Source organism: Nyctereutes procyonoides, unplaced genomic scaffold (assembly GCF_905146905.1).
Source record: "Nyctereutes procyonoides isolate TBG_1078 unplaced genomic scaffold, NYPRO_anot_genome, whole genome shotgun sequence".
Classification (NCBI taxonomy): Eukaryota; Metazoa; Chordata; class Mammalia; order Carnivora; family Canidae; genus Nyctereutes; species Nyctereutes procyonoides.
Window position 1 is genome coordinate 10736818 of NW_026575144.1, and position 55732 is coordinate 10792549.

General features: G+C 47.3%; 1 protein-coding gene across 3 annotated transcripts; it reads left to right on the forward strand.

The window, feature by feature from the left end:
- The first annotated feature begins 1922 nt into the window (after nt 1-1922).
- CAPN9 (calpain 9) lies at nt 1923-41110 on the forward strand. 3 transcript variants are annotated; one of them, XM_055308941.1, is made up of 20 exons: nt 1923-2135; nt 7314-7383; nt 10185-10303; nt 12185-12318; nt 17097-17265; nt 18230-18313; nt 20429-20514; nt 22546-22623; nt 23927-24087; nt 25052-25209; nt 25352-25560; nt 28572-28608; nt 29634-29714; nt 31601-31658; nt 33138-33202; nt 33694-33762; nt 34059-34137; nt 35829-35945; nt 38972-39036; nt 41084-41110. In XM_055308941.1, the coding sequence occupies exons 1-20, from the start codon at nt 1923-1925 to the stop codon at nt 41108-41110; spliced, it is 2079 nt and encodes a 692-aa protein (XP_055164916.1). The 3 variants fall into 3 exon arrangements, with proteins under 3 accessions (XP_055164916.1, XP_055164917.1, XP_055164918.1); XM_055308942.1 differs by lacking the exon at nt 22546-22623; XM_055308943.1 differs by lacking the exons at nt 7314-7383; nt 10185-10303.
- The last annotated feature ends 14622 nt before the right edge of the window (nt 41111-55732 follow it).

The following is a 55732-nucleotide window of genomic DNA, read 5'->3' on the forward strand; positions in this document are numbered from 1 at the left end:
TATTTCTCACTCGGAGGCGTTTTGCAGGAGTCACTAATGGCAATGCTGTCTATGAGTTCCCAGTCACTAAAATAGGCTTCCAGAAGAAAGGACTGCTTCTTCCATTCCATTTAGGAGAGACCAGGTGAAGAGACTCCTGCCCAGAGAGGGGTTTGTTATGGGAACGGAATAAGGACACAGCCTCATGGCGCTTGGGAAGGGTCCAACAGGAAGGGGACCTTCACCACTCTCCCCAGCATTGAATCTCACTTCAGGCTTCCTTTCCCCCCTTGCTGGGGCATCTGAAGGGGAAACTCTCAGAAACCTGGGCTGGTGATCATTGCCTTGAAATGATCCAGAAATGGATGGCCCTCATGCTGTCACATCTGTCTCCCTGGCTCTTGTCCTTAATCACATCTAAATAGAGCTGTCTGCAGGGCAGCGGGACCCAGGACTCGGCCAACAACACCGTTTCTAGCACAGAATCATTCCTGACCCCGTATTGTGCGGATAAAGAGACACAACAAAGGAGGCTCGTGAGAGCCTATGTCTGTGGTATGGGGCAGGGGACAGAGAGGACAGGACAGGTGGGATGAACCTGCAGCTCCTGATCCTACATATATGCCAGGCTCCGCAAGCTGCTTCGATCCCATAATCCCCCTGCAGCCCTGGGAGACCCTGTTGTCCTGACTCACGTGAGGAAATAGGCACAGACTGTTTGCCCAAGGTCACTCCTGGCAAAACTGGGAGCTCAACCCAGATGTCACCAACTATGATGTCTACACATTCCCTGCAAAACAATATGCAGGACCCACTCGACGGAAAGTGCGTAGAATTAAATGGACATTCCTGGGAACTGAGAGGTCCTCAAAAAACTCACGTCATAGGCTTTTCACTACACCCACTAACTCGAGGCCCTGCGACTCCAGCAGCCACTGCGACCAGTTGGAGAAGCGCAGAGAAATCGTTGCAAAGTCCTTAGAAGACCAGGGGCTTCACACGGCGGGTAATATTTTTATTAAACTGCCTCCAACCCCTGAACTTCCTTTCTGCTCAGATGTGAAATGTTGTTTGTAGAGTCTACAGGACATGGAATTGTATTAATATGATATTTGTTTTTGCAAATGTTTTCCTGACACCTGCTGCCAGGAAGGTTGGAGAACGGAGGCACCTGTGCGGGGAGGAGGAGCTGATGCCCTCTGTGAGCACGCCTGTATCAAGCCAGTCACCAAATTCTGGCTGGACGACATCCGGCCCCCATCTGCTCTTGTAAATAAAGTTTTATTGGCACACAGCCATGCTGATTCATCACATAGTGTCCACGGCTGCTTTCATGCTCAACCCCCCAAACTGAGTATTTGCAACACAGACCATATGGCCCACAGAACCAAAAGTATTGACTAGCTGGCTCTTTACAGGAGAAGTTTGCTGACCCTGCTCTAAATCAGAATGAGGGAGTCTGAGAGAGAGCGGGGTAAGCTCTGGTCAGGTCGTAGGGGCCACGACGGCTCACTAGGCTCCCTTCCAACTACAAAACCCTGCAGCTCTCTGCCTTCAGACGTGATTCAAGAACACACAGTGCATCTCCTCCTGCAAAGCGAACGCTGCCCGCCGCCTCCAGGGCCAATTTGGTTTCTTGTTCTCTTTCCCTGTAAAGCAATCCTCTCTCATGGCATTAAGCAGAGTTTGCTGCCTCTGCCCAGAATCGGCCCAGGCTCAGTGTTCCCCTGGGTCTGCAGGAGCCCCTGGGAGGGCAGAGAGCTCTCTCTACAGTTTGCCATCAGGGCGTGCCTCACTAGTCTTAACAGGGAGGTTCCCAGGCAAACAGGAAGAGGCCAAGGGCCACTGAGCCCAGGTTTTTCTGAGCTGGCTCCTTGACTAGCACACTCGTCTTGCTTTTTCCCACCTATCGCTGACCAGGGGCTACCACCAGGGGACCGGCCATGCCTTACCTGTATCGGGCCCCAGGGCCCCAGAAGCACCTGGTTCCCAAGGACGCCCGCATCACCCACTCCTCAGGCCAGAGCTTTGAGCAGCTGAGGCAGGAGTGCGTGCAGAAGGGCATCCTGTTTGAGGATCCAGACTTCCCAGCCAACAGCTCCTCTCTCTTCTATAGCGAGAGACCCCAGATCCCCTTCGTGTGGAAAAGGCCAGGGGTGAGTGCAAGAGAAAGTGGTGGGAACGGCAGGCAGGGGTGTGGACCCAGCAGCCCCGCAGGGGGTGCAAGGAGAGGAGGGTCTGGGGGTGGGGGTTGTACACAGACGCATCTGCCGGGCACGTCGGCCAAGCGTACTGTTGAGATGCTGTGCAGTTTGCACAGAGAATGCCCCACAGGGGGCAAACACCAGCAGGCCAGGGATGCTCCGGGGCCGTGCCCAGGGTGCCTGGCTACACCCCACCCTCAGCTGTCTGACTCCCACCAAGGTGAGCCTGGGACTGGGACCTGGAGCTAGAGAGGGGCTTGTCTGTAAGTGGTGAGTGGGAGTCAAGGCTTATCTAAGACAAGTGTCTGGTGACACATTCTACGGGAACCCAAGGCAAACATGCAGAGCTGGGTGGGAGGCAGTCTCGTCCAAGTGTGGATGCCGCTGGGATGCATGTGGACTGTCCCTTCGCTTCTGGCTGCAGCCCAGGATGCTCACCGTGGATGGACATTCATGCAGCAAGTGCTCAGTGCGCATGTGATGGATGGAACCCTCAGGAAGCAGGGCTCCTCTGCCCAAACCACTCGTCTCATTTCCCAGAGGGAGGCCAGGGTCCCCGCTGCCCCACCCCCAACAGTCTGGAGGTGATGGGCTCCAGGGGTGCCAGCTGGTGCCTCACACAAGGAGTCAATATTTGCTGTGCTGGGTTAGCCAGGCCTTGACCTTCGCCCGGGGGCTGCGGGCTGTCATTCCTTCTAGGTGGGGACTGGCCCTGGGGGGCGGCTCCTCTGGGGACAGGTTGCTATGGACAAGGAGAGTGCAAAGAGGGCTGGACAAAAGGTGAGGCCATGAGTGCCGGTCCCACCCTACTGCTGACTTGTCCCAAGACTGTGGTCCTGCCACTTAACTTCTCCAAACCTCAGTCCTCTCACCCGTGAGGTGGGAACAGTAATGACCAATGTAGATCCAACATCCAGCAAGAGGCTGCAGTAAATAGCAGCTGCTGTCATGATTACCCTTATGGGTGTCACCTCCGAGTGACACCACCAACGGTGGCTACATGTCCTCTTCAGACCCCACACAAATAGTGCCTGCAGGACATTTAGCAGGTGATCACAGGTGCTCTCAGGATCAATACCTGTGGACAAACAGGGAGCAGGAGCCTCCGGGCTATGATGTGGCCCCATGAAAGCCTCCTCCAGTTACAGGGGGCACTCTGGAGCCGGAAGGGGCCTTCAGTTGCCTTGTGTCGGGGAGACCAGGTCACCCGTGTCTGTGCCCCTCACCGCTGAGTCGCCAGACACGGTACCCCTGAAAGCCAGGATCTTAGAAGAGATCTTTTTCGCACCCTCTCCAGAGGGAACAGCCAATCCCCACTGCTAGGGGGCCTGAGCTGCACACCCCAAAAGGGGGTCATAATGCCACCTCCCTTGTAGGGCTGTTGCAGGAATGACTGCGTGGACGTGTAGAGCATGCAGAAAAGAGCCTTAAATATGCCTCCGTGACTGCGGTTGCCGCCACTGGAATTGTAACCCGACGCATCAGCATCCCCGGGGGGAGGAGAGCGCCCTGCCCTTGGGGTCTGCACCGCCACCTCCTGACCTAACGTGTAACTCTGCCGCATACAAGTCACCTTCTTTGCCAAAATTGGAATTTCTGCAACATAAAACCTCGAGGCACACAGGCCCGGGTGGAGAATGCCTTGTTGGCACGGGTGGAGGGTAACAGGGGCCCCGGGACCTCCGAGGGATGCCAGAGTTCCTCATCTCAGCTCTAGGAGGTGCTCCTCGTCACCACTGATCTCTCGGGGTTGCCCCAAATGATGGGTGGGGCCGCCACCCACTCGGGTCCCCTACCCTCGGCCAAAGGCAGAACAATTTCTTTATTACCTTAACTCGGGCCCACTGTTGCTCTCCTTCCTAGGGATTCATTCTCTGAATTTGCTCTGCCTCTCGCTTTGCCTGCAACTGACGCTGTCCCTTCTGTCCTCCCCCCAGGAACACACCGAGCTGTTTGCTGTCCGGGGGCTGGGGGTTTTGCAGACCTCTTACAGGCTTCTGTGAAATCGGGAGCAAGGGGCTGGGGCGGGAGGGGGGAGCTTTGAGGACTGAGGTCCAGGGTCCCTGGTATGGGGGTGGGCTGGTGGGAGGGATGATGGTAAGAGTTGCCAGCGTCCCTCCAGAAGGCCTTTGTGGCTTGGGTGCTGCTTGCACTGGTGTTGGGCACCTAGGTGGTGCGTGTTCAGACAGCAAGTGCAGAGCTGCCCAGTGGGGCCGGACCGTGGGGCAGGGTGCCCTCCCCAGCACCACCTTCTTGTCAAACACAGCTGTGCTTGTGGGCGGGGCGGGGTGTGAAGTGAGCACCTGAGCAGCCGTTCTCTGAAAAGTCAGGGGGACATCAGAGGGCCCCAGGCAGCCAGGCTGGCCCTCCAGGGAGCCCAGGGCAAGGCGGGCATTGAGGGGGATCACCTGGGGGCCTGCAGCGGGGTGGGGTGAAAGGCTCTGCCTGGAGAGGTGAAATCACCTGCAGTGGGCCTCTTGGAAAGGGCCGTGTGTCAGAGTGGGGAGGAGCAGGTCTGGGGTACAGCAGCCGGGGTGCAGTCCAGCCAAGGGCCTGATTTCCTGGGCCCGAAGCCTGACTTCTTCAGCTCAGAAGGGCTTCCTTCGACCTTTTTCTCCCCCACTCCCCGTCTGCCTGCATCCATCCACTTTCTTCTGTGCAATTCCTTCCCTAATTTCTCACCCGGGATACCTCTTTGCTGAAGATGTCAAGGCCGACAGCCCTCTGGTAGCCTGTGTACACAGTGGCAAGTGACCCCAGTGGCATGTGCCTTCAAGGCCTCGAGTAGCACACAGCTGTCAATCATAGGGCCCAGCCTCTTCAAACCTGTTAGAAATGTGATTCTTCTCCCCTCAATGTAATTACTAAGTAAAGAAAAGTCTACAAGCATGGCTGAGCCCCTGATGCTGTACAAAGTGAACAGAATAGACCCAGGAGCTAGCATGCCAGGACGCCTGGCCTCGGACCTCCTGCCTCCATCCCCAGCCACCCCAGTCTCAGTCTGGGTTCACTTCGGGTTTGTCCAGACTCTTCTGGTCTTCCTGTCATATGACTGTAATGGGTAACCCTCTTCCTCAAGGCCCCAGACAGCATTTCACAAGAACACACATACCTCTGCCCCCCCCCCCACACACACACACACAGACGCCCAGGCACAAATGCAATGCTCTTACCAGTATACCTGGGAGACATATGCATGGACCATACACATGCACACCTACACAAGTCACAGGCTCCCCACATGTGAGACCTGCATCTGTCAGCATATGCGGCCACATGGCCCGGGGCAGCGCAGCCACCCCTCCTGCTCGCACATTCACAGAAACCCCGGGATGGCTCGTGGATTCACCGACACCCAGGAACACTGGATGGGCCCATGCATCAGCCATGCATCGCAGATCTCACCAATTCACCTGGATGGCTAATTCCTGTTCACTTCATGAGAGCTTCTGAGTTTTCTCTTTTTGTATTTTTCTCCATCCATCCAGTTCGATGCAATTTGATAAAACTCTCTTGGACAGAAACAACTAACTGCAAGATGTAGCTGAGAGGCAGTGGCATCTGCCGGCACAGTTGGCAGGATGGGCCAGCTGAAGGCGGGGGAGGGAAGGGCTGTGAGGGGGAGCCAGGGGCCTCCTCGCCTACAGCCCATCTGACCCCTGGGAGGCCCAGCGTCTGTCATAGCCCACCAAGCAGGATCTGCCAGCCTTCAGAGTCCATTTTATGTCCATATAGGGATGAGGGCCCTGGGGTTGGAGTTTTGCTGGCTAGAGCCCTACAGTGCTCCCCTGATAGAGGCTGGCTGTGTATGGAGCATTGTGGGAACTACTGGGGTGTTCTTTGGGGAAGGGGCTCCAATGCACATTGTGCACCTATCCCTAAATGTCCAAGATGGAGAAAGGTGGTCTATGTCTCATATGACACATGGAAACAAAGCCTGGTTCAGAAGCTGGATGGCCTGCCCAGAGCCCCTCTGTTGATCAGGGAGGACTCCTGTGGAGAGCATATTTTCCCGGTTTGCACCTTCCCAGGGGCATGGCTCAGAGCCACCTGCAAACACCCCGAGGAGCCGGACTCACAGGATGGGGAGAGCAGTGTGAGAGTGTCTGCATGGGCCAGCCAGGAGATTGGCCCCCATCCCCCCGCTGACACAGACCAGAAGAGAAGTAGGGTTCTGGGGAGCTTGAGGGAGACCATTCAAGGCAGAGCTTGTGGCATCCACCCAGGTACTGATGAGGACTTCTGCCTCCAGTCCTGTTTTGAGAAATATTTGAGAAGAATCCCTGACTCAGCCTGAGTCCAGATCCTATTAAAATGACCGAGCATCGACACTGTGTGCCAGAACTTTCCTCTATGTCTCACGATTTGTTGTTTTTTCTCCCTGGACCCTCACATGACTCTCAACTATGTGCTTCCCTGAGAGGCCCTCCTTGACTGCTCCAGCTAAAATAGCCTCCATCTCACCCTATCACTATCTACCCTGGTACTTACCACTCCTGAACTTGTATGTCCGTTCACTTGTTTATGGTCTATAATAATATAATTATGTGTAATACAGAATAAAATATATGTAATGCATTGAGGTAAAGTTACATGAGAGGTATGTGCACTTATATCTCACGATATAGTGTCTATATATAGGTATATATGTATGTGTATATATATGCACAATGTTTATTTTAAAAAAGAAGTTGGGTGGGTAAGGGTAAGTTTGTATTTAATCCTAAGCACTGGTCTGTGGTGTGTGTATTACCTCATTTTAAGATGAGAAATTTGAAGCCCATAGAAGGAAAAATGCCCCTAAACAGAGAAATTATGCCCCCGTCCCCCTGCCCCCAGCCCTGACTGCTAGCTCAAGGGCCTGGGTGGCAATGAGAATTTTCAGTTCATGGTCCTCCTTTGTAGTCAGGCAGAAGTTGTTTGGCCAGAGGACTGCACTGAGGGGCTGCCCAGAAGGCAGGATCTCCCTAGGGGGTGGTGGTGCCATCTGCCAGAGAATGGCCTGAGTGTGTGGCATCGCTTCACAGAAACAGAATCAAATACAAGAAGAAAGCCTTCTGCTCCCAGAAAGGAGAGAGACTATGAGCCCGCTTCAATCACACTGGCCCAGTAACGCCTTTTTTCTTCCAGGAAATAGTGAAAAACCCAGAATTCATTCTTGGAGGGGCCACCAGGACAGATATCTGCCAGGGGGAGCTTGGTAAGTGTGAGGGGATGGAGCATGGAGAGAGGGGGGTTGGAAAGGCACCCCTAGGGGCCAGCAGGATAGGGCCTCTGAGCTGCCACCATGGCAAGAGCAGGATGGGACCTCTGGAAGCCCACGATGACAGGGTTTGGGGGAACATTGCTGCTACCACCCGCTACTTCCTCCTCTCCCCTCTCCCAGTCTGCCAGTCTGCTCTCCCAGATGGAGCCCAGTGGACCCCAGGCTCTTTGCACTCTTGATCTCCTGGGGGTGGATGTGCTTGCTGTGTGAGGCTCAGAAGTTCACAGACAATGGAGATACCCAGCGGTGCTGGTCTGGCTCCCTGTACCATGACACAGCTAATAACTTTCATGCATTAACTTGGTCACTGGGTCATCTTCCCAGTCACCCTTCTGATTTTACAGATGAGAAATGAAAGTTGAGGGAGGCTGAGTAACCTAAGTCACAGGAGTGATAGCTAGGCAGTCAGGATCTGAACTTGCTCTTAACCATTAGGCCATAATGCCCCCCAGGGGCTCAGACTCTGGGGACTCCCCCCAGGAGCTTCACAATCTCCTTCCTAAAATTTGCCTGAGTGTGCCCCCAAGTCCATTAAATTGGGTCTTGCATTTCAGGATTTAGTCCAAAATTGAACCAGGTTACCTTTATTTTATCTATGAAAACAAAAAGACATAAAAAAAAAAAAAAGAAAGAAAGAAAAAAAATCACCAGTAGAGCCACAAGCTTATGAGGCCTGGCCTATAGCTGAGTTACCATTAGGGTCTAATGGTTGCTGTGGGTCATGCTGTAGCCTCAGTGCTCACCAACCAGCTACTCCAAACACAGAGCCCAGAGTCCCAAACCTAGAGTGATGACAGTTGATAATAAATAGATCAATTGATTGATCAACTGACCCACGACACAGTTGATCCTTGAACATGGGCCCACTTATATGTGGATTTCTTTTTGGATAACATAGAATCTTATATCAAAGGATTTCCTCTTCCTTATGATTTTCTTATGAACATTTTCTTTTCGCTAGCTTACTCTATTACAGGAATGCAGTTTAGAACACATAGAACATACAAAACTTGTGTCAGTTGCCTATTTATGTTATCAGTAAGGACTCGGGTCAGTTGCAGGCTACTGGTTGTTAAGTTTTGGGAGAATCAAAAGTTATCCATGGATTTCTGACTGTGGGGGTGGGAGGTTGGTGTCCCTTCCTCCCATGTTGTTCAAGGGTCAACTGTGCATAGATGATAGAATTACACACCCTTTGACTTTTTGAAAAAAAAAATTACCTTCAGATTGGTCTTCCTTTGCTGGGGGTAAGCCTTCTCTGGGACACTCTGCCTGCCCCTTCCTCATGTCCTCTCTCATCTCTCCCCCCAAACTCTTTCTCTGCCTCCCCTCACTGCCCCACCCTACCTTGCTATTCAATAGAAAGGCATAGGACAGGCTCTTTTGGTTTGTAGCATAAGTGCAAACATCTATTTGGAACTACAACTGCATATTTAACATTGGTTGGTGTTGATTGTAACTATTATTTTGTAACACCTTAAAAAAAGATTTTATTTATTTATTTGAGAAAGAGAGAGCACAAGCAGTGGGGAGAGGCAGAGGGAGATGGAGAAGGAGAGGTAGACTCCTTGCTGAGCAGGGAGCTCGATGTGGGACTCAATCCCAGGACCCCGGGATTATGACTTGCTTAACCAACTGATCCACCCGGGTGCTCCACTTAGTAGTATTTTTATTAGTTCTAAATATTGCACGTAATTGTACGTATTGTATGTATAGGCTATGGAGGATAACCATGAAATGAACAACTGTGAACCTGCCTCCCGAAATAAGAGCTAGAACACCACCAACACCATCACCTGCCCTTCCTGCTAGTGGGCCGCTGTATGCTATTATCCGCCCAGCTGCCTGATGAACTGACCTTCAGAGGTACCCTCTCTGGGCATAGCTCTGATATGACCAATACCATGCATCCACACTGGCCCAGCAGAAAGAGAAAGCAATATCACTTTGTGGTTGAGTTTCTTTCCTTTGGTTTAAATGATATGAATGGCACTGGCTTCTGAATGCCCCCACCCCTTCAGGGCATTCCTGGCTGAATAGACATAAGCTGCTTCACTCTAGGAAAAGAAACACACTGTCCTACATTGAGCAAAGCCATAACTTGGAGAAGAATGGGGAGGAGGTCGGCAACATCAAGGGGCCCCTCCACCAGACTCTGACCCACCCTGACCACCCCAGAGCTGAGAGCAGGGACCTCCACCGGGGAGGCACTCAGTGAAGTTTGATGAACAAATGATTCTGAAATATTCTGTGTCCCTTCTCATTAGCATCTCCCCATAGCCGGACCCCAGGCTGCCCAAGAGCAGCTGATGTGTTGGGAACCAGTGGCATGTGCCCCATTTCTGAAGACCCCCAATTTCTTGGGCTGCAGCTATGAAATGCCTACTTGCCCAGCTCTGCTGATACTAATGTATGCAGCCTTGGCCTCTGGAAGGGAAGCCTCTGGAACTGCACAGAGCTGATGCATAATGGAGCATATGTCTGAAACTCAAGTAAGCATATCCTATAACATTGCCCAGACGGCAACAGCTGTGCATGATAAACCAGGCAATAGAAGAGCCAGGAAGGGAGGCAGAAGGGGAGGACAGAAGCATTTGTTGGCATTCTGTCCATTTTCTGAAATGCAGAAAAGATGTGGCCACATCTGGAATGCCCCACCTCTCCTTCTGGCATAGCGTTTCCCATTCACTGTAAATTGGCAATGAAGACGGTGATTTATGGCTTTCCTTTTGCAGGCGACTGCTGGCTATTAGCTGCCATTGCCTCCCTCACACTTAATGAAAAAGCTCTGGCCAGAGTCGTTCCCCAGGACCAAAGCTTTGGACCTGGTTATGCTGGGATATTCCACTTCCAGGTAAGAGGGAGCCCGGTCAGGGGAGTTAGCTCTTTGGGGCCCAGCATGACGTCATGCGCCTCTTCAACTGCTTGGTAATCCTGGAAGAGATCTGACTATATGTGTGAAAACTGCACCCCAAACCAGGTTGTGTCAAGGGATGGCCTCTGAGTGCGTTAGAAGGACAGCACAGGCATCCCGTGGTGAGCCCTTTCGGAAAGTGGGCAGTAAGGCTTCAAGCACTACTTCGGCAAGTCTGGAGGTCCACATTAATGGGTTTTCGTCTTTGGAATACGTGGTGCTTTTAGAGGAAATGGCCCAGAAAGATTCTATCTCCCAGGAACTGGATTATTTCTCATAAACTGGGACATCCTCTCTATTAAAGAAATACAGATTTGGAGATATGAGTAAGCGTAAGAAGTAGAAACGGACAGAAGCACTGAGACATCACCTCCTGGGGGCCCTGGGAGGACACACGTCACCCCAGTGGGCCCCCCCGCAGAGCCACACTCCGGGCACAGCCTGCCTGGGAGTTGGTTTATGGTTTTCTCACAGCCCCAGCCCCGGTCCTCTCCTCCCCCCGCAGTCCCTGCCTGGGGTCCGAGCACACACTGACACCCGCCCTGCCCCATACCTATGCGAGTGACCTTGGGCAGATTTCCTCGCACGCCCAGCCTTCACATGCTGCCTGGAAAAATGACTGACATCAACCTTGTGGGGTTCGCAGAACTAAAAGGGGTCCTATGAAGGAGGCAGCATGAGGCAGGCATGCCCTTCTGTCCCCTGTACCTCCACCTTCCCCAAACCTGCACCTGCTTCAGGAACCTCTGAGGCCCGGGCAGTGCCTCCGTGGAACATGAAGTCACAAATGCCCCCAAGAAAGCCTGAAGTGACTTGTGCTGGAAGGGTGAAACTCCCAAGTGGGAATCCAGCTAGGGCAGGTGGTAGTAAGGTCCTACACTGTGCTGCCTCCCAACACACCCCTTAGAGCCCATCACTGGGAGCCCAAGGGAGTATTCCTTCAAACACACACAATCTGGGCCAGACACTGGGCGGCCTGGTCTGACTGGGGTGGAATCACTGACATAGAGCCGCTCAGGATGCCCCAGCCACGCTGGAAATAAACAGCTCCCAAGGCCCTTCTGCTTCCCTCTTTCTTCTTACCTTAGCATCTCTCTTGGGCCAACTGGATGAGAAGGAACAGAAGGAACACACACACACACACACACACACACACAAGCACATACATGCGCACACTCATACATGTAGGCACGCAATACGCAAATGCATGCCTACATGCGTGTGAACACATGCACACATGTACATGGACACGTGTGTAAGCACATAAGAACATATGCACACACACCTCAGGTCTGCACACCTGCACCAGTGACCACCTGCCTCATTACAGCCTCTCTCTGTGTGTGGAAAAAAAATGTGTGACCAAAAAAAAAATCGGTCTTAGAGTTTCCACCCCCAGGCAAGGAGGGAACTCAAGATGAAGGAACACCTGAGACACCCTGAAACTGGTTGACAGGGGGACATAGAGAACTGTGCTGTGCAACAGCAGAGCAAACCCCACACTACACCCACTCCTGGTGAGAAAGAACTAACTCTGCCCACCCGGCAGTGTCCACGTGTCACCCTGTCCCACTGGCCCCTGGCTTTGGTGGGTCTACATGGGTCTTCAAGTGGATGTCATTGGTGGGATGGATGCTCAGTCAGTGGCTCAGTGGACACAGTCTATGTGGCCCTATCACGGAAGCCACATGTGAGTTTCTGCAGGACCATAAGGGCAGTTTGATCCAAGGGAGAAAGAGCCAAGTGATAAACATGTACAGATGGGGCTGGCCCTCCCCTGTGACTCACCCCCATGATTTCTGTCTCTATCCTGGCCTACAGTTCTGGCAGCACAGTGAATGGCTGGATGTGGTCATCGATGACCGGCTGCCCACCTTCAGGGACCGCTTGATTTTCCTCTACTCCGCTGACCACAGTGAGTTCTGGAGTGCCTTGCTGGAAAAAGCCTATGCCAAGTGAGTGCCCCCTTGCATGGGCAGGCTCTGTCCACGAAGCAGGTCTCCACTCCTGGGGCTTTTTCAGAGAGCTTCAATGAATAGGGACCTGGAGGCTCCGGATTCACAGGTGTAGCCCAATGGGGCCAATAGGCCTGGGGCTCAGCCAGGGTTGGAGGGTAGTTAGGAGCACCGGACAGTTTTACTGGCCTGGCCTTGCTGTGCCAATCCTTGGTTGTAGTGGCAACACATGTCCTTCCTGTGTCTGGCCTTCCAAAGAGCTAGGAGGGTAGATGGAGGAAAATCTAGATGTGTTAAGAGACTTGGTCTCCCAACTTCCCACCAAGCACTGTCATGACTCCAACATCTGGTCTGTTTGGTAAATTTTACCACTTGAATCACTTTTAAGTGTATAGCTCAGTGGCATTGCATGCATTCACATTGCTGTGCAACCCTTACCAGCATCTACGTCTAGAACTTGGAAAACTGAAACTCTGCACCCACTAACCTCCCACTCCCCATCCCCCCCGTGCCCAGTCCCTGGCAACCACCATGCTGACTTCTGTCTCTGTGGATTTAATGAGCTGAGGAAGCTCAGGGTATGTGGAATCCAGACAGTGATTTTTAATCACCTATCACATGACCTTAGTTCCATCCAGCACTCTTGATTTGTAGGCCCTCAGCTTGTCAGCAAAAGGCCACAGTAGCCTGAGCTCTGTACTCACCTGACAGTAGAGCTACCCTGGGAGTCCCTCTTGGGCTCATCCTGGATCTTTAAGCCATGGGAACCCTGTCTTCAGAGATGGGAGCTGAGAAGAACAGTTGTGCTTCTAACTCTGGCAAGTGGCAAAATTAAGAGAAGGTAAACAGAGGTTTAATTAATCTTGTAATCAGCAGAATTAAAGCCATCAAAGAAGAACCAAAGGTGTACAGCGCAACACCCCCCCATGCTCATCTGCGTCCACCCCCTCAGAGCCACTTGAGAGGTTCCAGGTGGGCAAAGGGGCATAGGCACAGCCAGGGAACCCAGCCCCAGCTCTGCCTCGTGGTGAGTCCTCCACCAGGAGACCTCAGCAAGATCCTCTCCAGGGCCTCTCCAGCACCTGTCCTTTCCAGGGCTGGGTGGGCATGGCTCCATCGTCGGTTACCCCAGCCCAGGGACATCCTCCCGCTGCAGCAGTGGAAATGGCTTGGGTCAGGGATCCCAGCCAGTGGGATCCAGTGGAAAATGAAGGGTATTTACCCAAAGAGTGAAGAATAAGTTTCCTAAAAAGAAAATCTTTATTTTTAGTCATTAGAAGAGGCCAAAAACAATTGGGATACACCTCACCAAAAATGTTCTACAGATAGCAAATAAGCACATGGAAAGATGCTCAGCATTATTTGTCATTGGGAAATTACAAATTAAAACAATAGCAAAATACCACCGCACATAGCATCAATTGCTGACAAAGATGGAGAGCATCTTTGCTCCAATGACCAATGGAGATGACCACTGGTCATCTCCAATGACCAGAACTCTCATTCATTCGTGGTAGGAATGCAAAATGGTTCAGCCATTTTGAAAGCCCTTTTGGCAGTTTCTTACAAAACGTAGTCTTACCTAATAGTTCAACAATCCCACTCCTTGGTAAATGAGTCTGGTAAAAAGTTACTTTTACTCAAATGAGTTGGATAAAAACTATGTCTACACAGAGACCCGCATACAAATGTTTATTATGCCATTATTTATAATTGCCAAAAACTGGAAGTAACCAGGATGTCCTTCAAAACGAATGGATAAACAAATGGTGGTACATCCAGGCAATGGAAAATTATTTCGTGATTTAAAAAATGAGCTATCAAGTCATGAAAAGAAACGGATGAATCTTAAATGCATATTGCTAGGTGAAAGAAGCCAATCTGAAAAGGCTACCTACATACTGTATGATTCCAATTATATGACATTCTGGAAAAGGCAAAACTATGGAGACAGTAAAAAGATCAGTGGTTGCCAGAGGCTCATGGGGAGGGAAGGACAGAGTTAAGGATGAATATGTGGAGCACAAGGAATCTTTTTTTAGCGTGGTGAAACTATTCTATATGACACTGTAATAGTGAATACATGACACCACTCATCTATCAAACCCATAAAACCTTACAGCACAAAGAATGAAGCTCAATACATGAAGATTTAAAAATCATCGAGAAGGATGAGGAATCCCAGGATGAAATTCTGATCATGCATTTCATCTAACTGCATTGCAAATTTATGCAACAAACTCACTGCAGGGGCAGGATGAAAAGGGAGCTGACTTGAGTAGCTGTGGGCATGAATGGGGTCTGTAAGATTAAAATCAAAAGGAATCATACGCAAGTATTCTACTCAGGCTGATTAAGTTGCTTCTCACAGGGGCAAGGACAACAATTCTGACACCATTATATGTATATACAGAGTTGAACAATTAAGGAGAATGGATGGCAGGTGGTGGAGCTAGGTTTCTCACTGTTGGGAAGGAGGTTACAGAGAAGCAAGTGAAGGAGGCTAGAATGATGCCTATGGTCATTACTTAGGGTAGGAGCCTTCAGAATTCATGTTTTGTTTAATAGAGATACAGGTGTTTGTACTAGGTCAATGTACACATATCATTTCCTCACTGTGTCCACAGAGAGGGCCTAGAAAGAATGGCAACCCCACAGCAACGAGCACCCCTACTGCATGGGTCTTGGTCTCTAATACTATTTTTCCAATAAAAGGAACCAGGGATCCTTGGAGTTAAGGTTGATTCTAGGACTGGGGTGGGAAGTTCACAAGATGAGCCTAGAACATCTAGTAGTACCAAGATGTACCATGAGAGAGAATGTTTTACACACACACACACACACACACACACACACACTGATGGGGTTATGTCAAAGGTACACAGGAGCCAGCTGAAGAGGTTGAAAGTAACAAGAGCTGGAACAGTTTGAGCAATAAAATAAGTCAAGTGGCATTGGCTTACAAACCAAAGTACAAAGTAAATATCCATGAGTCCATACTGATATAAATAAATGACTGAATACATAAATTGGGGAAAAGAGTAAGTCTTCCATATAGAAGAACTGCAAGTAATTTAAGGTGGAGAAAACCCCCTGCTCCTTAAGGGAGGGCTGCACTAATGATGTCCTGCCAAAGAGGACAGTGTGGACAGGGGGAGGGAGAGTAACTTTATAAGGGAGAAACCTATCGGACATGACCTGGTGCTCAAGGCACCATCGACGGCGATAAGTCATGATGACAGCATGGACCCTGGATGCGACGTCATGAGAAGGACACTTTACTTCTGTGGTCTTCCTTCCCTACAGCCATAACCCCAGTCTAATCAGTAGAAAAACAGCAGACAGATCCCAATTGAGTGCCATTCTACAAAACACCCAACAGTATTCCTCAAAATCACCAAGATTATGGAAAACAAGGGAAATCTGAGACACTGCCATAGCCAAGAGGGGACTAAGGAAACACGAGGACTCAGTGTGATGTGATTTGCTGGGTGGGTTCTTGGAACAGAGGATCTTAGGTAAAAGCTAAGGAAATAAGAAGAAAGTAGGGGGGATCCCTGGGTGGCGCAGTGGTTTGGCGCCTGCCTTTGGCCCAGGGCGCGATCCTGGAGACCCGGGATCGAATCCCATGTCGGGCTCCCGGTGCATGGAGCCTGCTTCTCCCTCTGCCTGTGTCTCTGCCTCTCTCTCTCTCACTGTGTGCCTATCATAAATAAATAAAAATTAAAAAAAAGAAGAAAGTAGGGACTTTAATAATAACAATGGTTGGGCTCCGTCACTATAACTAGTGTACCACACGGATGAAAGATGTTAACACTGGGGGAATTGGGTGAGGGGTATATGGGAACCTGTACTATTTACAAACTTTTCTATAAATCCTATAAACTGTTCTAAACAGAAAAGTTTATTTTAAAATTCAAGCATAATGCTTATATATGTATAAACAACTTATATTAAGAAAAAAGACAACTATGAGGGGAAAAATGGTTGGGAGTTGTCCAGAAAGGAAGAAAAAGATACTCAACCTTGTCTCAGTCTATGGATAACTAACACCCTCACGGTCAACCCCTGTTCCCTGTTTTGTGTGAGAAAGAGCGAGGGAGGGAAAAAGAGAAACAGAGACAGAACCACAGCAGGGGCATATGGGTGGCTCAGAGTTTGAGTGTCTGCCTTTGGCCCAGGGCGTGATCCCGGGGTCCTGGGATCGAGTCCCATATCGGGCTCCCTATAGGGAGTCTGCTTCTCCCTCTTCCTGTGTCTCTGCCTCTCTCTGTGTTTCTTATCAATCAATCAATAAAATCTTAACAACAAACAACAAACAACAACAAACACACCTCACAGTAATCCTGGGAGGGAGCATACACCCATCACCCTCATCTTGCAAATTCAGAAACTGAAGCACTGGGTAAGTGAGTTGTCCTCAGAGCCCTCAGTTTATAAGTTGTGGATCTGGCACTTGGAACTGTGGCCAGTCAAGGACAGGTCCAGCTGTTTCCACCACCTGGCACTGGCTATCCCAGAGAGAGCCCAGGGTCCTGGGAGCTCCAAGCCAGGTGCCTCCCTGCTCCCCATCTTCCACATCACCCAACCCAGGGCACCTCCAGGAGAGATGCTGCTTAGAGTTGATGAGCGCTGGGTGTTATGCTATATATATGTTGGCACTCTAATAATAATAATAAAAATAATAAAAAGTTAGAAAATCTCTGGCCAAGGGGCGCCACCTGGTGGCCCTCCTTGTTCCCTGCAGCGGCGTCCGTGCTTCCTTGCCGTCCTGACAGGCTGAACGGTAGCTATGAAGCTCTGAAGGGGGGCAGCACCATCGAGGCCATGGAAGACTTCACGGGGGGTGTAGCAGAGACCTTCACAACTAAAGAGGCTCCAGAGAACTTCTACGAGATTCTAGAGAAGGCCTTGAAGAGGGGCTCTCTGGTGGGCTGCTCCATTGATGTAAGTCACTTGCCTGTTCACATGCCTCTTGCTGTCCTCAGCAGGTGTCCTGGCCCGGCTCCAGGAGGAGCATGACTTTCAGGTGACTGCAGTGGTGTCGATGTTTATTTATTTTCATTAGAACAACATTTTTAATTTAATGTTTTTTAAATTATAAAGTTAGGGCATACTCACTGAATCAGACAGTACAATCCTTGGATCTATAAAGGCATATTTTGGTATCCCTCCTCAGGTCCCAGCCCTGTGACACCCAGCGTGCATCCTTCACACCCCCTCCTTACTCGTGCAAACAGGCATGCACATATACACACCACCTGGGAGAAGACGGGTTTGATTTTCCTACATGGAGTCTTACTCTGTACCTCTCCGAAACTTTGGGTTGTTTTTTTTTTTCTACTTCGTATATCGTTACAAACCTTCATATCGGTAGATAGGAATCTAACAGTATTTCTCTAATGTTTTTATGCATACAAACATGCACATATATATAATCTTACCTCACTTAGTTCTTAGAACCTATTTGAGATTTCTGTTTTCTCTTGGATTAATCTTGGGAATATATTCTTTGCTACTAAATTATCCATTCAAATTTGTGACGTAGAGTTGTATGTGATACTGTTAAATGCTTCCTATGCTCTCTTTGGTGTACGGGATCATACTTCTCTCTTGTGCTGTCCTACATGATGGGGAGTGGGGTCAACTTACCCTGTTTGGGGGCAAAAAAGTAAACTTTTCGTTGGAGTCTGAGCTGGGAATGAGGGTCTCCTCACCCTGGAAGAGACTGGGAATTGCTGTATGTCACTAATCAGCTTAAGGGTGTCTTTAGATGCTTTAGGCACATGATTCTCACCTGGGGGAGCAGAAGGGGCCGGGCCAGGCACAGAGCTGGGTCTGGGCAGGTAGGGAAGACTTGACTTACCTAATGAGTCCATTGCTGCTTTTTTTTTTTTTTTTCACATTTTAGACCAGAAATGCAGCAGAATCTGAAGCCCGGACGCCTTTTGGTCTCATTAAGGGCCATGCCTACAGTGTGACAGGAATTGACCAGGTAGGCGATGTGAACCCCCGTGGATGGGGTACAGGAGTAGACTCAGCATCTCTAGTCTCTTATACTTATTTAGTGCATCACAATTTAAACCATATCTTCAGACATGTTAGAGAAGGTCTCATCTAAAGGAGGCAGGCTGGAATCCAAAAGAGCAAAACGGGAGACAGAGAGAGAAACATGTGATTCCACCACAGTACCAACCTTGTTTAGCTGCTGTGAGAGCCTGGGCTTTGTTTTTTCTTTTCTTTCCTTTTTTCTTTTCCCCTAATTCTTCAACAGTCCTGGGGTAATCAGAGTTCTCTAAAAAACAGAACCAATGAGCTATCAATAGATGGTAGATAAATAGATGACTGGTAGATGGATGGATAATGAGGAATTGGCTCACATGATTATGGAGGCTGAGAAGTCCTATGATCTGCCATCTGTAAACTGTAAGCCCAGGAAATCTGGCGGTCGTGTTCTAGGCCAAAAGCCTGAGAACCGGGAGAACCAATGGTACAAGTCCCAGTCTAAGAGCAGAAGAGGACCAAAGTCCCAGCTCGGTAGCCAGACACAGAGAGTGAATTCTTTCTCTACCTTTTCGAGTTCTATTCAGACCTTCAGCTGATCGGATGAGGCCCAGCCACACGGGGGAGGGCCATCTGCTTTAGCTTTATTCGGTCTCCTGATCCAAATGCTAATCTCATCCAGAAACACCCTCACAGACACACTCAAAATAGTGTATAACCAAGTATCTGGGTGCCAGTGGCCAAGCCAAGTTGACACAAGTCTCAAACGGTTTGTAGAGGACACAGGTACATCTGGTCTGTCTTGTGGCTGCTCACATTTTGAGTAACACAGTCCAGAGGAGTGGGGAGTAACGGGTGCTAGAAGGAAGCCTGTTGTGCCTCCTCACCAGGGAATTGTGAGCAGAGCATTTAGGGTGGCTGATGCAATGGGATTCTTTAGAACTGAACTATTTGCATAGACTCTTTTCCACCTCCTTCCCTGCCCATAATGCCTTGTCAGTCACCCACTTGAGTAGGCATGTGACTTTTTAAAAAAGATTTATTTACTTATTTATTTGAGAGAGAGTGAGTGAGCAAGAGGAAAACATAAGTGGGGGCAGGGGGGTAGGCAGAGGGAGAGGGAGAAGCAGATTCCCCATTAAACAGGGACCCCCCACCCAATGATGCAGGGCTCCATCCCAGGACCCCAGGATCATGACCTGAGCTGAAGGCAGATGCTTCACCAACTGAGCCATCCAGGCGCCCTAGTAGGCATGGGATTTTTTAATGTTACATCTTTCAAATATTATTTCCAGTAATAGAAACTTCCTTCACATCTGTTCAATTGCTTTTCCTTTCTCTCCATCTGTACATTTCACTTAATGAACATCTTAAATGATGAGCTGCAAGCTGCATCCTGGACTCTGGAGAGGTTATACTAACTAAATTTTTACACATCAAAAATATAATTTGAGCCCAATACATGAGGATAAAGTGTTTTGAGCTAAAATTTCTGCTTAGTTGATGAATAAAAGTCTTTTACTTCCACTTGCTTTCCTCCAAAATCTTTCTGAAATGTACTGGCCCCTTCTGGTCTGGGGCAGAGCATGAGGGGCACGACTGAATCATCTTTCTGTACTGGCTCAAGGGTTCTCCATATGGACAGCAGAAATCCTTACCTGACACCTGGAAAGGGGGAAAGACTGATTCAGAAGACTTGGAAGTGGTTTTTGTTTATTGTTGTTTAAATTTCCAGCGTGTGCCTATATACTTTTCATTCATTTGTGAGTAAGATATTAAGGAGGGACTCCTGGGTGGCTCAGTGGTTTAGCGTCTGCCTTTGGCTCAGGTCGTGATCTCAGGGCCCTGGGATCGAGTCCCATATTGGGCTCCCCACAGGGAGCCTGCTTCTCCCTCTGCCTATGTCTCTGCCTCTCTCTGTGTGTCCCTCATGAATAAATTTTTTTTTAAATCTTTAAAAAAAAGAATTGATGATTTTGACATGCCTTTAGTGTGTTGTCATCAAGAGGCTTTTAGTAAAGCCAGTCAGGGCTGAAGATGAAGTGTGTCCCGGAGCTCACGCATGAATGCATCTTTCCACGTTGCCCTCCTGTTTTTTTCCCTCTAGGTAAACTTCCGAGGCCAGAAAATGGAGCTCATCCGAGTCCGGAACCCTTGGGGCCAGGTTGAGTGGAACGGGTCCTGGAGTGACAGGTGCGTCCCCGCCTCCTTGCCTTCCTGGGGCACAGGGGACAGAGGCTGGCTTCTGGGGGCATGTGAAGAAGGAGCACATTGTCTGCAGTTCCCTCCTCGCTCTCGTTCAGGGGATGGTCCTGCTGCTGGGTGGCCTTCCTCCCTCTGCAGCCCTCGGGCCCACCGTGCAGTCAACATTGAACACCCTTATAACAGCTTTTAACCTTTCCAATTATATTTATGTTTGGGGATGTATCTCCTCCCATGGGGAACTCTCAGATCCCTGTGATTGGTGAAAGGCTTTCTTTCCAGTGATGAGTAGCTCCAGTGCAGTGTGTGTGTGTGTGTGTGTGTGTGTGTGTGTGTGCGCTCGTGCGGGTGTATGTGTGTCGGGGGTGGGGGGGGAGAGGCCATGAGTATTTGAGGTGTGAGAATCCCTGAAATATTGCCAAGCAGGTCACTATAGGATTCTCTCTGCTAAGTCACTGGCCACACTGTCCAGAGGCTTGGTGGCTGGGTGGAGAGACAGGAAATGGAACAGGAAATCCATCCATTACAGAACCGTCAACCAGGGTTATTTATTTGGTCCCCCAGTTGTAAAGAAAGGTCCCCCTTGCAGCTGTGTGTCCACTCCTCATCTCTTGGGACATATCCCAGGTGGCTAGGATCAGGGGATGTTCAGATGCGCTGGGCAGGGCCTGCCCCCACGCTGCCTCCTCCCTCAGCCAGGACTCTGGGATTTTGGGGTCCTGCTGTCCCACCCCTGCCTGCTCACAGCTTGCGGGGCTCTGGGGCACCTGGAGCCAGTCTAGAGCCTGAGTAAAGGAACTTGAGGTGTGTTTGTCCTCAGATCACAACAGAGTCACCATGTCACCCATCATCAGTGTGTCTGTGTCTCTGTTAACCTTACTCTAGTCTGAGGGTGCACCACACCCCCCCGGGGGTGCTCGTCATCCCCTCACTGCTCTTGACCTACCACCTTCCACCCCCAATCGACTTCGCCTTCCCAGAGCCCAGGGGCTTTGGCAGAGATGGATTCACTCCAGACAACATCACAGGAGGGAAGAGATCGGCCTCCCTCTCCTGGCAGCAATGGGAAGAACAGAAATGTTGAAATCAGAATTCCTGAGATTGCTTTGTATCATACAGACTTGTAGTGTCCTTCAATTTAGAGAATACAGTGTGCAGACGGGTGAGGGCCGCTGTTTCCTTCTCCTGGGAAAAAAGACAAGAGAGAGAAATAAGGAAAGTGCATTTCCTGGGGTCAAGGCTGGAGGTGAGCTTGCCTCGGGCTCCCACTCAGCCTCAGGGGTGCCGGAGGGCGTGTCCCTATCCTGATCCCCATCCTCACACCACCCCTACCCCCCCACCCCCGGCCATCCCCATCCCCGCTCGTATGAGGGAAGTGCTGAGAGTGCTCTTGGCTCTGCAGGCCCGTTATGGACTGACTGTGAGCCACTTGGAAGGTGACAGCTTTCGGTTCTGCTGCTCTGACCCTGGCGCGGGGCATGGAGAGGGGCTTCCCCTGGTCCTTCCTGGGTCAAGATCCGCAGGGTGTGGATGAGGTGGCCACGTCGGTGGTGACTCAGCGTGAACTGTGTGGAGGTGGCTGCGGGGGTCACAGAGACACGGTACCCTTGCGGCTTCCTAACGAGTTCACCTGGGGGTCAAGTGTCAAGCCCAAGCAAACATAAGATATTATTATCAGTTTTCAGAACAAATGAAAAGGAGAGATCAGGAGATGCTCCAGGGCACACATTTCAGTCCACTTCTGGCTTCCAGTTGGAAGGGTCTGCTGCCTTGCTGGTGTTCAGCATCCTGTGATGGTCCTACTAGGGAGGGGCATCAAATGACCCCGAGGACCTTTTACATCAGCTGCCCTTGGATGTGGCCTTTCCCACCAGCCTCTAGGTCCCTTGGAAAGTTTCTGGGGCCCGGGGAGTGGGCATGGCCGGGATCATTCCCCACCTGGTCGCTACCCTGGCTCCTCAGGAGGGGACACTCCTGTTGGCCAAGGCCAGTGTCGTCTGAGCTGACTCTGCTCACTCCTAGCTCCTCCGAGTGGCGTTCCGTTGGCCCAGCTGAGCAGAAGCGCCTGTGTCACATGGCTCTGGATGACGGGGAGTTCTGGTACAGTGCTCATCTCATTTTCCTTTCTGTATTAACTACATAACAGGTATGAGCGTGCCCTGTAGCCCTTAGCTTGCTTGCTTGCTTCCTGTCTGTCTATATTTGTTTGATTTTTTTGGTAAACCAAATACATTTGTCTCAAGCCCCATAAGGGGCACCCAGGTTGGCAGAGAATGTGTAATGAATATGGGGCTGAGCCTGAGTCTGCAGCCCAGCAGCCCTCCTCTGAAGACCCATCCTCCCAGTTTGCATGGTGAATTTGAAGTCCAACCTCATGACAAGGGCCCCTGAAGGCAGCGACCTTGAAATCATCCAAAAATATAGAACTAAGTTTATTAGGAAACATTCCTAATAGAATTTCTAAAATTTCTACAGGGTGGAATCTCTCTGCTTAACTGTGAGCTTTTAATGAGCCTTCGTCTCTGGAAGCTTTTTTTGATCTTTTTTCTTCCTGTGCAGTCCAGAAAACAGTTGGCTCTTCCAATTCTGCAAGACCACACATTTCTGATGTCCGGCTTTCTTCCCTGCTGAGCAAACCAGTCAGTTCTCATCTGAGCTCACTTTTTTCTTCTATGCCTTATTAAACACAACAAGCAAAAACCAGCACTCACTAATATTCTAGCTTTTTCCATCCTTTTCCCCTGGAGCACAGGAGTGAGGTCCTCCATATTTTTACAATTTTAACAAATATATTGCCATTTGTAACATGGATACCTATTTTCCAGCTCCAGTATTTCCTTGAAACCTGCCCCAGTGCTAAGCTGATAGCACATGTTTTAGAATTCGGTCATGGTGGCTCCATACACCAATGACTTAGGGTAACACCAGCTGCTGTAACAAACAGACTTAACACGGATAAAGACTCAAATGCAATAAAGTTTATTTCTCATTCATTGTGACAGTCCAAGAGGACATCCCTATTCCATGGATGGCTCTCTCCATGCAGTGATTCTGGGACCCAAGCCCCTTCCTCTGTGTGGCTCCACCAACCACTGGGGTCACACAGCCATGTGTGGGAAACCAGCAGAAGAGGAAAGACAGGACAAATCAGAGGAGATACTCCCACTTCCGGAGAGCCTTGACCTCCACACCCTTGCTTACATCCCACTCTAGATGCAAAGGGTGGGCTGCAGTCCCTGAGCGGGTTCTCCTTAGTTTTGTCAGTGTGTTTTCCGTTGTGTTCTCCCCATCATTGGGGGCGGGCACAGGCACTCACCACTGGCTGGTTAGATGATTAAGCGAACGAACGGATTATGGCATCACTATCACCTCCCATGTCTGGTGTCTCCCCACTTCGTTGCAGGATGGCATTTAGGGACTTCAAGGCCCACTTTGACAAAGTAGAAATCTGCAACCTCACTCCTGATGCCCTGGAGGAGGATGCCCTCCACAAGTGGGAGGTGACCGTCCATCAAGGAAGCTGGGTGCGGGGCTCCACGGCCGGGGGCTGCCGCAATTTCCTGGGTTGGTAGACTGCCTGTCACTCTCTGTCATTGCCAAGTGTCCAGTCCAGCCTGGGGTACATCAGGGGGTCAGGGCCAGGACGCTAGAGGAAGCCTGAAGTGTGGAATGAGTAGGATTTCCAGGATGGCTGGTGAGGGCTACAGAGATGTTGCAGCAAGTCGGATAAGAATTGCTCAGGGAAACTCTTGTGTAGCCACTCAGGCTATTTTCCATGACAAGTAATAGAAAACATAACTCACATGAGTTTAGCAATAAAAAGGATTTTTTCCTTTCATGACTGGAAAGCTCAGAGGAGAAGTAGGGTGCGCTTCAGGCATAGTGTGGTCAGCCCATTTGTCTGTAATTCTCTCCTCTGTCCTCTTATAGTCACGGTTGGGCTGCCAGCAGCACCCAGTGCTTCGTAAGCCCTCATTTGTGTGCATAGCGATATCTCCTGGGGTCACCCAATGGAAGTCTCAACTTCCCTCTCCCTGAGAATTCCTTGAACCCATATAGCCTAGTGTCTGCTGCGGGCTGGTTGGCTTTGTTCCAACTGTCCACAGCAAGAGGAGCTAGGGTGAACCAGTCAGCATTTACCCTCGGAGCTGAGTGTGGAGTGGTTCTGTTCAATTTGCCCAGCCATGAGGGCACCGTACTCTGCTCTGAAATACCACGTGGGAAAAATAATATGGAATAAACCACAGATATGGAAGATTGTCTTTAAAAAACTGAGTGGGAAATGGCTCAAGAGAAGGGGGAGATGAAAGGGGAACACTTGGCCTTCTCACTGGGGTTACAAGAAGTAGGGCACAAGGGCCATCAGAACAGGGAGAGAAGAAATGATTGACTTTCTTGGGTTTGGGAGGATGTGGTGGAGGTGGATAGTGTGTGTGTGTGTGTGTGTGTGTGTGACGCATATGCATGTCCTTTGTGTTTTTTTTTTTTTCAAAGAAAGATGAAATAATTCACTTCTTTCAAATGGCAGACACCTTCTGGACCAATCCACAAATAAAATTGTCCCTGACTGAGAAAGATGAGGGGCAAGAGGACTGCACTTTCCTCGTGGCCCTGATGCAGAAAGATCGAAGGAAACTCAAGAGGTTTGGAGCTGACATGCTGACCATTGGTTATGCCATTTACCAGGTGGGTAGAACCCAAGCCGCTCTTTGGAGCCTGCCACCTCCAGTGGTGAGCGTCCACATGCCCAAGACTCAATGGCCAGTTCCCCACCTGTGTCCAAATACCCAAGACCAACGGCCCTCCTTATAGAACATTCCCATTGCAGAGCCCCAGCAAAGACGAGCACCTGAACAAAGACTTCTTCAGGTACCATGCTTCCCAGGCCAGAAGCAAAACGTTCATCAACCTGAGAGAAGTCTCCGACCGCTTCAAGCTGCCGCCTGGGGAGTACATCCTGATTCCCAGCACTTTTGAGCCCCATCAGGAAGCTGATTTCTGCCTGAGGATCTTTTCAGAGAAGAAAGCCATCACTCGGTGAGTAACAGGTTCAAGAATCCCTCTTCATTTAGAGGCTCAGTCTCTGGGAAGTCACAGGGGACCATTGGAGCTATGACCCCTCTCTTCCCTTCTCTATGATCCACCTAAGAAATCAGGCAGGAGAGTTTCTTAACCCATTTGCAAAGCGGGATATGTTTCCTTTTTGGTTCTGCTCATTCCCTCCCCGGAAAAAGCCATTGAAAAGTTACCCTCTCCAACCACTCCCAGAATCAGTCTCACCAGATCCTCTTGGGTGGAGCCCTTCATTTTTCAGACCCAGTTCTCAAGAAACCTCTGGAGTGGGACCCACATTTAGAAGTGTGAGACTTATTTTTGAGCACAGTGAAGGGGGGACTGTTTCAAGTTTCCAGAATGACCTGTTCTTTAGCTTTAGTTTAAATAAATGTTGCCAGGTTGTTTGGGGTTGGCCTCAGCTTATGGACAGCAATGCCACCGGCTAGGAATGCCTAAGGGCACTCACCTGCGCCTGTACTGCCTGTGGTGAGCCTCCAGAGACATTTCCCCAACTGGAGCCAATGCTGAAGCCAGACTGACCCTTGTGGATCTTTTTAGGATTACAAGATGCATCTCAGCAATAATCCAAGGAACTTTTTAAAAATTTTATTTATTTATTCATGAGAGACAGAGAGAGGCAAAGACACAGGCAGAGGCAGAAGTAGGCTCCCTTCAGGGAGCTCAATATGGGACTCAGTCCCACGACCTTGGATCACACCCTGAGCCAAAGGCAGATGCTCAACTGCTGTGCCACCCAGGTGCCCAACTCAAGGAACTTTGGAAAGACGAGGTTTATTACTTACAGGTTCTGGAGAGTACACAGCATACCTAAGGCCACACAGAAATCCTGATGAGATTCTGAGAGAGAGAGAGAGTGTGTGCTCACAGGCCTAGAGTTCTGCTTTTATTGGGGTCGAGGGCAGGGGCCTAGGGTTTCACAGGTTCACTATTGGTGAACTTCAAACATAAAAGCAGGAACTAAAGTATTTGAAGGAAAAGTAAGCAGTGGATCAAATGGTCAACTAGAGCTTTCTAAAAAAAAAAAAAAAGAGGGAACTTGATGGTAGGGTGGCTGGGCTTTGTATCTAGCTATATAGCTGGCAGTGTTTATTTGAGACGGATGTCTTTGAACTGGATGCCTTGACAGTCAAAAACCTAATGTCAGGCACTTACATTACAATCCAAAAAGCAAACTGTCGGTGCTTAAACTACACAGGCTGCCTTCTGTTTTATCTGCCCCACATTCTACCACTTTCCCTTTGCAGTGCCTTAGCAGAATTATTTTGTGTTAGATACTTCTATGAAAAACTTCCCACTACTGCCTTTTTGCCATCAGTTCTCTGGGGCAGAGGAAAAAAAATGGTTGAAGATACACGCATTCGCTTGTTTTCCCAATAGAGACATTCTAGAGAGCACAGAGAATGGCAAAACCAGCTCATTCTGCATTTGAGCTGGATCCACCCCCAACTGAGGACCAGCCTTCCATAACAAGAAGGAGCCAGTTGTGACTTCGTGGCCTCCGGTTTTATCTTTGGTCTAGTGGGATAGGATTGGATTGGTGGTAGACACTGAGGATGCTCCCAGTTGTCCAGTCTGGCTGGGTTTCCCAAGCTCATGACAAAAAGCATAGTTCCTTCTCCTCAGCTAAATAGAAGCAATACGATCTTTAATTGTTAAAAACTCTGCTGGAGGCTTTTTCTCTGATCTTCTCCGAGACACTGGTACAAGCTGAGGATGAATTTCCCAGGATCTGTTCACACAAAAGCATCCATACGAGAGGCACACAGATTGGCAGCTCCTGTGGGTGGCAAGGATAAGAGGAGGAAGCCAGGCTGAGGCCCTCACACAGTTCGTGTTCCCTGTCCCAGTATCGGGGTGCGGTCAGAGTCCTGGGGCTCCGTTGATGCTTACACTTGGCAAAGCTAAGTCCATGCACACACGGTCCTTTAATCTGCTGTGATCTGGAGCATAAGCACCAACTCTGTAGCTCAGTGACTGAAGAACCACACGAAGCTCTATTTCCATCAGCTTCATCCTCATGAGAGGATCCTAAACAATGATAGGAAAAAACCTCTGGAAGTGTTCTGCTGTGCATGCCCAGGGGATGAGGAAGAAGGGGCGAACTAGCCCCGTTCCATCTTAACGTTTGCTTGTTGGTATTCCCTTTGAATTTTTAGCGTTTTTTTCTCAGGAGTGCTTCATGTTTACTCTGTAAGATTGGATGGAGTCTTCCAAATGTTTTAGCATCACCAAAAGCAGAAGCCTGTTTCTCCTCTCAATAAATTACCACTTCCCAAACACTGCAGGTTCCCCTAAATATATGAACAGGAAAATGAACATTTCCATTGTTTGTGCTCTTTACCCCAGACATGAGCACACACAGAGCCTGCCCCACTCCCAACACCCACAGTGGGAACAGGGACACACACCTTCAGGGAGGCACCAAGGATAAAGGCTGGAGCTTTGGGGGGAATTTTAAGTTCTGACTTAACTTGCTGTATAATCTTTTTCAATTCCCCCAGAAATAATCCACCCTCAGTAGACAGGATGACCGTATCCAAGGAACTGAATTTCCTTCGGGGATGTAGAGCTCATGGGGAGTATGTGGTGAATCTGCTGGGCTGGTGGGCCCTCTGGGGCTCTGCTATCCTACGTCACACTTCATAAATAGCCCTTGTAAAGGGCGTCCAGGAAACAGTGGGTGGCAGCTGGTTCAGTTTCTTTTACTTCTGGAAGTCCAGAACTTACGAGTTCTCCTTGGCTGGCGGCTACACTGCCTCCCTCTTCTTTTCATGCTGGGCGGGGTCTGAGGATAGGGGAGATGGAGGGAGGTCAGTGCAGGGGGTCTGCAAGGCCCTGTGGAATGTAAACATCACGGAAAAAGAAGGGCTTCAATGGGCCAGAAACTTCCAATACCTCTGGTCCCGTGAGGACTGCAGATCCGAGGGAGGAAGTTAATCCCCAAGAGAGCCAGCGTGTTTTCTGCCCTCCAGGGACATGGATGGAGATGTGGACATTGACCTTCCAGAGGTGAGCCTTCCTTCACGTTACCCTGGAGGGTGGGATTCTGTGACTGTCCTGAAAGCCTCCTCAGTCACAGCGTCCTACAGAACTTTGAGGTTCAGGGAATGGCTTATCTGCAATCAGGTAGGTCTTGATTCCAGCCTCCTGGAGGCCAAGTCTTGTACCTCTAAGTCTCTCACATCCCACCAGGACCCAGTGTAGGGACGAGCGTGGTGCTCTGAGGAAAGCTTTGTTTAGAGCTTTTGTTTTCTTCTGTGCCACCAACTGGCTCTGTTCCCGGAGAGGTGGCTGCTGCATCTGAAGGGGATGGGATGTCTTTAAAATGCATGTAGTCTAAGAAAAATCAGCAGGAAGAAAGTGAGAGTGGCTAGTAGATTCTCTTGCACTGGACTTGGAGGAGCACCGACTTCTTCCCTACAATATGTGTGCTGATAAGGGAGCAGTGGGGTGGGTCTTACACTCGTCCAAGGGCTGGAAGACTTTCAAGAGGTGCGGAGGTGTAACTGGGACAGTCTGACACTTCCAAAGGCAGCACCAATCTGCACAAGACGAAACCACAACACCCCAAGCGTTTGCTGAGCTCTCTCCATGTGCTAGACCCAGGGCTGCCTGCCAGAGACAGACTCCTGCCCTCAAAGATTTCACCATCTGTCAAGACACATGGTTCAGCAAGGAATTACAGTTGAGAGTGGCGAGGGTCAGACAGAGGAGGTGCGGGCAGCCCTGAGCACCCTGGCTGGACCCCTGCTAGGTCAGGACTCCGCCTCCCTTAGCACTGTGATCTGCAGAAGCCCCTCGTTGGTCCTTCCAGATACTCCCATCTAAAGAGCCTGCCCAAGTGAGCCTAATGCTCTAGGCAGCAGCCAGAGCAGGGCCCTCCTGGCGGAGTGAGGTCCCAGCCTCTCCCGCAGGATGCGCCAGGATGCGCCATCTCCGCTGCAGGCCTCTTTTTTCTTGCTATTTCTTGGGGAAAGCAAATGCCAAGTTTCTCTTCTGTGGGTCCAATGCAAGTTCCTCTGGTTGCTTTTTAGCTTCCAAAGCCCACTCCAGCCGGCCAGGAGACGGAGGAGGAACTGCAGTTCCGGGCCCTGTTTGACCAAATCGCTGGGGAGGTAGGGATGGCTGCAAGCTGCGCTTGGCCTTGACCCCTGCAGTGCTGGGGGGCCGGGTTTCCTCTGCCCCCTGGATGCAGTAGGGTATTTGTGGGCCACACTTCCCAGAGGCCTGGTGGAGCTGGTGAAGCTAAATCCGATGGGAGACCAGGCCCGGCCATTTGGGAGGCTCTGCAGACTGCCTCGTCCACCGCCCCCGCATGCCAGTTTGCCACCATCGGTGGGGCAGGGACACCCAAAGCCAGGCCCTGGGGGCTTTCTGCAGAAAGCTAGAGAGAGCTTTGCAGAGGTGGCTCATTGAACTCTGCCCACAAACCATTGCCTTTAGAATGTTCTCTCTGCTCTAGTGGAAGGTGGCATTGTTGGAGGACGTCACCATGAAATTGCAAATGTGATTTTTGGCCAGGTTTGGCCACTGGGGCCAGAGCCAGCCACGGGGGAAGGAGAGAATCTGTCTCTCACCTCCTGCCCTCCGCCCCCACCCCGTTCTTGCCTGCTCGGTTGTCAGCTTGTTTTTTGGGGGCCCTGGTCACTCTTGGGAGCCCTGGGTATCTCTTGCCCCCAGGAGAAACTGCCCCACCCATTCTCCCTGGCAGCCTGATTAATCCTTTTGTGGCGGGTGCTGATGACTCCATTCAGGGCTCCTGAATTGTAAAAGAGGTGTGCTGCCTGCACCTGGGGGCAGAAGGTGGTGGGATTTCGGGTGGTGTAAGAAACAGGAGGGCAGGGAGACTTGGGCACAGCACTCCGGGTGCAAAAAAATGGGGATTCGTGTGACTTTGTATAAGCCACAGCAGGCAAGGTGGCCATCTGCTCTTTGCAGGGCAGACAGCAGGACAGAGAGGGCAGGTGGGGCAGGAATGGTGAACTTCCAGCTTTGGGCACCGGCTAGAGGCCAGGCCAGGGTGAGGGCCTCCTCACAGCTGAAGAGTGACAGAAGTTCCCAGAAATGAAGATCCGGGTTTGGAAAGGAGGCGAAGGAATATTGCAGGAGATTCTTTCAAACATTATTAATGACCTGTAGAGTGAGCTCACTGGTTCCAGTCCTGCTCTTCTTCGGACTGGCCCCATGACTTGGGCAAGTGGCTCTGCCTGTCAGGCCTGCTCTGGTCCATGGGGGCTGGGGCTGCATCTGTAATTTCTCCTCTAGGGATGAACACCCCAACCCCATCCCCCAAGCCTCAGAAGCTTCAGGGGTGGACCCTGTGTGGGCACATGTGGAAATAACTTCACAGGAGACTGTTTTGCACCAGTAGATCAAAACCCTGGATGCAAAGGAGCCCTCGGTCCGTGCTGCTCAAATAGTCATGCACATAAAACTTTCCTGAGCATCCTGGAAAAATGCAGATTTCCTCTCCAGGAGGTCTGGGGCAGGGCCGGGAGCGCCACATTTCTGATAAGCTTCTAAGGGCCGTGGGTGCTGAGATCTAGTGGACTTGGTGGACAGCCTCAGATCAGTGGTTCTGAATTCACCTTAGAGGTTTTGAAAATAATCCATGGGACATCCTCCCAATCTCCTGATTGAAATGGTCCCTGGAGTGAGTCCCCAGTGGGGATATTTTTAATACTCTCTGGGATGTTCTGCATGCAGGGGCCTGGAGACCCAGACATGAAGGCCCTCTAACAGAAGCGCCATGTAGGGAGCTGAGCTCAGGGAGTGGGGAAGCTTGCCTCGCTTGGCCCAGTTCTTCCATCCTTTCTGGGCTGGGCATGTGAGTCCTTGAGAAGTTAAGCAGACTGAAGTCACAGGAGATGGGCACCTGGGCCTGGCAGCCGGGTCCTCGAGGGCCGGGCTTGTGACTTGAGCCAAATCAAGCTCAGAACTGGAAGCAAGTAACAAAGAAGGCTCTGAGGGCCGTAAAAAGCAATTGTCTCCCCTTCAACAGGATATGGAGGTGACAGCGGAGGAACTAGAATATATTTTAAATGCTGTGCTGCAAAAGAGTAAGTGCTCTTACCACCCCCACCCACCCACTCACCCATGGGAGACCCCAGGGTTCCAATGGAGGGGCCGTGTGACCTGTGACTTCACGCCACTGGGTCTCCTCCAGCATCCCAAGCCTCCTGCTCTCCAGGGCTGACTTTAGGTAGACTTTAAAAATAGCTTTCATTGCTTATTTCCTGATTACAAATCTGATGCCAATAATGGTAGAAAAGTCCACAAAAATGCAGAGAAGCCCGAAGACAAAGACAAAAACCAATCATCTAACCACTCAGAAATAACCACTGTTAAGATGTGCGTGTGTGACTTCATGTATGTGTGTGTCTCTCAGTGTGTATATATGAACACACACCTAATAATGGTCCTTAAATTATAGATACAATTTTAGTTGTTAACCTAACAGCTTTGAGATATAATTCACATACTATACAGTTCACTCATCACGGGTTTTAGTGTGTTCGTAACATTGTATAACCATCACCACAACCAATTTTAGAACCTGTCACTCCAAAAACTGTACCCAGGAGCAGTCAGACCCCACCTCCCCCAGCCCCTGGCACCCGCTAATCTACTTCCTGTCCCTACAGACTTGCCTACCCTGGACTTTTCCCATAGAAAGACCCATGAAGTAGGTGGTCTTTTTCCACTGGTTTTTTTTTTTTTTTTTTTTTTTGACTGAGCAGGACGTCTTCAAGCTTTATCCACGGTGTAGTATTTGCCAGGACTAATTTAATCCTTTTATTGGCTTGATAATACTGCACTGTAGGAATACACTAGCTTTTGTTTCCCCATTCCTCACAGATGACATACAATTTATCGCCACTTTCTGGCTGTTATGATAATGCTGCTGTGAATATTCGTGAACGGGTTATTTGTGTGGGCACCTCTCTTGGGTGTCCTAAGACATTTGCTGCATTACATGGTAACTCTATACTTTCTGTTTTAAGGAACTGTCCGACTCTTTTCCAAAGTGACTCTTTCATGAGCATTTGTGAATGCTCAAATTTCTTCAGTAATTTCAAATCCTGCCTTTTAAACTGATGTTTTATGATCATTTCCCCAGGTCATTAAATGTGCTTCAAAAACATGGTTCCTAAGGACTGTGTCACAGTCCATCCTGTACATATAACCTTTGCTGCTCCTACCCTTCCATTGGTCATTTATGTCATTTCTGAATTTCTGCCATTATAAATAATCAAATGATAAAGATCTTAATTAATTTGTAATTCTTTGCTCGGGATTCTTAAAACTAGGATAAATTAATGGAGAGATATTCCCATTTTTTAAGGCATTTTTTTATATTTTGCAAATTTTCCTCCCAAAAGGCCATGTCAGTTTCTTGTCTCACCAGCATCCTGAGAGTGAGCCTGTCTCCCCCTCACCAGCTCCAGATCTGACCATACCCTTGGACTCTCAGCAGCCGGGAATAGGTTTATCTTATCACATATCCAGATGAATTCTGCTTTCCTGTGTGATTTCAGAAAAGGACCTCAAATTCAAGAAGCTAAGCCTGATTTCCTGTAAAAACATCATTTCTCTAATGGATGTATCCTTCCAAATCCGTGGGCAGAAAGAGCTGTGTTCTCCTGTTGTGCAGACCCTCCTAGGATGTGACACCCTTAACTGGCAGGATAGCCTTTTTCCCAGAGAATATCCAAAGACCAAGGAGCCCCTAGAACTGGAACAGAATCAAGAGGCACAGACTGTCCAGTGGGGGGAATGCTTTTGAAGGGACTTGGGGGTCTTGTTGCCACTTTGGGGTCCCAGCTAAGGGAAGAAAGTGTGTTTTTATTATGCACTTTCTGCAACCTTCTGGTGCCATCCCCACCTCACTCTTGCCTTTTCCCTTCTTCAGAGGTGCGTGGTTTGATGATTAAGCCACCCTCCCTAGAAGCCTTGAATCCATGTTACAAGTCCCCAAGGCCAGCCTGTTACCCTCCCATCCCTAAAGTCCTGTGAGGCACCTTAGTTTGAAACCCTGCTCATCTTCTTTCCTTCCTTCCTTCCTTTCTTCCTTCCTTGACGTGCTCGGCATAGACCAGTGGCAATGGGAAGCTGGAGTTCAAGGAGTTCAAAGTGTTCTGGGACAAGTTGAAGAAGTGGACAGTACGAGACCCAGCACCATGGCCTCTGGGGATCGCACAAGCCGAGAGCAGGAGGGGATTCTAAGTGGCCGAGGGAAAGGGCAGGAGGGAAGGATTCATGATGGAATTCCCTGGTTCCCTTCTCATGCTTAGGAAAGTGCCACAGTGCTTGCCTCCAAAATGAGAAGGAAAGCAAAAGGCCTAATGCAGCCAGGCCCTATGAGGCCTCTCGTCCTGTGCTGGCGCCGTGCAGTTACTGCCACGGATGACGCCTTCGGCTGCCCTCCCCCTGTTCTCAACACCCTCTCCTTCCCACAGAACCTTTTCCATCAGTTCGATACGGACAAGTCTGGCACCATGTCCTCCTACGAGCTGCGGACTGCCCTGAAAGCCGCAGGTAAAGCACAGCCTGAATGTCCGGCGTGGGCTGCTTACAAGCCAGGTACTGTCTGTGGGCAGCCACTTGCTTCTCAGGCCCTGGAAGCTGGCCAGTCCTTGACCTCGGTGAACCATGCAGTTCATGCTTCTTAAGGACACAGCCCTGTGGGTGCCAGAGCCAGGCCTCAGGCTCAGGACCCACTCATGCCAAGGCCCATGTTTTAACCCACTGTGCAATATTGGCAGGAAGCTTTAAAATGTATCCACTAAGGGTGAATGTAGCTCAACCCCCTCTCCAGCCTCTGGCCACGTTTTCTGACCAAGCAGAAGCACATGTGACCCTGTGGTGGCAGGCCCAGTGTGTCCAAACCTCTAATTGCTGCTTTCAGGTGATGATTATCATGGATGAGGAAGGGCAGCCTGATCCCATGATTCGGGCTCAAATCCCTTGATTTGAGCTCCTCTGCCACCTGCAGCTCTGTCCCTGGCTTTGTCACCAACAGACTGAATCCAAACCAGACGATTCAGTCATGGTTCCTATCAGCTCTGTACACGAAGGATGGGATCCAGGTGGTGTCTCCAACCCCCTGGCAGTCACTACCGTGGCCACCTGAGTCTTTGGGGCTCTGAGGTCTTTTGCACACAGTCGTGGTTTTGAGGCCACTGCAGCCCCCAGCCCCTGCCAAGCTGTGTGGTGTGTCTCACAAAACACCCCAGGTCCCCCGGGCCCTGCCAGAGTTTATAATCTGCTTTCCTCCCAGGTGAGCCAAACATCAGGATACATTGTCAGCTTCATGGTCTGATAAAGAATGTCTAAAATCCGGACCATCTTGGGTCCTATATCCAGGAGAGGAGGACGGAGCAGAGAGCAAAGGGAGCCCTGCAGAGAGGAGGGTGTGTTTGGGTCTTCACTAGCCTGACATGGGGGGTAGGGGTGCCCTGCTCTCCCCTCCTCCAACCCCATGGAGAGCGGATGCCAGGATTTGGGACATCGGCCACAACTGGCTATTGGCTGGCTCCAGACACTGCCCTCTGTGCCTGACTGGCCTCCTCTCTGTCTGGGATGGAACTGAGGAACAGGACAGACCCAGGAGACTTCTATGCAGTATGCTGAACATTCCCTGGAATGTGAGCACGTAGACTGAAGCCAAAGGGAGGCCATTCCCTGGGATGTAGTTAGACATCGAAGCCTTAAATATTGGATCTAAAGTGACTTTACCTGTCTAAAGCCCTCAACCAACCCATAGGACTCGAATCCCAAAGAAGAGAAGCAAACCACCCCTGGCTCAGCCTGGGTGTGTGAAGGGGACTCTGCACCATGTGTCACCCACTGTAGGCAGCAGCATACCTTCTAGAAACACGATTTCTAGAACCCTCAACATCTTTGGGTTAAAATGCTCTCCAGAAATGGAGGCAGGGGAAGGCGGGGATGGAGCTCAGACACCCTTCAGTGTTAAGTTCTTCCCAAGTGAGGCTTCCTGAAAAGTCAGCAAGAGACCGTGGGTAAGTGAATGTCAAAACCAAGAGCATGACGTCACGAGTCCACCAGCAGCCCCCCTAACGTCGACACACACTGCCATGCTGCATCCATGCTGGGGACAGTGGCTCCCACTGTGCCCGGGAACCCACACTCTGCTGACAGAGCACTGACCGGGTGTGCCCCGTGGGGCCCAGCCTGGACAGGCCGTTTCTCATCTCCCTTCCCCACAGGCTTCCAGCTGGGCTGTCACCTCCTGCAGCTGATTGTCCTCAGGTACGCGGACGAGGGCCTCCAGCTGACCTTCGATGACTTCCTCAACTGCCTGGTCCGGCTGGAGAATGCCAGCCGTGAGTGTCTGGTGGGGCTGTGTCTCCTGGGCCCTGGGGGAGGGTCCCTGTCCTCTCAGTTCCCTCCCAGGAGCGGGTGAGAGACAGCCGGCCAGAAATCCTGGGAGAATAGGCCAGGGAGCCGCGCTGTGTGGTGACCTCTGTGCTGTGGGGGGGGGGGGGGGGGGGGAGGGGGCGGAGTCTTTGCCTACAGTCCTTAGGAGTCTTCTCATCCACCACTCTGGGTTAGAGCCCAGCACACTTCCGCTGGCCACTCCGCTTGCTAAGAGTCATTCTCTGCGGGCACATTCCAGGGTCCTTGCAGGAGGACCAGGTGGAGGGGGTACTCCCACCTCACATCTGAGGAAAGGTCCCATTTGGGGTCAAATCCATCATAGCACATAGAATCCAAAGAGCCTCTTTCCCCCCAACTTCTCCCTCCCTCTCCCTCCCCCTCTCTCCATCCTACCTTTGCGTTCTGTAAGCCCTAGGGGCTGACCCAGTTATCAAGAAAAGACACATTATGTGTAGGGGGGTCCTTAGAGTTTGTAGTTTGTTGTCACACTGTCACAGAGTGGAAGCTCAGTGAAGCACATCTAGGGGCCTGGAACCCAGCACCATCCAGGATGGGGGGTTGGGAGCAAAATATGTCAATGCCCAGGCCCTGCACCCCTGAGGAGGCCCATGCTTGGTTTAACACTTTGGTGTCACCATCTTGAATTTTAATCACTTCTTAAGAAGGGATCCCACATTTCCATCTTGCACTGGGCCTCACAAATGATGGAGTCATCCTGTCTGGGATCTTCTAAAGGATGTTTGCAAAGTGACCCCAAGGCACTTGCTAAGCCAAGGCAGAGTCCATGCTCCTTGGATCTCTGGTGCCAGAGCTCCCTCTACTTTTGTGACACTTAGAACATGTGTGATTACCTGTTGAGCCTGTAATCACCAGGAGGGTCACACTTCGTGGACATGTGAGGCATATGTATTGGGTAATCATGATGATTTGAGAGAGGCAAGTGGTGCAAAAGGCCTTATACAGCCAAGCCAGGAGGCTGGGCTTTCTCTAGGTGGTCACCATGAGTTAGTAATAGGTGCATTTTAGAAAGGCCCTCGTGAAAGGTAGGGGCTTTCTAAGTTCGACACAGTGGTCAAAACTGACCTAGAAATAATGAGATTTGCTGGCTTCTCTGCTCTCAACTGTCCCTGTCCTTTCTAAATCCCCTCAGCCTGATCCTTCCAGGCAGGGGGCTCTCAGCTAATTCTTACAAACTAGTTCTTATATTCAAGGAATATAAAGGAAAAGTCACTTTAGTCTTAACACCATCCTACTCCAGGATCTTCATGTTCCATTCACCACCTGGAGAACATTTTAAAATACCAAGGCTAGGGCTTTATCCCAGGATTATCTAAACTTTTGATTCTTGATTTTTTAAAAATATTTTATTCATTTATCCATGAGAGACATACAGAGAGAGAAGCAGAGACACAGGCAGAGGGAGAAGCAGGTTCTGTGTAGGAACCCGATGTGGGACTCGATCCCAGATCCTGGAATCATGCCCTGAGCCAAAGGCTGACACTCAACTGCTGAGCCACCCAGGTGTCCCATCATACAACTAAGTATAAGGAATAACAATTAGTCCCCGTGTGCCCCACACCAGTGTTCCCAAACCTTGCCACTTATTACAACCCCTTACGGTAGCTTTAAAAAATTTCGATGACCTTGGGTGGGGGGTAGGCAAAATAGGGGAAGGGGAGTCAAAGATGTTTTGTGATGACCAGGCTGGACAGGAGGCCAGTCCGTTAGAGTGTAGGGAGTGGCAAGCAGCACTGATGTTTATAAAAGTCCCCCCGATAGTTCCAGCGCCTTACATCGGGCTCAACAATTATCATCCTGCTAATCTTTTGTATGTTCTTCTAACAAGTACTTTTTTCTGAATTATTTGATAACAAAGCTCAGAAATCCAGTCTTTTCCTTTGTAAATATCTCTAACAAGCAAGCTTGTTATCCAACCCAGCCCTCATGCCGTCTGCACCCCCAACAACATTCTCGTAAGCCCTCAACATCATCTAAGACCCGGTCCACGCTGAACATCCCCAGGCCATCTCTCCACGTTTGCCTGCTCGTCTCGGGATCTAGTTGCTGCACTTGGCTGTTGGGTTCTGTCTCTTTTGCTCTATGGCAGCCACTTCCTCTTTTTCGTTATATTTTTAAAGCTCCTGGGGTGCCTGGGTGGCTCAGTGGGTTAAGCATCTGCCTTTGGCTCAGGTCATGACCCCGGGTCCTCTGGGATCGAGCCCCAAGTTGGGCTCTGCTTCTCCTTCCCCCTCTGCCTGTCGCTCCATCTACTTGTGCTCTCTTACGTGTGCTCTCTCTCCATCAAATAAACAAATTAAAAATCCTAAAAATAAAACAAAACAAAAACAAACAAACAAAAAAACTCCTGTGTAACTCTTAGGGGAAGCCAGGATTGCCTGGCTTGGCCACTAACTAAATGGGGAGACCGAGGTCCAGAGAGGAAAGTAACTTTCAGGTTATTCAGTGCGTCAGCTGTGGTGTCCGGCCAGCTCCTGTCCTCCCCCAGCTCCACCTACGTGTATGGGCACCTACAGTGCTCATCAGGGACTTGTAGAGATTGAACAGCTTTCAAGACTTATGAAAAATTTTATGCACATGTGCTTTTTCTCTGGGGAGAAGGCCTGTGGAAAAGAAGGGCTCTGTAGCTCCCCGAAAAGTTAACATAGAGGGAATGTTTGGGGTCCAGGATCTGGCTGGCTGACTGGCGTATTGTAGATGACAGCACGTGCCACCCAATGCTAAGGCCACCAGGTCTGCCATCCCAGGAATTCAAGAACCTCCACCAAGCGACAGAAAATCCCATGTAGTCAGTCTGAGTCTAGGCCGGCCATTCTAGAAGATCCTTGCTTACCACCAGATGGAGCAGCTCCTCCATGGGCTGCCCAGCAGGCCCCGAGGTCACTGGGAAAGAAAGAAACCTGTTGAAGGAACCATCCCCACAATGATGCCTTTCTTGTGTCTCTCCTATTAGGGGTGTTCCAGGCTCTCAGTACGAAGGACAAGGATGAGGAGTTCATTCATCTGAACATAAATGAGGTACGATCCAGCCAGGCTACGCAGAGCCCTGCTCTGTGAATGCTTGCTGAATGCACGCGAAGGTCACCCTTAGCCATGGGCGTAGTAACAACAATGAAACTGCTAATATTTTTTAGGTACTAGTCAGTCAGCAGCCAATGCAATCATTACGATACTCCTATGAGCTTAGGGTTAACAGAGTCCCCATTTGGCAGAAGTGGAAACTGAGGCATAAGGTGCTTAATCACCTGGAACAGAGTGAGCAAGCAAAACCTGCCTTCTTCTTCTCTTTCTTTTGCCATATGGGTTCCTTAGCCTGCCTGCCTTCTCGCTCCCTATTTGTGCACTCCCCTTGCTCATGTTATCATGTGGGTCTTGTGATCCTCGGGGGAGGGGGGCCTGCACATGCACATACATGTGTGTATGCGCACGTGTGCACACACCTCAAAAACCATGAGAAAGATACAACTTTTGCCAGTTACAAGGCTAACCACAGCAAATGTGATGAAGGGAAGCACAAGGATCCGAGTTTCAGAGGCTTGGAAGAGGCGTCCCAGGTGTGGACCGTCCTCCTCTCCCCATTGCCCAGAGTGTGGTCTGTGGACTAGTGGCCTGGGTGTCACCTAGGGGAACTGTTAGAAATGCAGAGTGCCACATAGTGCACTCTGTCCACAATACTGTTATAAACTTCAGAGTTGCTAAAAGACTACATCTTAATTATTCTTGCCACAAAAAGAAAAGATAATCATGTGACCTGAAAGAGGTGTTAGTCAATCACATTGAAATATATAAATGTATCAAATCAGCACATTGTACACCTCACTCTTGTACAGTGTTATACATCAGTTAAGTCAATAAAATAAATACAATAAAAAATCATGCAAAGGAACAAAAATGCAGAGTACGAGGCCCCATCCAGACCTGTTAAATCCCATCTTGTTTTAGGAGGATCCCCAATGATTCCTACACATACTAAAGTCTGAGATTGCTGGCTAGACATTCTTCTGACCAAAGGCAGGGAGGAAACTACGGAACACCTTCCTTTGCTGGTTCCCAGAATTTCTATAGCCCATTTTTTTCCCATTCTTGCTCCATGACTTCCTGTCCACTTCTGCTTTTCCTCAGACAGAAGGGTTGCAAAGCTGGCAGCCCATGTCTCCTTCCTGTCATCTCTGAGCTCTTCCCCTTCCCCACTGTCTTCCACTTTCACACTGCAAACCCTGGCTCATTTCCAAATTCAGTAACAACTTGGGATTTGGGTTCCACTTTGTTGACCATCAAGATAAAGAGGCTGATAGGTGTGCAGTAAATGGGATGGAACCTCCCCTCTGTGCTTTGGTTTTGGTCAATTCACCTGCTCGGTGCCTCAGTTTCCCCATCTGCAGAGAGATCAAGGCCTTAATCTTATACCAAAAGTTTGGTTTCTAAAAATATCATGTAATTTGGCCATTTACTGTGTGGGCTCATCACCAATGTTCTCATATGTGTATCTCAGATCCCTGGATACACTGTAACTCACAGTTGTCCACCTCTAAAACATGGAGAACTGTGAGTTACAAAACTGGACAAAACTTTGAGTCTTCTCCCTCTCTCTCCCTTCAAGCCCATCATCCTCAACTCTGGCTGCACATTAGGATCACCTCAGGAGATTTAAAAACCCCAATGGCCTGGCTATAAGCCAGACCAATTAAGTCCAAATCTCTCAGGGTGGGGCCCAAGCATTGATATTTTTTAAATTCCCCCATAAGTCCAGTACTGTCCTGCCTGAGGTGCCTCAGGAATGCTGTCTGCTTTGCCAGGAAGAAAGCACATTTCTCTCTCTCTCTCACTCTCTTTCTCACCATCTGCACTTGATTTGAGCTAACTCAGAAAGAGCTCAGGGCCTCCGGAAAACTGAAAATGCTTGGAATCATTTTTTAAAATATTTCATGTTGAAGGAGAAGTCCATATTTATAGGCAATATGATTGGATGCAGAACTGCTGTGACATAAACAAACCAGGGCTGGTAGGGGAGTAGAGGAATAACCAACTCTTCACTTTCTCTTTTTTTTTTCCTTTTTGTTTCTAGTTCATCAACTTGACAATGAACATCTGAGGCTCCCCTGGCAAGGATACAGTCTGTCCAGCTGAGTCTTGGCTCGTGGGCCATGAACTTCAGAATGTTTCTTGGTGTAGAGCTCTCCTCCCATTATCCAACCTTCTCATCCCCCTGCCCCATCACTTTAATCTTGGAAGAGTGAAATGGACTCAGCTATGATCTCTGATTTTATGCTACTTCTTTGTACAAGCACTGTCCTAATATGGGCTGATGCCACCACCAGTGCCTTACCTTCAGGTTTAGGCATTTCTAGCAATTTCTCCCCCTACCTTCACCATCTCTTTCCAATACCAATTGTCAAAAGTGTAAATCAGTGCACAGAACTATGGCTTGGGGTGTGGAGTGTCAATCATTATACTCAAACATCCTGTACAGGACAATGTTTTTATTAATGTATTGGAGCCTGAGATGAAATGGAAAGGTATGACATCATAATTAAACACTTTCCTCATCCTAGATGTTTCCTTATTGGGGGTAAACCTCAGGGAATTCTGGATGATTACTTGTAAGAGTGGAACAATATGAAAATCCCTATTTCCTCTTCCAAGAGGTGATAACTAAGTAGTCAGTCTCTGTCCAATCCATTCTTTGTGTCTAAAGCTTTTGAGTCAGAAGATCCAGGGGCAATGTTATTTCTTTTCAGGAGTCCAGATTTGTATCAGTCTGGATTGCATTCATTTCTACCATGATGAAGAAGAACAGAGCAGGAAAGAAGCCTTATTTTAGCCCACCAAATTGAAATAATGGGAAATAACACGATATTGCCTCAGTAAATGCTAGGTCTCATTTTCTTATTTATATACTTGTGGCAGGGGAGGTGGAATGGAGGGATGTGCAGAGAGGGAAGGGGGGACAATAGTTGGGATGAAGATCAAGTTAGAAGTGATGCTTCATCAGATTCCTGTCTCCTTGCTAAACATGCCAAGGCAATATGGTCTCCTCTCTCACTTCTCAACCCTTCCCTGAGCTCATCCAGCAATGGAGGCATGTGATAGGAGCAATATGCAATAACAGTGCTTTCTAGTTTCTGTATTTGATATTTGACATGTTGAGGCCTTGCTGATCCTGGAGGGATTCCCCCTCCCAGGGCTAATCAATTCCCAGAGATAGCAAACAACTTGCCTGCAAGTGTGCCTTTCATATACAAGCCAACCAATCCAGAGCCAACACCCAATCACCTCCTCTATGGGACTTTCACACTCCAATCCACTACCTACCTTCTCTAATCGCCACAGGGCCAGATACCAGACAATTGGGAATACTCCTATGCCCCCAGAGCCTGCTGAAATTATTCAAACTAGCCAATCCTCAGACTGCTTATCCGGCCTTACTCATTCCTTCCTATGGAAACCACAATAAAGACTCTTGTCAACATTTTCCTATTCCTCTTTCTGCATCTCTACTGATGCAGTCAGACTGATGATAAAAGCTAAATACATTAGGAAAATATAACAATTATAAATATAATACCACCTAATAGTAGACATTAGGAAAATATAACAATTATAAATGTAATACTCCTAATAGTAGACCCTCAAAATTTATTAAGCAAAAATGCATAGAATTGAAAGAAGAAATAGTTTAACAATTAGTTCAATATCCTATTTCAGTAATTCATAGAGCAACTAAACAGAAAATCAGCAAAGATGCAGAAGACTTTAATGACCTTGTCAACCAAATGGACATTTTTAGAGCACTCTATCTAAAATAAATGCTCATTTTTTTCAAAAGTAGATGAAATGTTCTCTAGGTTATATCATATACTAGGGCATAAAACAAATTTCAATATATTTAAGAGGATTTACGTCATTCAGAGTATGTTCTCCAGCCACAAAGGACTAAATTAGAAATCATAGAAAGAAAGTTGGGCAATCTCAGTTTTTCAAAATTAAACAACATATTTAGAAACAATCCAGGAGCCAAAGAAAAATCACAGTGGAAACTAGAAATATTTTAAGCTGAATTAAACAAGGATACAATGTATCAAAATGGATGAGATAGGACTTGGGAAAGCAGAAAGTTCTTGCATCAATAATTTAAACTTCCATCTTAAAAAAACAAAAAACAAAAACATGAGAGACCAAAAAAAAAAAAAAAGAGAGAGAGAGAGAGAGAGAAATAAATTAAATCCAAAGAAAGCAATAAGAAATAAATAAAGGTCAGGGCAAAAATTAATGAACTAGAACATCAAAGAATAAAAAAACTCAAGGAAATTATAACACTGTTTTTAGAAAAGACGAACAATTTAAAAAAGGATCAACAATATCAATATACTCTTAGCTAAACTGACCAAGAGAAAAGGCCATATTAACAAAATCAGAAGTGTAAGGGGGCATCACTGCTGACCCTACAAAATGAAAAGTATTATACGAGGATAGTATGAACAACATTATGCCAACAAAGAAGACAACTTAAGATGACATGGAAAAATTCCTAGAAAGAAAGAAATTGACAAAATGGACTTAGAGGAAACTGAAAGTCCTGACCAGATCTTTAACAAGTAAAGGAATTGAAATAATGGTTTAGAACTCTTACCATGGGGCAGCCCTGGTGGGGCAGCCCTGCTGGCGCAGCGGTTTAGCGCTGCCTTCCGCCCAGGGCTGATCCTGGAGACCCGGGATCAAGTCCCACGTCAGGCTCTCTGCATGGTGCCTGCTTCTCCTGCCTGTGTCTCTGCCTCTCTCTCTCTCTCTCTCTCTCTCTCTCTCTCTCTCTCTGTCTCTATGAATAAATAAATAAAATCTTAAAAAAAAAAAACTCTTCCCATGAAGAAAAGTCCAGGCTCAGGTAACTTTACTGGTGAATCTATCTAATATTTAAAGAAGAAGTTAAAAAATAATAAAATAGGGGATCCCTGGGTGGCTCAGCGATTTGGCGCCTGCCTTTGGCCCAGGGCGCGATCCTGGAGTCCTGGGATCGAGACCTGCATCGGGCTCCCGGCATGGAGCCTGCTTCTCCCTCCTCCTGTGTCTCTGCCTCTCTCTCTCTCTCTATGTCTATCATAAAATAAATAAATAAATCTTTAAAAAAATAATAATAAAATAATAAATAAAGAAGAAATAATAGCAATCTTTCACAACTCCTTTTGAATATGGAGGAAGAGGGACAACTCCCCAACTCATTCTATAACTCTTCAAAACCAAAGACATCAAAGAAAACTATAGATCTGGGAATCCCTGGGTGGCTCAGCAGTTTAGTGCCTGCCTTTGGTCCAGGGCGCGATCCTGGAGTCTCAGGATCGAGTCCCACATCCGGCTCCCTGCATGGAGCCTGCTTCTCCCTCGCCTGTGTCTCTGCCTCTCTCTCTCTCTCTCTATCTCTCTCTAGGTCTCTCATGAATAAATAAATAAATACAATCTTAAAAAAAAAGAAAAACTATAGATCAGCATCTCTGTTGCAATAAGTTCAAAAATCTTAAAATATTAGCAAACCAAATCCAACAGCATATTAAACAGTTTATACAACATGGCTACAAAGGATTTATCCTAGAAATGCAAGATTAGTTTAACACCCCAAAATGAAAGCATGTAATACTCCATACTAAGAGATTAAGGATAAAAACATAATCATCTTAACAGATGCAGAAAAATGTCCAACAAAACCATGAATGATACTTTTTTTTGAGTGGGCTCCACACCCAGCGTACATCTCATTGAAGGGCTTGAACTCAAAACTCTGAGATCAAGACCTGAGCTGAGAACAAGAGTCAAATGCTTAACCAACAACTGTGCTTTAACTAAAACTCTTACTCTTAAGAAACTGGGGCATCTGGGTGGCTTAGTTGGTTGGGCATCAGATTCCTGCTTTCAGCTCAGGTCATGATCTTGGGGTCTGCACTTGGCTGGGAGTCTGCTTGAGATTCTTTCCCTCTGCCTCTCCCCCTACTCACATTCCCATAAATAAATAAATAAATAAATAAATAAATAAATAAATAAATAAATAAAATTTGAAGACTTGTTAAAAACTGAGAAAGAAGGAAACTTTCTCAACTTTACAAAAAAACATTGATAAGAAACCTACAACTATCATACATAATGGTAAGAGACATGATAAAATACCAGATCCTTCCCCCACAAAGATCAGGAATAAGGCAGATCCCTTATTATCTTATTATGAGAAGTGCTCACCACTTCTGTTTAACATTACACTGGAGGCTCTACCCAGTGTAATATGGGCAAGAAAAATCAGTTAAATATATACAGATTGTAAAGGAAGGGGTAAACCTGTTCACAGATTTACAGATGATGTGAATCTGTACCCAGAAAATCCTGAAGATTGTACATAAAATCTACATAAAGAATAAAGAAAGAATACTCACTCTGCTTGATTTCCAAACTTACTATAAAGCTATAGTAATCAAGAGAGTGTGGTTTTGGCTTAAGGACAAACATGCAGATATATTGAACAGAATGGAAGTCCAGAAATAAATCCTTCCATTTACAGTCAACTGATTTTTCACAAGACTACCAAGTCAGTTCGATGGAGGAAAGGATAGTCTTTTCAACAAATGGTGTTGGGGGGATCCCTGGGTGACTCAGCAGTTTGGCACCTGCCTTCGGCCCAAGGCATGATCCTGGAGGCCCGGGATGGAGTCCTATGTCGGGCTTCCTGCATGGAGTCTGCTTCTCCTCTATCTGTGTCTCTGTCTCTCTCTATATATATCTGTGTCTCTCATGAATAAATAAATAAAATCTTAAAAAAAAATAGTGTTGGAACAACTATCCATATAATCATATGCAAAAACATAAACAAAAACAAATTTAGACTGTTATCTCATCCCATATACAGAAAATCAACTCAAGATGCACCATACCTAAATGTAAGAGCTAAAATTATCAATCTTCTAAAAAAAAAAAAATCGGAGTAATTCTTTGTGATCTTCCATTAGGCAAAGAATTTCTTAGATTTGGCACCAAAAGCAAAATTCATAAAAGATAACTTTGATAAATTTGACTTCACTGATATCACAATGTTTGCTTTGCAAAAGACACTAATAATAGTGTCCCTATTGCACTAGGTGCAAAAACAATAAAAATAAAAGCCACAAATTGGAAGAAAATATTTGCAAATCATATGTCTGGCAAAGGATTTGTTTCCAGAATATATAAGGAACTACAACTCAGCAGGAAAACAAACAATCCCATTTTCTAAAAGAGCAAATAGGTATCCCTGGGTGGCGCAGCGGTTTGGTGCCTGCCTTTGGCTCAGGGCGCACTCCTGGAGACTCGGGATCGAATCCCACGTCGGGCTCCCAGTGCATGGAGCCTGCTTCTCCCTCTGCCTGTGTCTCTGCCTCTCTCTCTCTCTGTGTGTGTGACTATCATAAATAAATAAATAAATAAATAAATAAATAAATAAATAAATAAATAAATATTAAAAAAAATAAAATAGCAAATATTTCAATAGACATTCCTCCAAAGAAGATATGCAAATGGAATGAGCACATGAAAAGATGTTCAATATCATCAGCCATTAGTGAAATGAACACATCTACCCATTAAAGCCACAATAAGATACCACAGAGACCCACCGTAACGGTTAATGAAAAAGACTGACAATACTAAGTGTTGGTGAAAATATGCAGAAGCTACATCCCTCATTCATTGCTGGTGGAAAAGTAAAATGTAATTACTTTGAAAAACAGTTGGGTTTCCTTTAAGTTAAACATCTGCTTACCACATATATTAGCAAATCCACTCTTAGGTACCTACCTAAGAAAAATCAAAATATATGATGTACACACAAAGACTTGTATGTGACTATTAATAACAACTTTATAAAGTCAAGAAAATGAAAACAATCCCTAACTGTGGAAGAGATCAACAAAATTCCTTACAATAGAATTTTTGTAAATATTGTAAAATAGACTGCTGATATATGCTTATTCTACTTTCTATTTGCATAAAAATTTTTTAAAATGTAAATATGTGGAGACAAGAAGCAGATCTGCAGTTGTCTGGGACTGGAAATGAATGTGGGGATTAATCAAACCAGCACGAGAACTGTGTGGGGTGATGGAAATATTCTAAAACTGGATCACGGTGATGGTTGCAAAACCCTACACATTTACTAAGAAGTATTTGTTTGTACACTTACATTGAGTATGTTTTGTGGTATTTAAATTATACCTCGATAAAGTCTTTAATAAAAAGTACATGACCTATGAGATAAGACACAGAGACATGAGACAGGGTGGAAGCAGATAAATAATGTTGAATTAATTACTATCTACCTTAGTGACTGTGTTCTGTTGAATCAGTCAAAATGATAATCCATATTAGTGTTTTTTTCTTGCTTTCAAGAATAATTAAGTTAAGCCTCCAACTCTCGATTTTGACTCAGGTCATGATCTCAGGTCGTGGGATCTAGCCCTGTGTTGGGCTTTGCCCTCAGTGTGGAGTCTGCTTGAGATTCTCTGTCCCTCTCCCTCCCTCTGCCACTCCCCTGCTCACGATCTCTATAAATTAGTTAATTAATTAATTAATTTTTTGAATCTTTAAAAAGAGAATATTTTCACTCATCTTTTCTGGGACAAGAGTTCTTATTTAGGGTGGTAGCCATCAATTTCACAAAACACAACTTGAGCTGAGCTTGAGTACATCTAGGTAGACTAGTCTGTTAATTTTCAACTTCTTAATAATAGAGACATCTGCTTGGTTGTGTGAAATATGTATGTTTCTAGACAGGCCACCACTCCTTCTTTGACTACGGGGGTGATACTGAAAATCGTTCACAACCACATGGACACTTGCTTGGGTCCTTGTGCAATGGATTGCAATGGATTCAGTCTTGATTGCTCACCGGGACCTTGGTGGAGACATTTTAATTACCATATTGCAAGTGTGTTTCTTGATTTCCAGTGTCTGCAGATCTATGGGCCTAAGGAAGATTTAGGGAAGACCAGCGAAGGCAGGAGACCCACTTGACATCTCATCCAGGGCCTGGGAAGAATGGGGCGTGTTCAATGAATGACAGTGGAAGACAAAACAAGGTTGCTCTCTGGTTTCAGTCTATCCATTCAAAATATCAGCCATACTTGGGGCTCCTGGATGGCTCAGTCAATTAAGTGTTTGACACTTGGTTTCTGCTCAGGTCATGATCTCTGGGTCATGGAATTGAGTCCTGCATGAGGTTTTATGGTCCACAGGGAGTCTGCTTGAGATTCTCTCTCTCCTTCTCCCTCTGCCCATCCCACTCCTGCTCTCCCTCTCTAAAATAAATAAATAAACCTTTAAAAAAAATCAGTCGTACTTTATAATTAGCTCATTTAATATTCAGACAATCTTACAGGTTTTCTTTTCTCATTCCTGTAAAAGATTTCTAAACAACCCAAGGCACAGGGGGGCACCTGAAGCAGCAGAGAAAGACTTGAATGCAATGCTAACTGCTTCCTGTTTGAGCAGAATTTGGATAAAGATGTTCAAACCTCTCCTGGAGGTGGTGTTGTCCTTCCCCATCTTGACATTCTATGATGCTATCAAGTAAACTGAAAATTATTCTTACAACAGTCTAAGTGACTGATATTTAAAAAGAAAATGTCCTCTCTTACTGACATTTTGAAAGACCATGAAAGTTTTAAGCCTAAGGAGTGATATTCCTTGGTGGGATTTCAGGTTGAGAGAGGAGGATACAAGTTATTTTGTGGGTGGACTTCCTCCCCTGTGAGCAGCTCTCTGCTCACCTGGGAAAGCTTCACACACAGAGGGTGGCTGTGCACTGAGTACCTAAACTTTCCTGTGACCTAACTTTGCAGGCTGCAAACTCTACAATGGCTGATAGATTGAAATTCTTGCATGTGACAGCAGTGTTTGATACACTGTAACACTGTAAGCCCTTAATGAAGGACAATGTAAAAATTCTCTAAATAAAGACTTCCATGGGCTCTCTGAGATAGGCCTGAGATAGGCCTGTGGACCATGGTAAGGAGTGGTCATGCCTCGAGCCCTATTCTCTCAGATAGCAGAGATGACCTACCTCTCCAGTATCTGTTCCCATAGGTATGCTGCCTCCAGCCCTAGCATCAGCTGCAGCCCTTGTGGTCACATATAAAGAGCTGCACCCAACCCAGGGAGTGGAAATCTTTTCCCCTAGATCCTTAGACCAAACCCCTCAGGCCCTACCAGGAGGGAACCATGGGCCACAGACACCTTTCTCTGAAATGCCCCAGGCTCTTCTCTTCTGTCCTATACACAGTCACACAGTGCACTGAGGTGCCAGGGATTCAGAAAGTACCAGAATAGGGGACCCGATTGGCAGGAGTCCTGTGGTCAGTGGTGCCAGCTCTACTCAATGCCCTGATCATTCACGGTAACAAAGCACCATTCTACTAAGAGCCAAGAACGCCTGCCAAGTACCAGTGTGGGTTGTGTCGGCACCACAGCTGTGAATCAACAGTAGGCTGTGCTTGCTACTGATGCTTGCTTGGGGCATTTCTCCAGCCCCACAGTGGCTTTCTGAAAGGGGGAAGGGCTAGGCACTGGGACAAGAGGGAGGGAGAGAGGAAAAATGCGTATGAGAGAGGGAGAGAGACTCTTGATTGATCCCTGCATGGTGCCTCTGGATGGAAGAGCATAGCCCGGTGGTGTTCTTGAGGAGATTTATCTGTGCATTACCAGCTGAGCTATGCTAGGAGGAAAAGTCTCTCTCTCTTTCCATAGAAAGAGCAGCTGAACCACATGGAACAAATGCAGGATTACATAATGCAAATAGCATTGGCTTTGGAGTCTGGAGACCTGTATTCTAGTCTGTAATTGACCTCCAGCTAGCGGTGGAACTTTAGCCATATCACTTAACTTCTCTGGGCTGCTTTGATTCCTTCTCTAACTCTGGAGTTTTGAACACATGTGGCTCACTCCTGGTCCAGTGGGGTGGATGGAGAGACTGGTAGGAGGGAGTAGTAGCCAGCCTGAGAATTCACTTATCTGATTCCCTGACAAAACTCAGGGTTCTGAGAAGAATGAGAGCATCCAGAGGAGACTTTCCAGGCCACATCAGGACTTGGCTTCTAGGAAATTCTCTGTCCTCCTTTCTTTCAGCATCTCACCATGCTCCTCCATCTTCCAAACTCATCAGAAGTCAACTATCCATATGATTTAGCTTTCTCTATTCCCTTGCAGTTGAATTTCTAGATCCTAAAAAGGTGGTCAACCATCAGATGGTCTCCCCTATGGTCACTTCTCAACACACTACTGGAACGGTCTTCCTCCCCCCACCATTGTGGTTACATCTCTGTTGGGATGGTGCCAGCTCCTGGGGACAATGGGGTCCTCCTCCAGTGTGAGGTCTCTGCAGCATAGGATGCTCTGGCCATGTTCTTTATGAACTCACTTCTTTGCTCTGAGCACTGTTGCTCTCTAGCTTCCTCCTGCCTTGCCACCCACTCCTGCCCATTCCATTCCCATGCTCTTTCCTCTGTTCAGACTTGAATACTGGTGCCTTTGGGACTCAGCTTTCACTGCTTTCATCCCACTGTGCACATGCCCGAATTTTGTGTTCTCGTGGCTTCAGTCACCATTTCTACACCACTGACTCCCAACCTTATGTCTCCCTCCTGGCCCCTCCTGAACTCCTTGACAGCACTGAGGAGGAAATGTATCTGCATGTGCCTCTACCTAGCTCTGGCGAGGACTTCCATAGGCTCCTCTGTTCTGCATTCTACAAATACTGAATACTCAGCCAGCACTGTGATGGGTGAAATGTGGCCTTCCTGCTTAACATACAGTCGGGCCTCCTCTTTGCTCCCAGAAAAATGCCCAGAACTCAGTATGGCTCTGTTTAGCGCTAAGTGTGTTCTCAGGATGCATCCCGGAGCCAGATTGGCTGTCTTCCTCTTTGAGGAAGAGGACTGTGCACCCTCATAGACCAGGAATAACTTGCTGGCAGGGACGGGATCATGTCATACCAGCACAGTGGCTGGTCCATGTTAATGTTTGGGCCTTCTGTCTCTAATGTGCGTGGACCACAAGCATGGAGGAAGAGAAATGGGACCAGAATACGTATTCCTAAACCCCTTTGATCCCTTTCCTCTGTTCAAATAGGCCCAGCTTTTGTGGATACATGAAGGGTACCCACTGAACATCTGTTTGCTAGCATGCAATACTGGCTCTGCTTTGCTCAAAAAGCATGCAGGGTGTTCTGCTCCAGAGATGGCATTATGCCTTCCAGATACGAGAATTTTCAAGCATACAGGGTGGCCTTCATTGAAGCAAGGAACACTATGGTAAAAGCCTTTGATAGGAAGCAGATGCAGGCCCCTTTCTCTAAACAAAAGAATCATAGTGCTATTCACAGAACATGCCTGCTGTGTTCAATAATTACAAGGTTTTTTTTTTTTTTAATCACCCTATCTGAGTAGCATCAGTTGGTTTAAAGTCCCTGGAAAAGTCAGAAAATGTGCAGTTGAGTTTCCCACAGAAATCCTATATTGTGTTTATCTCTATGATTGCATTTGGTAGAAATATATAAAAGTCAGTCTGTTTTTGCAAAGCTGATTTCTTTTTGCAAAGACTGGTAATTGGTCACTGTGTCTACAGAAACAGAACTTTCTTTCGTTAAAATCACAGAGATATGTGGCCATGGATGTCATCATATCACTGGGCATTAGACACAATAATAATGCACAGGGCTCTTGCAGCACAGTTCTGAGGCCTATTATAAACCCTGATATTTCTGAAACTCATCCCAATATTTCTTAAATCACTCTATATCTTGTTATTTTATATATTTTTACAAAGGGTTTAAGTAATAAAAAATACAAAGAATGATTCCACACTCACCAATAATTTTGAGTATTTCTTTAGTAAACGGTTTCTTCATCTTTCCTGCAAGCGTGCATACTTCCATTTCTTGTCTTTGTTGCTATTCATCTAACCTAACCAAATCTAGACTTGACCAAGTTCAAGTCTGTAAAAACATCCCATGGTGTCAGGTCATCCTGCCCTAGACTTAATTACCTCCTTCACTCTGCCTGTGTCCTCTGGTCAAGCACAGTTCAAAATCCATGTATCTCTGTCTAGACTTATGGAAGCATGTTTCTCATTAGTTTCCAGGGGAAATTCTACCTCATGTGAATTCTGGCTCTGAGTTTACACTTAGGCTGAGTCAAACCAGGGCCTATGTTTCCTCAGTGGCAGGCAATGGGATCCTTAGGTATTGTACTACGGTTCTATACTCTCTTGATCTTTCTCTTTCAGGTCAGCTTTGTGCTAAGACGGTGACATGCCTGATGTGGGGCTGGATCCCAGGACCCTGAGATCACAACCTGAGCTGAAACCAAGAGTTGGATGCTCAACTGACTGAGCCACCCAGGTGCCCTGAGGTATTAGGTGAACGTTTAATAAGCAAGTTTTACTATTCCATAAAGTATCTGATTTTTCCCATGATGTTTTTACAGACTTGATGACTCTCAGACATCTGGGCAAATGCCTTCCACTGTCAGAGGATAAAGTAACAGGATAGGTCACCAAGGCCCCAGTCTGATGGAGTCCACGGGAAACACAAGGGAGAGACAGTTTGGAAAAAATCACCCAAATACCATCATCCAGAGAAAAATAATTTTTAAACTTATTTTATTGTAGTAAATATATGTGACATGCAATTTTACCATGTTAGCCATTTCAGGGCATTCAGTACATTCTCAATGTTGCACAACCATCACCACCATCCATTTCCAGAACTCTTTCATCGTTTCAGTAGTCATTAAACCCACAGGCACCCCCTGTCCACCTAGGCTTAGCCCCTGGGGCCCTCTATTCAACTCTCTCTCTCTCTCTCTGAGTCTCCCTATTCAGGGTACCTCCAATAAGTGGAATAATACAATTTGTGTCCTTTTGCATCTGGCTTATTTCACTTAGCACTGTGATTTCAAGGTCCAATCAAGTTGTAGCATGTGTCAGAATTCCCTTCCTTTTTGTGACTCAATGTACCATAGTTATGTATATAGCATATTTTGTTTACTCATGCATCTCTTGACCAAGAATTCCATATTTTGGCTATTGTTTGGTTGTTGTTGTTTTGAGAGAGAGAGAGAGTGCATGTGTGTGCTAGAGGGAGTAAGGTGGGAAAGGGCAGAGGGAGAGAGAAAATCTTTTTTTTTTAAATTTTTATTTATTTATTTATGATAGTCACAGAGAGAGAGAGAGGCAGAGACACAGGCAGAGGGAGAAGCAGGCTCCATGCACCGGGAGCCTGATGTGGGATTCGATCCCAGGTCTCCAGGATCGCGCCCTGGGCCAAAGGCAGGCGCCAAACCGCTGCGCCACCCAGGGATCCCCGGAGAGAGAAAATCTTAACAGGCTCTATACTGGGCACAGAGCCTGGTGTGGGGCTTGATCTCATGACCCTGAGATCATGACCTCAGCTGAAATCTAGACTCAGATGCTTAACCGACTGAGCCACCCCAGGCACCTTTCCTATTTTGGCTATTGTAAACAATGCTGCTATGACCATTCTGTGACCTGTCTTTTCTTTCTCCTGACAGCATCCTTTGATGCACAAAAGTTTTAACTTTTCATGAAGTCTAATTTATGTATTTTTTTCTTTTATTGCCTGAACTTTTGGTGTCATAACCAAGAAATCAAGCCAAAACCAGTGTCATGAGTATTTCCCCCTATTTTCCACTAGGGAGTTTTATGGGTACTGCCATTAAGTCTAAGTCTTTAGTCCATTTTAAGTCAAACTTTGTATATCGCGTAAGGTAAAGATCCAACTCCATTCTTCTGTTTGTGGATATCCAGTTTTCCCAGCACTGTTTACAGAAAAGATTGTCCTATCCCCCTCTGAATGGTCTTAGGATTCTTGCCAAAACTCAAGTGACCATATATGTGACAGTTTATTTTTGGACTCTCTATTGCATATCATCGGTCATTACACATCTGTCCTTATGCTTGGTACACACTGATTATTGTAGCTCTGTAGGTGGTTTGAAATCAGGAAGTGTGAGTCCTCCAACTTTGTTCTTTCTCGATACCATTTTGACTATCATCCTTGAAATTTCATATAAATTTTAGGATGGGTTTTTTTCCTATTTCTGAACCCCAAAACGTCATTGGTATCTTAATAGGAATTGTGTTGGAGGGATGCCTGGGTGGCTCAGTGATTGAGCATCTGCCTTTGGCTCAGGGCATGATCCCGGGATCCGGGATCAAGTCCCACATTAGGCTCCTTCCATGGAGCCTTCTTCTCCTTCTGCCTATATCTCTGCCTCTCTCTCTCTCTCGAACAAATAAATAAAATCTTAAAAAAAAAAAGGAATTGTATTGTAACTGTGGATTGATTAGGTAGTACTGACATCTTAATTATTATGCTTTCTAATCCATGAACATCAAATATCTTTCCATTTATGTCTTCTTTAATTTCTTTCAGCAAATAATAATAATAATAATAATAATAATAATAATTTCTTTCAGCAATGTTTTGTAGTTTTCAGTGTATAAGACTTTTGCCACCTTAGCTAAATTTGTCCCTAGTGTTTATTGTAAATGTAATTGTGGGTTTGTTTTTTCCTTTTGGGGTTGTTCATTGCTAGTCTATAGTAATGCAACATATAAAAAAAAAAGAAATGCAACATATTTTTACGTGTTGACTTTTGTTGTGTCCTACAATTTCGATGATTTCATTCATTAGTTTAACAGAGGCTTTCATGGAATCTAAGGCTTTATGCATATAAGATCAGGCTATCTGTAAAAAGAGATAATTTTACTTCTTCCTTTCCAATGTGGATGTTTTGTATTACTTTTTCTTGCCCAATTGCTCTGGCTAGGATTTGCAGTACTCTGTTGATTAGAATTAGTGAAAGTATGTATCCTTGTCTTATTCCTGATTTTAATGAAAAGCTTTTAGTATTCACCATTGAATATTATGTTAGCTAAAGGTTTTTCATATGTGGCTTTATAATGTTGAGGATGTTTCCTTCTATTCCTAGTTTATTGAGTGTATCATTAAACTGTGTTGAATCTTGTCAAATGCTTTTCTTGCATTTGAGATTATCATGTAGGTTTTTAAAATCCATTCTATTAATGTGGGACGTTGCATTAATTGGTTTTTGTTGAACCATTGCATTAATTGGTTTTGTTGAACCATTTTGCACTCCAGGAGTGAATTCCACCTGGTCATGATATATAATTAGTTTAATATGTCACTGACTTTGGTTTGCAAGTATTTTGTTGAGGATTTATGTATCACTATTCATTAGGGAGAGTGGCCTGCAGTTTCCTTTCTTGTGTCTTTGGCTTTTTATCAAAGTAATACTGGCTTCATAGAATGAGTCAAGAAGGGTTCCCTCTCCTCCACTTTTTGGAACAGTTTGAGAAGGATTCATCCTAATTCTTTAAATGTTTGGTAGGATTCACTATTAAGCCATCTACTCCTGGGAATTTTTTTGTTGGGAGGTTTTTTATTACAAATTCAGTCTCCTTAACTTGTCAGAGTTCTATTCAGATTCTCTATTTCTTCATGAATCAGTTTTGATACATTGTGCATTTCTTAAAATTTGCTCATTTTATACAGGTTATCCAATTTATTGGCATTCATATTTTATTCTTTTATAATCCTTTTCATTTCTGTGAAATTGGTTGTAATATCCCCTCTTTCATTCCACTTCTAGTAACTTGAGTCTTTCAA

Excerpts from the sequence above, each read along its gene's own strand:
- CAPN9 (XM_055308941.1), top strand. The coding sequence starts at position 1,923 with ATGCCTTACCTGTATCGGGCCCCAGGGCCCCAGAAGCACCTGGTTCCC. Across the intron at positions 22,624-23,926 it reads CTGGATGACGGGGAGTTCTG|GATGGCATTTAGGGACTTCA; the intron begins GTACAGTGCTCA and ends ACTTCGTTGCAG. Across the intron at positions 34,138-35,828 it reads GACTGCCCTGAAAGCCGCAG|GCTTCCAGCTGGGCTGTCAC; the intron begins GTAAAGCACAGC and ends CCTTCCCCACAG.